A 72,089-nucleotide genomic window follows, 5' to 3' on the forward strand; every position below is an offset into this window, starting at 1 on the left:
TATGAAAACAAATTATGGTCGCCTAGCGACAAGGCTTCTCCTCAGTAGATTTTCAGTGCACATTACACAAGATAACAAATAGTTGGATAGAAAAAGAGAGAAATAATAATTACATGAAATAGAATAAATACATATTCATATTTTATATTAACATATTCAGTCTGGGAACTGCAAGAAACCCCACATTTTTACAGCTTTGTTGAAAACACAATTCACCCATCACTCAATAAAATGTACAGTAATGAAGGTGTATTTGTAAGGGAATGTGTATGTGTGTTGCTTCCTGTCCCTATTTGTTTCTATGGTAATTCATCAGTTCCAGGTGTCTCGTTTTCCCGCTTTTTACCCTGTGTGTATGTATAGCCCTAGTGTTTCCACTGTTCTTTTGTCAGTCGTTTTTAAATGTATAGGTGTTCTGCCTGTCCCTGATGTTTTCTGTTTGCCTGCTTATGTAAACCTTGGATTTTATTAATAAACTTTCACTACACGTGGATCTCTTGCCTTTGTCTGGCTCCAATAATTACAATATATGTGAGGCTAAGAGGGGCTGGCTAAACGTGAATTGGGAACATCAGTGCATCAGTCTCACTTGTTCACTTTTGATCTGATCCTCTTAGCCTCCTGATATTTGGGAGTTCCATACAAAACCAGTCACAAACTTAACCATGAGATGTTTACCCAGAGGGGTGGAATTGGCCCGCTAGAAATAACTAGGTAGCAACCTCCTCTCCACATTTCCCAGAAATGCATGCTTCTATCATACTATAAAAAATGCCAGGACAGTGACCAAAATAATCAGAAAGAGTTAGCTCGGTGGCTCTTGTCGCGTATGCGTTTACGTCACAGGCATATGCCAGTTCAGGAAAATAACAACAAACATGTCGTATTATTTCCATATGTCGGACCTTCAAGTTGCCATAGCAGCAGTCTTTCCAGCAGTTGTACGAAATATTCACAGCTAATATTACTGATCAGAGGAGGCGCATTAATTACCTCCATCAAATTGTTGATGCGCCAATTTGTCGGTTGCAAACAAGACGGATTTGGCTGAGACCTGGGAAAACAAGGAAGAGGGTTATAAACAGGCGGGTGGACTTGGTGGTGTGGTGTGTCAGTGCTTCACATTGCCACCTAGCCACTACATCGAATATCACACATTTTTGGATTTTTGCGTCACCGTATGCACGTAGATTTCCTCCTCAATATGCTTATATAAAGGTGGAATAAAAAGTGATAACGCAACGCCACTTTTGTGTTTTCTTTTCAGATCGTTTCCATGTAAACATAGCCTTAATATGGCCTGAGGAAAAAACTGTTCTTGTGTCTGGTTGTTCTGTTACTCAGTGCTCTGTAGCACCAGCCAGAGGGCAATAGATTAAATCAGAGGTGGGCTTGGTGTGTGTGGTCCAAAGTGATTTTTAGCCCTTTTTTGCACTCTAGAGGGCCTTTTTGCAATGCAATCAATGTGATTGACCCATTTCAGGTCCTAAGAGATGATGGTACCCAGGAACCTGAATGACTCCACTGCTGCAGGGCTTAAGTCTCCTTAAGTCCATGGTCAACTCCACTGTTTTGAATGTGTTAAAGGAACAGTATGTAGGATTGTGGCCAAAACTGGTATTGCAATCACAAAACGTGTGGCTGAAACTGGTGCTGCAATCACACAGCTGGTGGCCAATATACCAAACGACAACATAAACATCAGTTGAGGGCTGCAACTCCACTTTTTAAATGACAATATCCTGGCCGGACTGCTGTTGTCAGTGATATAAGTATTTGAAATGAAAAGGATTTCTTAATGTCTAGTGACATTTCAGGGCCATTTAATGATTAATTGATATAAATTTCTTACATACTGTTCCTTTAAGCTTCAGGTTGTTGTGACTGCACCATACAGCCAACTGTTCAACCTCCAGTCTATAAGGAGACTTGTCACCATCCTGGATGAAGCCGATGATGGTTGTGTCATCTGTGAATTTCAAGAACCTAACAGAGGTTTTTTTTAGTCCAGTCATTTGAATACAGAGAGAAGACCAATGGGGGGAGCACATAACCCTGGGAGGCACCAGTCTTGATAGAAAGGGACCCAGATGTGCATTTTCCTAGTCTCATTAGGAAACAGACTGGGGTTGGCACAGAGAGCTGGGTCAGTTTGGATGAGAGTAGACCAGGCATGATGGTATTGAAAGCTGAATTGAAGTTCACTACAGGATATAATGCAGTATTGTCTTGTAATTGGTGATGTTTCTTAGGCCTGATCAGACTGATGCTGGGTTGTTGGCTGAGAATTGGTTCTGCCGCCTTTCAGAGTTGTTTTTTAGCCACTATGATCTTCTTTGTTAGTCTGTTTCTGTCCTTTTTATATACAATTTTATCCCCACTAATGAAAGCATCCTCTTTGGCATGACAAAGCCATGGTTTATCATGGTTTGCAGTTTATTATTAAATTATACAAATTTCCAAGTAGGAATGCACATATCCTCGCAGAAACTGACGTATGAGGTTACAGTATCTGTGAGCTCATGCAGATTGGTGGCTGTAGCTTCAAAAACAGTGCAGTCGAGGCATGCTTTTAAATTCTGCTCTGTTTTAAACAGTCCTTATCACAGGTTTAGCTGTTTTCAGTTTCTGCCTGTTGGTCGGTAAGATAAACTAGACCAATGGTCACCAAACTTTTTACGCCCAAGATCCCCAACCTCGGCCTTGATGAAAGAAAATACCTACTTATCTAAGGGCTCAAACTGAACCTTCAACTTGAGGCGTTTAATTTAGGCTAAATATAGTTCAATTACATAAAATGCATTGATTCAATTTTCAAACAAAATAGTAGTGTTATTAGTCAGAACGATGCATGATTAAACTGACCCGAGTTCACCTAACCATAATAGACACTGTTCATTTGTGACCAATTCCCCCTAGTGGTAAACCATCAGATTTTCGCAACGTTTCAAAATGGTTATGATGTAATGAAGCCTCGTTTGCTAAAATCACGTGACTTGGCCAATTTGAAACACGCTCCGCACCAACTGATTCGAAACAAAAGCTTCGTAATAGTTTGGAAGCCTCATGAAGCAGCGCTTCAAAAGCGACCAACACTTCTGAACACCTCGCGAAAAACTAACCCATAATGAAAGACTTTCTGCAATTGACCAAAGTTTCGCAGCTCTGCTGAGAGCAGAGCACCCAAAAACACAACAAACTCGCAATGGTTCCCCTCCACGGAAATCTTTAGTAAAAGGCAAAAGATTTATGCGTAGTTGAAGGAAAACTTGAGTTATGCCCAACAAACCTCGACCCAGTATGCTCCCTGTGCCACACCATAATGTTCAAAAAGGGTAATTTCTGGATCAGGATCCACCCAGACGCTTCCACCTGGGAGGAGCACAAAAGGTAGAAATGCCACCCTGCGCAAGATAAAGACACAGGCACAGGCTACTAACATGTCACAAGTGTGATCTTTTGTTGAGAATTTTTGGGGAATGAAACTCTGTGCACATTACACAGAGGATGCACCCGCACAGGTTACCTCCAATCTACATCCTATTAGGTTTTCAAATCTCAAAAAACAAAATAATGAAAGCCACCACAAAAACAACAGAAGAGGAATTTTCTTCCAAGCCAGGGGAATCTTCATTAATTTCCATAGCCTCTAGAAAGAAAGGAAAGATAGGGCCCCAACATAAGAACAAGGTCTAAAACCTCCAGTTTAATACCGGTAGATAATTTTCACCTCAAAAATTCTTATTGGGGTTATGATGGCTGGTGTTAGGGCAGGGTTCTGGTTTAATGTTAATTTATTCCAGGTAAATAGTAAAAAAGCAAGGGGAGGGATTTGGTTAAGGTTCAGAATGGGGTAGGGTTGTCCTTTTAAAGCAGTGGTTCTTAACGTTATTCCTGGAGGCCCACTGCCCTGCACATTTTGTATGTCTCTTTTGTCTGACAGACTCAGTTTAGTTCATGGAGATCTCTTCTAATGAGCTGATGATTTGAATCAGGTGTGTTAATTAAGGGAGACATACAAAATGTGCAGGGCAGTGGGCCTCCAGGAATAATGTTAAGAACCACTGCTTTTAAAGGATCTATCTAGGGGGTTTACTGATTTTGGGGTAAGGGTGGTAGTTGCCTGGGGCAGTAGAAGGGAATGTTTTTAAAAAAGAAGGTAAAGAATCTGTTAAAAATAGAAACAAACACACAAAATAAGCAAAAAACAGGGGAATAAATAGGAAGGCTGTCCTCACAAATGGGGAGTATGTGTGTTATAAGCTGCGGTCTGGATCGACGATTGGGCTTGACGACTCGGGTCGGCATCATAGTGGACAGTATTTCCGCCTGTCATGCGGAAGACCAGGGTTCAATTCCCCGACGGGGAGATCACCTTTTCGTTTGACTTCTAAAAGCCACCTTTACGAATCAAAATTGGCTGAAGAAGTGCGCTGCGTGTCTCTCGTTCTCACGATGGGGTAGAGCAAAAAGCGATGCGTTGGCCGGGAATCGAACCCAGGTCAACTGCTTGGAAGGCAGCTATGCTCACCACTATACCATCAACGCAGGCAAATGGGTGTTGCTCATCAGGACTTGTGAATGTCCTGAACCAACTGTTGTTTCAGAGCTGCACTGAATTGATCATAATTCCCTTCCATGCCTCCTGCTGGTGTCTGTAACTTGATAACCACAGAATCCCAAGAGTTCTCTTTCGAAAGGGAGGTTGGCCGGCGTGATGCGCGGGCGGGCGTGCGTGCGTTTAGTTTTCATTAGTATAGTGGACAGTATCTCCACCTGTCAGGCAGAAGACTGGGGTTCGATTCCCCGACGGGGAGTTTTAATTTGTCTCTGGACTGCCGATTGAAATGCCAGAGCTGAGCACTGCTGTCCCTTTGCCGTTTTTCCCACCTCTTGCCGTCCCTATGTTGGAGTTTCCCGGCTCCTTTGTTTAAAGCCACTGAACACTAGTGATGGGAGAAACCAAGCTTTTCGAAGCTTCGAATCAATTGAACCAATTGCTTCGAAAATTTATTCAGTTTTTCGAAGCGTTCGTAACACCACAATCGCTGGCGACACCTGCTGGTCAATATGTGATGTGATGAGTTTATGATGATGTGTTCTATTATTCAGTGTGATTGGCTTACCTTGACCTTGACAATGTGATTGGCCAAGGAACCTTTTTAAATACACGGAAGTTACATATATGTTTGATATATGTTTTTGATGCCTGAGGAAGATCAAGAGATCGAAACGTTCCAATAAACTCTTTATTTTGCAAGTGTATATGTAACATTTGTCAAACTCTTTATTGCAAAGATACTACAAACTAGTCAGTGTATTCAGTAGTTGCTCAATTAGGTTGCTTGGTATTGTATGTACTAGATACAAAATGTTACAATAATTAAACAATGCCATGGCATAAAGGAAATTTTCTTTTTAATTAAACCAGAAATTAAGTAAAGTATAGATACCCAAGCAGTGTAATTAAGTACAGAACTCAAGTTAGTTTACAGCTCAACGCTTAAAAATTAGTAGTTCTTGAATGGTTTTCATTTGCTTTTCTTCTGAGTCGTTGAGCTCTGTTTACTTACATATGATTCCATGTCAAGCTGTGCACTGTGAGCATGAGTTTGTCTCCGTTGTGCACTCTGACCTAGTCTGCGCTGACGTTGACTTATTTAACTTGAAATTTCCTGTTACCTGTTTCAACAATGCTTGATCGGAACCAGTGTAGTCAGACAGAAGAGATTTTAATTCACTTCGAATGTCACTGTATTTTGGCAGAAAGCCCTGATGGATTGTGCGCAAGAACACATTCTGAATGGTATCCCAGCTAAAAATAAAAAATTCTAAGAACGTTTCCTGAAAGTTCCCAAAAACATTCTGCCAACGTTAAAAGTGTCCAGTTTTTTTAAGTTCTAGGAACGTTTCTGTTGTCTGAACGTTAGAGTAATGTTACATTTTACCATTTTTAAACGTTATGACAATGTCATGTTTTAATGTTCACACAATGTTTAAAACAACATTGTCTATATGCAGTTTAAAGCTAAACTGCTTCAGCACAAATGACAGAGGAGTGGCTAGCATGTTTGGATGAAGGGAAACTAGTAGGAACTGTGTTTTTGGACTTTACAGCAGCTTTTGATGTAATAGATCATAGTCTTCTCATAGCCAAACTCAAAGCATATGGTTTTTCACACTCAGCACTAACCTGGGTGTATAGTTATCTTTCCAATAGGACGCAACAGGTTTATTTTAATGGTAGTCTTTCCAATTGCTTAACAACATCATGCGGCATAGCACAAGGAAGTTGCCTGGGTCCACTTTTATTTTCGATATTGTTGGACTTTAAGGCGTCCATTTGCATGTTCATAATTTAGAGGAAAGGCACAAGATACAAATATCTAAGTTCAAATATTTATTGATCAGATTGAAAAAGTTTAACAGCGCTGGGTCCTCTCAAGTAGCGAACAACCAGCTCAGGAAGTAACATGCTTATTTATAAAATATGTGACGTCGATCTTTCTTCAGAAAATCTCCACCCACAAAGGCCGTTCCCCTCGTCCATCTGACTCCATCACCACACCCAATTTTAGCCTGTAGGCAAAGATGGACACACATAGACAAAGAAAAACAAACTGTTCTCCTCTCATCCCTGGGAGCCCTGCAGTTCCTCTCCAGTACTCCTCCACTTTGAATAGCATGTTATAATGCTTTCTTAAAAACAAATCATTAATAAAACATTCATTTATAAAAAACATAAGCTGTAAGATGAAAGTGATTATTATGTAAAACATATTTCAATATCATGACATCATTTCATTATTTGTAAAATTGGTTATATGAATAAGGCACACATTAACTTCTTTAGATAGATAAACACATATTAAATCTTTTACTGCAATACTACTTCTAAGCAAACACTTTAATCATTATTAAAACCATCTGTTAGGAAAGAACACACACACACACACACACACACACACACACACACACACACACACACACACACACACACACACACACACACATACATACAGGAGATTCTGTTCTTCAAGGTTGAGCTGCCCTGCCCCCATTAAGTTATTCTATATGCAACCTTCATTTCATTGGTTAATACAAATTTATCAAAGACAACATCTTATATTTATTACATCAATTATTCAATGATTAATACTGATTAAGTAAGAAATACATTGCATATTTTATCCTGTGAACATTAAGGCATTAGTTAATGACATAGCCGCCTGTTTGCTTTTCTCCCTCAGGCCTCTCTCTTATCTTGATCTATACCAGGCGTAAATTCCTAAATTCCTCCTTGCAGCACACACACAAAAACTGGTAACTCTCCACTCTCAAACATAAACACCTCATTTCTTCATAATAGCTCAGTGCATATATGAAACACACAATGTTTATAGAATAAAATGATCAATTAAAGAAATATAAAAATGGAACAAAATCAATTTCCACAGTCCTTATTTGGACATCTTTGTAACTTTAACACTTTTAGCAATTAGCAAGATTGATAAAACAACATAAAAATCCCACAATTCCCTCTCTTGACCTCTGAAAGAGGTCACACATTTTCTTCTTCCTCCTCATCCAGGTTCTTTAGGCCTAATAGCGGCATGCTGTATTTGGGTGGATTTTCTTTTTTCTCTATTGCAGACACTATCAGTCTGTTACACAGGGATCTCCATTGTTTATGCCAAATATTATGGTGACTATAATTGCAGTTATAACTCCTACGGCCCACAGAACCTTCCAATTTGCATATAGCTTCATCTCTGTGGAAAAAATACACTTATGCCTATTGGCTAATACTCAAATAACAATCGTAAATTCAAAAAGGAAAAGAAAAATTAAATATGAAATTAATACTGTAGAATTGTATAAGAAACTTTAGAAATTCAAAGATCAAAATTCAAAGGTCAATCTGGTATGTAGTTACCCAGGTTATAATGAATATATGGTAATTGTGATATTCAGGTCTCTAAACACTTCTGTCAGGATTTCCAGCACCTTATGGAAGTCCAATTTATCTAACCCACACCCCAGCCGGGGAGTGCATACACTTGTTATGTTTTCTTTCTCACACCACTCTCTCATACATCTGAGGCTGTAGGTAAAATTCTCATATGTTGGTAAATCAGTACAATTTTGTTTTATTATTAAATGAAAAATCAATCTGCCGTCGTCCTCATGGGTAACTGCACATTCACCTGTGTGTTTGTTCTGTCTTACAACCTTTTATGTACCGTACTTCGCTTTGAATTGTACGGCTATACCTGCTCCGTAGGCACAATCTGTGCTCACACAGTGTGCTAGGGGTTCTGTTACTGGGCTGGAAAAAAAATCACCTTTTTTATGCACAATTTTACAGAGTGTTTGTTGACTTTGTTGTTAGTGTTGTGTGAGTGTTACCACTAATGTGTTACCACTAATGTGTTACCACTTCCTGTTTGTCCTCTCTGTATTCCAGCTGATTCACTTTCACTTTCAACACTTTCCCTCTCTTGGACCTGAGTCCTCAGGTCCACACCTGTGTCTGTTAGAACCCCAATCATCATTTATAACTGCTGGGTTGTTCCCACAATGTCGTTGTGTGGTAGCCTGTCAAGAAAAATGTTCAATCATAGCAGTTAGTTTGTCAGATGAAACGTCATGTGTTAGAGGCAGGATGGGATCCTGTACCACGTCATGCCTTGGACCTGGAAACTGTCGACCTGTAAGCAATTCAAAGGGTGTGAAACCAGAAATCCTGTTAACAGAAGAGCGAATAGACATTAATGCAATTGGTAATGCGTCAAGCCATGTTATTTTTGTCTGTGCACATAGTTTGTCAAGTCAAGTTTTAATGTCAAAGTCAGGTTCAGTATTTCATCTTTGCTCTAACATTGGGGTGATAAGCAGCCCCGAAACTATATGTCAATTCCATTGCGTGTTTGTCAGTATGTCAGATCTAACTTTGTCTTGGGAAACCATGGTTGGGGATATAAGTGGTTTATTAGGCAGTTGACAACAGCCACTTCATTAGGTACCTTCACAGCCTGTAGTATGTGTCAGGCTTTGCTAGCATTTACTATAGGCCGGCCTTTCCTGGTTTCAAACCCACCTATCTGCCATATGGCAGTTCCATATATACTGCACCAATCACATATGCAGATTCACTATAAACAATCACCCTCTCTTCACCAGTGTAGTGCAAGGCTTTGATTACAGCTGTCATTTCAGCTCTCTGTGCTGACCGTTTACCTTTCAATCTACCACTCAGTCGTGTTACAAAATCACCCACAACTTGCTCAACCACAGCAAAGCCTGCCTTGAATTTGTCATCTGCTGCTCTGAAACAACAACCATCTGTAAACATTGTGATTAACGGTGGGGTAGTTGTCAGTGGTACCGCGAACAAACCATCTCTCAATTTATTTGCTTTTTCAGTCAATGGTATAACAATTATAATTAATTACAATAATAATAATTTGTATATCAGTCAATGGTATCCATTCATTTGGCTCACCCTCAGTGATTAGATCTGCCATGTGAACACCTTCATGCACATATATGATGTCTGGGCTGGCAATTTCCTTAAATACAAAGTTTGTTACAATAATCAGTTATTTTTCTATTGTCACAGCTTTTCTTGTTTACCTTTTATAGTGTTCTATGGTGTTCTTTTTTCTTTTTCAATTTATTTCTTTTATCTATTTTAATATCCTTTCTGCCATAGCTGTTCTATGCCATATATATTTACTTTTTAGCTCAGTACCATCAGTGGAATTCTGACTTCCTCTGTAGATACCAAATTCAATTATGCATTTCTTCCTGTCAGATTAATAGGAGTCTGATTTGATTTCAGAACAGGTAGTCACACCTAACAACAAAGTTCTTGATCAGCCTTTAAATTTGTCTAGCTGATTTTCTCATAAAGATTGTCTGTGTCCCTATAGTAACAAGGTCTTTACTAAACATTGAACAGCTGTTTACTCTTTCCCCTTTTTCACTCAAAGGCTCGTATGAAGATGAAAAAGTTCAGTGTCCAGTGAAGTATTGTCCAGTTTCTCTTGCCTCCAAGAACATTATTGTCTTTGTTAGTCTCTTTCTGGATTCCACTCAGTCTTTTTGGTGTTTCATCCTTGTAAATGTCTCTGACCATATGCAGTGCCCCCTTCACTGCTTGAGTTCAAGTATAGTCCCATTCAAATAGAATGTGTTCTCAGTCCAGTTTATGAGTTACTTCTCTCTTTGCAACTCCAACACTTTGATGTCACACACAATTTTTCATTGTCTGTTTCTTGCCAGCTTTGTAGTCACTTTCTTGAATGTCAAAGGATGAGAGCTTTCAGCCTTTCAAGGTTTAACTGAACCCATTGCAAAATATTGCCTTTCAATTTAAAATAAAATTTATCTTGTGACCACCTTCCACCATCAGATGAAGACTCCTCTTCATTTTGTTAAATCTTTTTGTCCTCTATACAAATTATCTGTGTCATTCACCTTTTAACAATTTTCTGTCCTTTTTTAATTGTTCATCTTTATTTCCACATTTAATAACTTGGTCTCTACTCTTTTCTGTAACTTGTTGTTTTTCTTCCAAAGCTTCGCCTCTGTCTTTCTGCTAAATTTTGCTTAATCCCATTTATGGTTTTAACAGACTCAATATATCACAGACACACTACATTTTCACACAAATAAAATCTACATCTACATTTAATTCACCGCTATTGATTTAAAAAACAGGCTGTTGCATTGGGGCTTTGGCTTTCTCATAAGGAGGAGGTGTGTGCAAGGAGGGGTAGATCGATTTCACTGGGGGTGGAACTGGAGGAGGAGCCGTAGGTGTCACACTCGAGTCTGGCTGACTGTTTCCTTGTTTAACTTCCTGTTGCTTTGCAGCTGCACCACTGTCAACTTCCCCTAACTAATGCAACCTCTTTCTGTCTTTTCTTAACATCTTTAGGATCAGTTTGGGCCATCATTAATTGATTATCTTTTGCCATTGCGAATACACCGGTAAACACACATATTCATCACACTCTTTCTGAAATTCAGCCATAATATATATCAACGTTCAATACACGGTACAAATACTATTACAATACAATTTCTCAGACAAAACCACAACAATAACAGTAAGACGTCTATTTTCTTTTCCAGTATTCGTAGGCCTTACACCTCACGGGCTGCTGTACACCCCCTACGGCTACAACCGAGTCGGTATTTTATAACACCTTATGTATTAAAGGAATCCTCAACCTTATATTTAATTCTGTTAACTTACACTGCCATTAACAGTATTTATGGACCTTTCATCCAAGAGCCTCTCACTCCTTACGGCTACAACCGAGCCGGTATTTTATAACGCCTAATGCGTTAAAGGAATCCTCAACCTTATATTTAATTCTGTTAACTTACACCGCCATTAACAGTATTTATGGACCTTTCATCCAAGAGCCTCTCACTCCTTACGGCTACAACCGAGTCGGTATTTTATAACGCCTAATGCGTTAAAGGAATCCTCAACCTTATATTTAACAAAAAAAAATTCAAAAATTTCAAAAAGTTTTTCACTCTGATCAATTCTTATTGTTTAAATAATCAATTTCAGTTCGGAGCTCCTTATCAACACAATTAATTTGATATATCCAAATAGCAGAATTCGATACAACAGGTTTCTGCTTACCTTGTTTATTAGAGCGCTCTTTGTGTTGAAATGGAGCCCTCCCTTACTCTGGTTTCTTCAATGTGAAACCCTCCTTCCTCTCACTCTCTCCTTTCCCTCCACAAAACGTCGGTGGTCACCAATTGTTGGACTTTAAGGCGTCCATTTGCATGTTCATAATTTAGAGGAAAGGCACAAGATACAAATATCTAAGTTCAAATATTTATTGATCAGATTGAAAAAGTTTAACAGCGCTGGGTCCTCTCAAGTAGCGAACAACCAGCTCAGGAAGTAACATGCTTATTTATAAAATATGTGACGTCGATCTTTCTTCAGAAAATCTCCACCCACAAAGGCCGTTCCCCTCGTCCATCTGACTCCATCACCACACCCAATTTTAGCCTGTAGGCAAAGATGGACACACATAGACAAAGAAAAACAAACTGTTCTCCTCTCATCCCTGGGAGCCCTGCAGTTCCTCTCCAGTACTCCTCCACTTTGAATAGCATGTTATAATGCTTTCTTAAAAACAAATCATTAATAAAACATTCATTTATAAAAAACATAAGCTGTAAGATGAAAGTGATTATTATGTAAAACATATTTCAATATCATGACATCATTTCATTATTTGTAAAATTGGTTATATGAATAAGGCACACATTAACTTCTTTAGATAGATAAACACATATTAAATCTTTTACTGCAATACTACTTCTAAGCAAACACTTTAATCATTATTAAAACCATCTGTTAGGAAAGAAAACACACACACACACACACACACACACACACACACACACACACACACACACACACACACACACATACATACATACAGGAGATTCTGTTCTTCAAGGTTGAGCTGCCCTGCCCACATTAAGTTATTCTATATGCAACCTTCATTTCATTGGTTAATACAAATTTATCAAAGACAACATCTTATATTTATTACATCAATTATTCAATGATTAATACTGATTAAGTAAGAAATACATTGCATATTTTATCCTGTGAACATTAAGGCATTAGTAAATGACATAGTCGCCTGTTTGCTTTTCTCCCTCAGGCCTCTCTCTTATCTTGATCTATACCAGGCGTAAATTCCTAAATTCCTCCTTGCAGCACACACACAAAAACTGGTAACTCTCCACTCTCAAACATAAACACCTCATTTCTTCATAATAGCTCAGTGCATATATGAAACACACAATGTTTATAGAATAAAATGATCAATTAAAGAAATATAAAAATGGAACAAAATCAATTTCCACAGTCCTTATTTGGACATCTTTGTAACTTTAACACTTTTAGCAATTAGCAAGATTGATAAAACAACATAAAAATCCCACAATATTTATAAACGATTTTCCGTACGTTTTTAGAAAGGCTAGTGTTGTTATGTATGCTGATGATGCTACTTTGTCCAATGCAGCATCAACATTACCTGAACTTAATGAGAATCTTCAGCATGAGTTAAAAACTACCGAGCCCGTCTCATGACATGGTAAAACTTTTTTTTAAATCGTGGCCACGAATTAGCAATTCGTTCCCTCGTTTAAGCTAAATCGTGCCCACGTTTAAGTGCCCAGAATTTCATTTAAACCATCGGGACATTATTAACACAATGCACATCTATTAAAAGATCAAATTCACTATACACATTCTTAATGACGCATACTAAAATCAGTTTTATAAATTTTTGCCCAGTATTTCAGTAAAATCATCAGAATAGTGACGCTTATCGCAGCTCAATACATTAATACATTGCTATTAAGGATACAATTCATACACCTGGGTCGTGTATAAATCCAGTTTTATTAACTCTTTCCCAGAATAAAAAAAAAAAACATTGGGACATAACGTGAGCTAACGCATTGATACAGTGCTATATAAGGATCAAATTCATACATCTTGGGTCTTAAAGTGTTTTATTAATTCCTAAAAACATCCTGACATTAACATGATGCTTAACGCATAAATACATTGCTATTTAAAGATCAAGTTTACTATATACGGGGCTTCCGGGTTCACGATGTAGTGAGAGGTCGCGTGTGTGTGCGCTCCGTTTTCTTGTTTGCTTACGTGCTTATAATAGTTATCATTTCTTATATTTTGTACGCGATACAGTGCCTTTGGTGTCAAGGGATCAGAATCAATACAGAAATGGGCAAAAATACGAAACCCGGCGGTGTTAAAAACCAAGAAGCCTCAGGTAAAGACGGTGAAGCATCCGACATGGCGGCGGCACCTACGCCTTTAACGGTAGAAGTCCTCGTGTCGGAGCTCGAGAAGTCAAGGCGAAGTTTGACAGACGAATTCACAACTTTGCTAAACTCTTCTTTATCCCCTTTACAATCGTCTCTGGAGAGTATTCACAGCACTTTGACTTCACACGCCACCACTATTTCGGAGATGGAGACTGCTCTCACTGACCACAGTGACAGGATTACGGAGTTGGAGAACGAAGTCACTTCGCTAAAGACCAAATTAACGGCGGCGTCAGACCTAAATGCAACGCTTGGTTCTGCAGTAGACGATTTGGTTTCCCGATCGAAACGACAGAATTTGCGGGTGGTAGGTTTCCCAGAGGGGATCGAGGGCAGAAACACAAGAGACTTCATCACCGACTTTTTCTCTAACACTCTGAAAGATGTCCTATCAGCCCCTCCTGAAATCGATCGTGCCCATAGAAGTTTGGCACCCAAGCCTCGTCATGGCGACAGACCGCGGCCGCTTATAGTCAAGTTCCACAGGTTTTTAGATAAAGACACTGTTCTGCGTTGGGCCAAGGAACACAAAGAGATCTCCTATCAAGGTCATAATATAAAGATCTACGAGGATTTCAGCGCGGGTGTCGCCAAAAAACGCACAGCCTTCAATAGGGTGAAATCAAGTTTGTACAAAAAGGGCATACGCTTCGGTATGATTTATCCAGCCCGTCTGCGTATAACTCATAACGGTGAGCACGTTTTTGACACCCCCGAAGCAGCTGAACGTTACTTTCAGGAACATATTCAAGACAGATAATGTGCAGTTGCGTTGCCCTCTCTCAACAGTCAGTGACAGTGAACTATTTCATATGCTGTCTCACGGTCTCACACCAGTAAGGTGCCACCAGTCAGCATGGTTCATTCTGGTGCGCTGTTCCACATTTACAAGGATTTCTTCAGTTGGACAGTTTTTTTTTTTTTGACATATAAAGAAACAATTGTTTTTATAGTATGTGTTGATAATTGCGGTATTTTGTAAATACTATTATTACGTTTGTCTTGTTATTAGTATAATTCATTCTCGGAGTGGATTTCACTGCATGGTTTTCCGGTTGTACTACGTCTTAGTCCTGCAACTCGTGAAGGCTTCTATGTCGAGTTTAGGATATTTGTTTTTTTGTTGTTCTTTGTGTTCTATTTGTTGTAAAGTTGTTTATACTTATATGGAGGAGAATGTTTATTTAATTGCATTTTTTCCCCTCTGCTTTAGTTTGCAGGGATTTTCTTTTCTCTTTTTTACAGCATGGATAGTTTTAATACAGGGCTAAATAGTGGAGGTTTTTCTGTTAAACTTGTTAGTTGGAATGTTCGAGGCTTAGGAGGACCAATCAAACGTTCTAGAGTGTTTTCTCATCTCAAAAATTTGAATTCGGATATTGTTTTCCTTCAGGAAACACATCTACGTAACATAGACCACATTAGATTACGAAAACCCTGGATAGGCCAGGTGTTCCATTCTAACTTTAACAGCAGATCCAGAGGTACTGCTATTGTTGTGCATAAACGAGTTAATTTTTCTCCCTCTCAGATTATTTCAGATCCTGAGGGACGTTACGTTATAGTTGCTGGCCATCTTTTTCACATTTCAGTTGTATTTGTAAATATTTATGCACCAAACTGGGACAATCCCACATTTTTTACTTCCCTTTTTTCCTCTATTCCGAATTTGAACTCTCATTATCTTATATTGGGAGGGGATTTCAACTTTGTCATAAATCCAAAGTATGATCGGTCCAACCCTAAAACTTTAGAACAAACAGCCATGGCTAAGGCAGTGTCAGCATTTATGGATCAGATTGGTTGTATCGATCCATGGCGCTACTTGAATCCTTCAAAAAAGGAATTCTCTTTTTTTTCTAATGTTCATCAAACCTATTCACGTATTGATTATTTTTTCGTGGATAAAGCTCTTTTGCCATTAGTCTGTACCTCTGAATATTCGGCTATAGTTATTTCTGATCATGCCCCACATTCCCTCAGCTTGAATTTTGCCCATATTAAAGGGAGGGCAAATCAGTGGAGGTTTGATTCAGGATTACTATCAGATGAAAAATTTTGTGAGTATATTAGTAATAATATTGATATATTTATTGAGACTAATAAATCAGATTCGGTTTCTCCCTCCTTACTATGGGAAACATTTAAAGTGGTAATCCGGGGTCATATTATCTCATACTCTGGCTATAGGTACAAGCAAAGAAAACAAAAACTACAAGACTTGGTCAATTCCATTATTGAGATTGACAGGCAGCTTCTTAATAATCCTACCCCTGATCTGCACGCTAAGAAAGTGGAGCTAAAAACAGAATTTGATTTGCTCAGTACCAAAAATGCTGAATATATGTTGCGAAGAACTAAGGCAACTTATTATGAGTATGGAGATAAAGCTGGCCGGCTATTAGCATCTCAGCTTAAGGGACTAGCAGCCTCTCGTTTAATCACTCAAATCTATGATTCCTCTGGTTCTCTAATTAAAAATCCATCTGGCATTAATGATGTTTTTTTCTCTTATTATTCTAACCTATATAAATCAGAATCTCCTGATGATAATTCTGTTATGGATAATTTTTTAGACAGTCTAGATATTCCTCATGTTGATGCAACTATAGTGGAGAATCTGGAGAGGCCTTTAGAGTTAGACGAGATTTTGCAAGGCCTTCAATTAATACAAAGTGGTAAGGCAGCGGGACCAGATGGCTTTCCGAACGATTTTTACAAAAGGTTTGCCAAACAATTGGCACCTTTATTATTAGACATGTATAACGATTCTTTAATCAATGGCTCTCTTCCCTTAACCCTAACTCAGGCTTCAATTTCACTTATACTTAAACGTGATAAGAATCCGGATGAATGTGGCAACTGGAGGCCCATTAGTTTGTTAAATTCAGATGTCAAATTATTAGCTAAAGTGCTGGCCTGCCGCCTGGATCCATGCCTTCCTAAAATAATTTCTGATGATCAAACCGGTTTTATTAGAGGGCGACAATTATCTTCAAATATTCGACGACTTTTAAATATTATTTTTTCCCCTTCTACCTCTGCTTCTAGTGAGATGATTATTTTATTGGACGCTGAAAAGGCTTTTGACCGGATTGAGTGGAAGTATTTGTTTACTATATTAGACAGATTTGGTCTAGGCCCTTATTTTACATCATGGATACGCCTTTTATACACTGCACCTGTTGCCAGTGTGAGAACTAACCTTTTGTGTTCACAATATTTTCCCCTCACAAGAGGTACCCGTCAGGGGTGTCCTCTTTCTCCATTATTGTTTGCCTTAGCTATAGAACCTCTGTCCATAGCTTTGAAAAAGTCCTTACTTTTCTCAGGTATCACTAGGGGAGGGATAGAACACCGTGTCTCACTCTATGCTGATGACCTTTTGCTTTATGTTTCAAATCCTGTCGGCTCGGTCTCTAATTTGCTGCATATTTTTGACACTTTTGGATCCTTTTCTGGATATAAGCTCAATATAAATAAAAGTGAATGTTTCCCAGTAAATAATTTGGCTAAACAAATTCTGTCTGGGATGTTGCCATTTCAGATATCCTCCACAAAGTTTCGTTACTTGGGAGTAATTATTTCACATTCCTTTGATTTATTATATCAGTATAATTTCTCTAAACTGCTCACACAAGTTAAAACAGATCTGCAACGCTGGGATAAACTACCTCTTACTTTATTTGGTAGAATCCAATCAATTAAAATGAATATTTTACCTAGGTTTTTATTTCTTTTTCAGACTCTCCCAGTTTTTTTACCCAAGTCCTTTTTTAAACTTTTGGATGGGATTATTTCTACTTATATATGGCAGGGCAGACCTCCTAGGTTAAAGAAGACATATCTTCAGAGACATAAAAAAGATGGGGGTCTTGGGCTGCCTAATTTTTTGATTTATTATTGGGCAGCAAATATCAATAAAATTCATAGCTGGTATAATTCTCCGCATTTAGATTGGTGTAAGCTAGAAGCACAGTCCTGCCCCTCATCTTCACTTTCTGCCTTGGTATGTGCTCCTCTTTCCAACCGCCCCTCAAAGTTAACTACTAATCCAGTAGTATGTACCTCTCTTAGGATCTGGAGGCAGTTTAGACAACATTTTAAGCTTGCTAATGCCTCTCTTTATGGACCTATCTGCAATAATCATCTATTTGTCCCCTCAACCTTAGATTCTGTATTCGTTTCATGGAAAATTAAAGGCCTCATGTATTTTTCAGACTTATTTATTGATAGAGTTTTCTCTACTTTTTCTAAGCTTGCTGAAAAATTCAGTTTACCACAATCTAATATGTTTCGTTTTTTTCAAGTACGCAGTTTCGTTCAATCTCATTGTCCCTCGTTTCCGGATTTGCCTGAATCTTCTTTACTTGAGAAGTGCTTAGTACAGAACTATAGGTCTGTATCCTCCCTATATCATTTAATTCTTCCCTATGTTTTGCCTTCTTCCTCTCGTTTTAAAAATCAGTGGGAAGAAGAACTCGGCTGTAGTCTAGATTTGGAATGGTGGGAATTAGCTGCTTCTAGAGTGAACTCTTCATCATCCTGTGCCAGATTGAGTCTGATTCAATTTAAAGTTTTTCATAGAATTCATTTTACTAATCTCAAATTAAGTAAATTATTTCCAGATGTAGAGGCTTCTTGCGATAGGTGCTCTATCGCTCCTGCTGACCATACCCATATGTTTTTTTCTTGTTCGAAACTTAAAAAATTTTGGTATTCCTTTTTTGATACTTTTTCTAAAGTTTTGAATATCCCACTTGAACCGTGTCCTCTGATTGCTATTTTCGGTGTTCCATCGGCCCTGAATATAAACACAAAAAAGTATGCCAATGTTCTTGCCTTTGCCTCGCTAATAGCTCGCAGACGAATTTTATTACATTGGAAATCTTCTAAACCTCCTCCCACTTTTTCATGGCTAGAAGATTTGTTATCTTTTCTATACATTGAAAAAATTAAGTTTGCTTTAAGAGGTTCCAATGACAAGTTTTACAAGGATTGGGGTCCTCTACTTGCTTTTGTTAAAAACACATCACTTACTTTTGCTGATCCTTAATATGTTTGTTTAATAATTCCACAGATTCATCGGTTTATTTTTCTATTCAATTTTTTTATTCCTTTTTATGATTATTCTATTCATTTATTTATTTACCTTTTTTTTCAATTGAAATATGTATTTATTCTCCTCCTTCGGGGTGGGTGGGGGGTGGTGACTGAGGGTTGGGATTGTTCATGTTTGTGTCAACCCTTAGTACTTGTTAATGAGGGAAAAACAAAAGGAATTGATATTTGTATTTCATATATATGTATACATGTCTTTTTTTATCTATTCCAATAAAAAAAAAAAAAAAAAAAAAAAAAAAAAAAAAAAAGTTTACTATATACCTTATTAAGGAGTCATACTTCATATACAGTTTTATTAATAAAAAAAAAACTAAACACAACCTTAGGGACATTAACATGACGCTTAATGCATTCTAATGCATTAAATACAGTGCTATTAAAAGATCAAAATCACTATCTACCTTATTAATAAGTTATATACATATACCGTTTTATTTATTCCTGTCCAGAATTAAAAAAACATATTGGAACATTAACGTGACGTAGTAATTAATTAAACTAAATAATTCAGTGGCTTAAAGCAACACTATGTAGTTTCCATGTAAAAATGACTTACAGCTCCCCCATGTGGTTGAAAAGCGCAACAGTGCCTGGTATCAGACACTCTTCTACAGGCAGGGGGAGGGGCGGGGCTGTGTTTCCTACCCTCCACCGCCACTTTCAGCGTGTGCTTGTAGCAGCTAGGAGGCTGCTCGGGTTGCAGCAACAGTACAATTTGTCCAGTTAAAAGTTGTTCTATCACTGAAATAATTTTAGAGACATTCTTTAAAGGTAAAAAAAACTACATAGTGTTGCTTTAAATATCACTAAAATGAATAATTAAAATAACTTAATAAAATCTCTTTGTCACTTGGGTGATTTTTTTTAGTTGGACAAACCAAAATAGATGATTTAATATAAAAAAACAGAAATTTTGTGTAATATGTACAGATATTATTTAGGTGTTTACAAATAATATAATAATAATATAATCAAATAAAATAAGTATTTAACTAACAGGGCCCGGTTCCCCAAAACGTTCTTATCGCTAAGTAGTCCTTAACCTATTCCTTAACCTCTCTCTTAACTCTATGGCACGATTCCCAAAACGTTTGTACGCTTATTATATCTTCTGTAGAGTCACACTTTCGTAAGGTTGGTCTGGACCATTCGTAAGCTCTCTCTTAGCGTTGTTTGAGCGCAAAGCGCTACCGCCGCAGTCTTTAGAAATCAGCGCAGCGCAGTACAAGTCAAACTATGGTATGCTGACAATGATTTTATGTTATGGACATTTTTAAGACTTATAATAAAATATGTTTGCAATGGATACAGGACTATTTATGCAGTTGACTTTATTTGGTATCAGAACTAATGAATCAAAGACGGCGCCGGTGTTTGTTCCTCATTGAAGTCTGTTCCCTCTATGTTTATAGCGTTTTCATCACGTTACATTTATAATTTATTTAGAAAGATTAAAGATTTCAATTGGTTATATTAAAAAGCAATAATATCATGTTTTCTATTATACAATTTATTAAATATTTCATATTTGACAGTTTTATGTCTTTTAACATATGGGGCCCTATCTTGCACCCAGCGCAATTGCCTTTGTCAGTGACGCATGTATCATTCGTATTTTGCGCCGGCGCACAGCGGGGTTTTTCCCTCCACAGATGCACGTCAGCAAACTAGGGAATGAACTTGCGCTCCCTGGGCGGTTCAGCGCAAAAAGGAGGCGTGTTGCGGCGCAAACCATCTCTTATGCTATTTTGCAGTTTCAAAAAACAATTGCGCTACTAACCAAAAAAAACTAGTCTAAAGTCAGTGGCGCGTTGCGCGTGGTTCATTATGTTATTTTAAGGGCGCATGCTTGACCATAATGTATAGCGTGCACAACGCGCATACACTTTGCTTATCTAATCTACACAGATGCAACAGTTATTTTTGCAAATCATAAATTGTTACAATAAAAAATATTAATACACGAGATAAGGGGAATCATAGTGGTGAGCATTGTGGTAATAGTTTTTATTTATTCTCATACAAATAACGATTAAAATATTTTCATAACTTTGTTGTGTGGCTGTATTACGTTTATTTTATGTAAATAATAGTTAAAATGTTTTCATAAGAAACCTTAATGTATATGAACTTGATTTGTAAGAGTACTTTGGGGTTGGACCTTGCTTGCGTTTCTTGGGTCCGATTTCAAAGCCCCCAAACCCTTTCAGCGGTGAGGGTGGACGCAGCGATGTCCTCTGCTGGCGTCAAGTCCTGAGGCAGATCCACCTCCCGTTACACGGCGTGCCCGATTTATGCTGGCAAGCGTGGGATTCCCCCGTACAAGAACGTCGGTCTCCTCGGCTGTGAACCGCTCCTGGCGTGCGCCTGGTAAATCCGTCATAATAATAGCAACCCGCCATGGAACTTGCGCCCTTGCGTTTAAAGGGAATGTTGGCCAGCGTTCTGATTGGTTTATTTGACGTTACGCCCAAACCACACCTATGAATAATGAACCTACTTCAGACCAACCCCTTATTGATTTGCGCCCGGCGCAAGAGTTATTTCTCACGCCGGGAAAATAGCAACAGCGCCCAAGATCCGCCCACAAACTCACTTGCGCGTTGCGCTTCGCACTTGCGTTTCAGATCGTTAAAATAGAGCCCATAGCCTGTCTTTTTCTTTTCTTTTTTCCTCTACTGTTTGTTTTAAAACTGTTAAGTTTCCAAACATAATAAATATATATTATACATATAATATGATTCATACTGTAAAAATAATTGACTTACAATCAAGAACAGTCAAGATACATTACATAAATGCACACATGTACATCTCAGTAGCCATAGAAACTTTCAATGTATATAAAGAATAAACGTGTGATATAAATGCTATAAAAACACTACACTAAAGGGAAACATAGGGGGAACAGACTTCCACACAACACCGGCCGCTTAACTGTTTAGTCCATGCCAATTTTTTTATTCGTCAACCCTTAAACCTTTTGACATTTTGCCTGACGTGGCTAAATAAAACGGAATATGTATATGACTCATTAATAAGTTTTTTAGTGATTTTTATCTTTTAATAGCACTGTATTTAATGTATTAGCATGCATTAAGCTATATTTTTTTTAATTCTGCGCAGGAATTAATAAAACTAGGCTATAGTGTGACTCATTAATAAGGTATAGCGTATATAGTAAACCAGGGTTTCTGCAGGTTTCACCAAGTCTAATTTAAGACTTTTTAAGACCTTTTTAAGACCATAATGAATTAAATTTAAGACCTATATCACGACAATGAAGTCCAATTTTATAGTCCAGTGTGAAAGCATCCATTTGTTTTTTAGAACCTTTTATCTTTATTAACAAAAAACAGTATTTTCTAGGGGTGTGACAAGACACTTGTTCCGCAAGATGAAACGAGACTGGTTCACAGGAATAAGATCAGACAAGATTTTTACACTTTGCTGATATTACAAGTTTTTCACCTAAAAAGTCATACGAAGTTTTAAAGGGGGGGTTTAATGGTATTTCAAGCATTCTGACTTATTAACACAGTTATAGAGTTGTTTCCTCATGCTAAACGTAGGCAAAGTGTCAAAAATGCAGTTGGGCGTGTTACAGAGTATTTCTGTGCCGAATGCACTTCGCCAGGGTTCGTACAAGTTTCGGCTAATTTTTTTCGATTACGGTTCTAACTGACGTTTCAGGGGTTTTCGATACGTATCACTTCTTTATATGGGCTTCCGCCGGAAAACTTCCCCCGGAAAACCCCGCCCAGCCGTCAGTCAGCGGGAGACGCTAGAGCTTACTAACAGCTTATCACGACACTCAGCTTTGTTTAATTTCAAAAGTCAACAATGGCACAACAAGAAGTGTGTTTTTGGATGTAAGGAGAAGACATCCAGCCTTATGGAAACAATGGATATAGTTTATTATCCGGATTAGCAGCGGAGTTTTGCGTGTGTGTTTTATGCGGTGGATTTTCATGACGAGTTACACGTGGTAAGTAAGACTTCTGTCTTATGTTGGAAATAGGCGCGTGCATATTATATAAATGACACGAACATGTAGTGAATCATAAGTTAAAACAGTGTTGTATAGTGTTGCATGACTTGTACTCGCTCCTCCCGTGTTATAACTCCTCCTTCTTCATTTTTTCGTACGTTATCGGAAAGATTCGGTAAAGCTAATCTTTCTTTTATAAATCTGATTAAACTAAAGACTCTTCAGAGATATAAAGGATGTCATACTACTCCATAGGTACTCCAGATTAATATCAGAAATGCAGAAACAGCGTGTGTTACGTGAGCTTTAAGAAATCCCCAATGATAACATTTATGAAGAAAAATAGCATTATAATTAACTAAAATCACATAATTTTTAAATGTTTTAACCAATCTAGGGGTTTCACTAACAATTATTTTGGTAAGGATGATGATCAAGTAATCTGATATTTTTTGGTAATAAAAATAGAGCTAAATGGGCCAAAGCATTTACGATGACAATAGTGATGAGACAATAATAATTGGTTCAAATAATGTATAATGTGCATAAAATAAACACATGGTTTTATATAACAACAATGTTAAAATATTAGGTGTGGTTACCCAGATTAAAACTGGACTAGGTCTTATTTATATTAGGACATTTAAGGAGTTTTTTTTTATATAACTTACAAAATACATTACTGGTGTGCATCTTGAGACAAAACATTGGCAGTGAAATATTTTATGGCAAAAATAGAAATAATTAAATTGATGAGACCAGGACTAAGGGAAAGAGTGTAGTAGATCCACCCTCCGGAGCAGAGGGGGCGCTAATGCACCTATAAGCTAGGTGCCAACCGCCATTAAAAGAAAAAAGAAGACAGGCTTCGTTCGTTTTTGGACTTGGCAGTGGAGCCAAACGTTTATCGGATGTCTGATGGAGCAGAAGCCGTGGTGCTTAAAACTGCTGATGCACATGTTTAGCATGCCGTGGTGCTCTTTAGGGCTACTGCTGCAGGCACAACAGAACGGAGAAATGCCGGATGTTTTTAACAGGTTTCTGCAGCGGCTTTATGTTTCTTACATTGCATGTGTGACACTAAAGCTTTGATGCCCATTGTTCTGAGTTTTACAGCTTTCTTGCAAAATAAACAACGGACCCCGTACGCTAACTTGTCTTTACCACGGAGCAAAATCAGGGTTAAGTAACCAGTTTTCATTAAATGTGCACTTCCCCATAGCTAAAACTCACACTTTTCTCCATTTGCTTATACCCGGTCCACGCACTTTAGCGAATTCCCCGCAAACTTGTGCTTTAGTAGATTCCACCTATTCAGTTTTTCCTGACACATGAGACGAACATGTATAAAACAGTTACAATCTTCTTGGCGGTGTTGGTTGGACAACATTTTAAGACCTTTGATACCCGGATTTAAGACATTTTAATGCTTATTAAGGCCTTATTTTCATACTACGGAATTTAAGACGTTTTAAGACTTTTTAAGGATCCGCGGACACCCTGTAAACTTGATCTTTAAATAGCACTTTATTAATGCGTTAAGCGTCACGTTAATGTCCCGGTTATTAAGTAGCCTACTGGGCACGAATTAATAAAACTGTATGAATTTGATTTACAACAAATATTAAGGATTTTTATTAGAAATAATCTGTTAGTTAAATACTTATTTTATTTTATGTATACACCCAAATAATATTTACACAATAATTTGTCTAACTAAAAAAAATCACCCAAGTGACATAAAGAGATTTTATTAAGTTATTTTATTTTAGTGATATTTAAGCCACTGAATTATTTAGTTTAATTTATTACTGCGTCACGTTAATGTCCCAATATGTTTTTTAATTCTGTGCAGGAATATGTGACTTATTAATAAAGTGATTTTGATCTTAAAAGCACTGTATGTAATGCATTAGCATGCATTAAGCGTCATGTTAATGTCCTAAAGGTTGTGTTAAAGTTTTTTTTATTCTGCACAGGAATTAATAAAACTGTATATGAAGTATGGCTCATTAATAAGGTATATAGATTAATCTTGATCTTTAAATAGCACTGTATTTATGCGTTAAGGGTCATGTTCATTTCCCGATTATTGTTTTTTTATTATTCTGGGCAGGAATGAATAAAACGGTTTAAGACCCAAGATGTATGAATTTGATCCTTATATAGCACTGTATCAATGCGTTAGCTCACGTTATGTCCCAATATATTTTATGAAATTCTGTGAAGGAGTTAATAAACTGTATATATACAGAAGCCATAAGGTGTATGAATTTTATACTTAATACGTGCGCACGATTTAGCTTAAACGAGGGAACGAATTACTAAATCGTGCGCTCGATTTAGCTTAAACGAGGGAACGAATTACTAAAACGTGCGCACGATTTAATAATTCGTGGGAACGAATTGCTAATTCGTGGCCACGATTTAAAAAAAAAGTTTTACCATGTCATCAGAAGGGCTCCGTAAAAAACAGTAATGGACTGGGTGAAAAATAATAGATTGGTATTGAATATTTCCAAAACTAAATGTATGATATTTTGCAATAGATACATGTTACCAAGAATCACCTCACTTAATCTGCATATAGGGAGCAATGTGGTCGAACAGGTTACCAGATTTACACTGCTGGGTGTTAGACTAGATAATTCATTATCTTGGTCAGACCAGATTGACCACATTGTCAGTAAGATGGGCAGGGGCATTGCTATGTTCAGAAAATGCTCTGTATATTGTCCAAATGCTACATTGAAAAACGTTGTCCAAAGTCTTGTTCTGTCTCACTTATATTACTGTCCAGTAGTTTGGAGTAGTGCGGCTCAAAAACATCTTAGAAAACTTCAAATTGCACAGAATAGAGCAGCCAGAGTAGCTCTGCACTGCTCTTTTTGCACTAGCGTGCGTGAGATGCATATTAAATTATCTTGGTTAACTGTAGAGGCAAAAGTTACTCTGATTCTTGATGTTTGTGCAACCCAATTATACAGCAGATATTTTTTGTCCAAAGTTTCTAAAACTCCTTAATGAAAAACTGCTGTGAAAGCACTGGATCTCATTTACATTTTTGACAGAAAATAAACTTTTGATTAGTAAAAGAATTAGGTGATGATCTTTACCATTATGTATTGAGCACCACAGAATTACACTATTAACTTTTAATAACAAATATGGTGCATTAACACAAAGTTAACACAACCAGGAAAAAAATAGCAAGCAAAAGTCAAGTGTCAAGAGTCCAACTAAAACAAACACTAATCACAATAAGGGTGACTTTAAATTAAACAAAACATCAACATCTAAACATAGTGAGTGAATTGAGTTTTCTACAGCAATATATTTACTGAACATTCAGAAATAATGTTTTATAAAATAATAAAATGCAATGTTTCTCTATCATTTACATAACAGTCAAACAAGTCAATATAAAAACAGTTGTTGTTTTAAACATTGTGTGAACATTAAAACATGACATTGTCATAACGTTTAAAAATGGTAAAATGTAACATTACTCTAACGTTCAGACAACAGAAACGTTCCTAGAACTTAAAAAAAACTGGACACTTTTAATGTTGGCAGAATGTTTTTGGGAACATTGGGAACTTTCAGGAAACGTTCTTAGAACTTTTTATTTCTAGCTGGGATGTGGCTTATACTCAATATTGTTGTGACTCTGTTTTGATGCAAAAATTACCTTTTGTTTTAGTCCTATTACCCGAGAAACTGCTGAGGTGTTTCATTCTCACGTTGTCTGGTGCTCATCAACTCTTGGAATAGTTCAATCACAGTTAAATCATCTTTGTTAATGAATATCTCTTTGCATTGTCGCAGCTTTATTATGCGCAAAAAAGCTTGAATGATCTCTCTCTTAGTATAGTTTGTTCTGTAGCCTTCGGTGATCTGCTTACACAAACTATTGTATGCGATGTGTTGTCACCTACCCCCATGTATTTTGAACTCTCTGTGTGGTAAGTATGACAAATCTCTCATGTACAATCTACTATCAGACTGAGGGGATTGTAAGTGCCTTGTATGTGGTGTTTTTAGTGATGGGAAGTCCGACTCTTTTTTGTGAATCAGTTCTTTCGTACAGTTCGTTTCAAAGAACTAGTTCAAAAAACCGATTCACCAGTTCTTTAACGTACTTTACGTAATGACGTCTTTCGCATCTAATTCTATCATTCAGGAGGGTAAAATACATAAAAAAAATAAAAAAAATTCAAACTAAAGCACATTCAAAAACTTTTAACAGAAATCATGATCAAGTTCATAACAACTTATAATATAATCTGCACACACACACCTAACAAATACATCGTCAAAACGGTGTTTAATAAAACTGGCATATTTCGCGTAAGTTTTATGGTAAAATTAAATAAACTTACTTTATGTCTGTCAATCATCTTAGTTCATGTAGGCTATAGTATTAGCACAGCAACGCACTGATGTCCGTACTGTTTGGCTCACGCTAGCTCAGTATCCACAGTTCTTTGATTAGTTCTATGGACGCGTCCGATAGAAACTGTTCTCAAATCAGTGAACTGGTGACTCCATAAATGCAGCAACATGTTCCTGACTCAAGAGTCGCTGTATCGTGCTTTTCAGTAACACATGCGCAGTATTAACGGCTCATTAAGTCGGACGCGTCCGATAGAAACCGCTCTTGATTCAGGTATTCATTTTATAGGTGACTCTGGAATACCAGTATGTTTGTTGCGCATGCTCAGTATCCACAAAATTCACCATGTCTCGGTTTAGTCAGTGATACTGTTGGGGAGAGCTTGTACGAGTTAAAATACGGATTACTCTCTTAATTAGAATCGGAATGACTGTCGAGCACATCTGAAAGTGAGTAACTTGTGGATCATTGCTGTCTCGAGACACATACTTTTTAAACGATTCAGTCCGATGAGGTGTACTGATTCAAGTCGTTCACTGAAAAGAACCAGTTCAAAAGAACGATTCGTTCACGAATCTTAATAATCACAATAATCTGTGATTTTTCTGTTCTGCCAAGTAGCTTTTGATCCTCTAAAAGCTGTGTATCACCATTGTCTTTGTATACACATCAGTCTAATAAAATCACACGTGGCTTGATCATTTACATTATCAAGTACATGCTGCTGAATGATCTCTTCGATACGGTCATTAAAAAACAGTAACTGTAATTAACCTTGATCTTCTAGCTCAGTTAACGTGTTTCTGTGCATGTAGGAAGAGATTATATTAAAGGGGACATATTATGAGATTTTTTTTAAGATGTAAACTAAGTCTTAATCTAGGTCTGAGCAAAAGTGTGCCGTTTTGGGTTTGTCATTTAAAATGCAAATGAGCGGCTGAAGTGCAAACACTGATCACAATGATGGTGGTTTGTTGCAATTGAAACTCAATTGTGATGGCAAGTCCTTCTTTTCTCTCTTTTTCTCTCTGAACTAAATGGCAGTGCTGTGGTTGGATAGTGCAGATAAAGGGGGCGGTATTACCTTATTCTGACATCACAATAGGAGCTAAATTACAATGACCTATTTTTTCACATGCTTGCAGAGAATGGTTTACCAAAACTAAGCTACTGGGTTGATCTTTTTCACATTTTCTAGGTTGATAGAAGCACTGGGGACACAATTATAGCAGTTAAACATGGAAAAAGTCAGATTTTCATAATATGTCCCCTTTAAAACAACCCTCCTCGTCGTCTCCGGAAATTGTGGAAAAGTCCAGACTTCCCGGTAATTAACTCCCAAGATTTTGTAACAACTGCTAAAGTGATAACACAAAGTTGGCCGAGGTGTCTCAATCTCTCCCGCCTCTTAAGTATGCAGATCTACCTTCTTACCTTTCATCTCCACCCTTGCCCATCATTTCAAAATGGGAAGTGTACAGAAAATTATCCTCTCTTAATTTTCACAATTCCCCTGGCACTGACATTATTCCCCCAAGAATATTGAAGTAGTTTGCATGCGAAATCAGCAATCGTATTTGTGACATTATTAACAGCTCCCTTGTAGAAGGTGTCGTTCCCACACAATGGAAAGAGGCCATGTTTTGTACACATACCAAAATCTTCCCCTCCGAATATCGAGGAACTAAGACATCTCATTAACATTTCAACTGTCAAGAATTTGTGAAAAATTATTGAGCAATGGATTGTGAATGATATCACACCAAACCTAGATCCTATGCAGTTTGGTAGTCGACACAACCATTCCACAACACATAATTTGGTTAGCCTGATAAAGCTTGTGATGAACCAGGTTCAGTGTGCACATTAGTTACAACAGATTTTGCCAAAGCTTTTGATGCCATCGACCATACTGTAGCAGTAAAGTGCCTTCTGGATCTTGGAGCGAGACCTAGTCTTATTCCATGGATCAGTAGTTTTATGTCTAATCGTCATCAAAAAGTGCGTTACCATGGATATTTATCCGATTGGGAGTATCCTTCATGTGGAGTTGCCCAAGGAACCGTACTGGGACCCATAATCTTCCTAGCACTGATTAACAATGCTCTTCAAGATCAAATTACCCACTGGAAATATGTGGATGACATGACCATGGCCCAAAGGCGGACAGTTCATCAGCCCTGTTCTCTCCAGCATACATTAAATTAACTTGGCATCTGGGTTAAGGATAATAAAATAAAAAAAATGTAATGTCTTACATGTCTCCCGTATGAAACATTTACCAGCTTGGCCACCACTTTCTATAGATCAGAACATTCAAAAAATCTGTGACTCTGTTAAAGTGCCCGTATTATGAAAAACTCACTTTTTCTGGGTTTTGGGGTGTTCATTTGTGTCTCTGATGCTCCCACACGCATACAAACTTGGAAAAAAATCCATCCATGCTGTTTTGAGTGAGATACAGGTTTCTGAATGTCCTCTGCCTTGAGTCTCAGATTGCGCTAGCTAAAACTCAGCTCCGTTGTGACGTAACAAACCGTTTCGTCACATTCAGTTTGAATTTTCCCGCCCACCACCCCACTCGCAGGTCTCCACCCACCAGGTAGCTAGAGAGCATAGAGCAGTCACTTGAATGAGACCCTCTGTGCTGTTATCATCTCTCACGGAAATAACAGCGCTATTTGGATATTATGGATTATACTCCCACCTACCTTTAAAAACAAAGTTTTAACGCGTAGTTATTGGAACCCGGAGTAATCTTATATACACTGTGTTATGACGCAAACAGTCCTCAGATTGTAGGCGATAAGACCTTCATGCGAAATCTGATGTAAACAACAGACTATGTATCTATATTTCACGGATTATACGCATTTGTGGACAAAAATGGTCATTGGATGTATTTTATTGGACTTTCATGGATCATTCACACATCTGAAACAGACTGGATTCAATTCATCTGAAACGCGTTGTATCATCGCAAAAGGTAAGAAGTCACGTTATATTTTGCATGTTGTCATCTTCTGTCACAAAATACTACATTTATGATGCTAGAGCTAAAAGCTTTTTGCCAAACTAACCGAGACCGTACGCCCCGGCTTTTCTGACGAGGCGAGCCTCTAATAACTTTACGGTCCGCATAGATATATACACGGTCCGGACCTCCCGCTAGCTTCTAGGGAAAACGCGTGTATTGTTCAGACTGCTACATCACAATTTACGCTGGAATCTTTGTGTGTCATGATGAGTTTGACACACCGAGACCGGGCCTTACCGCCCCGGCTTTTCTGACGAGGCTAACCCCCGAGCCTCTTATAACTTTACGGTTTGGACCTCCCGCTAGCTTCTAGCAATTAGCACGCGGTCCACAAGCAGTATACATCCCCCGCCGGGTCTTAATTTCTGTAATTTGTGAAAATAATGCGCTTGAAAATGTTTTATAATGGGAATATGTTAGCATTGTCCAGGGTAAACGAGTTTATTGTTGTGACTGCTAACGTAACATCACAATTTACTCTGGAATCATTGTGTGTCATGAGTTTCTTCTCCTGTAGTGTACTTATTAGTGATACTTTTCTGCATGATTTGTCTGTTGGCAACATAAACCGTTAATAATAATAATATATAAAATAATAACACAGTATGGTCTGTACTGCTCACGATACCACTGAGCATGCGCACGGGCACATGACGTTAGTAGTGGGGCGTGATCAAAGGAGCAGCAGCTCATAAATATGTAAGACTAGCTCAAAACGGCACAATCTGAACTGCCCTGAAACAGAGGCTACTAGAGATGGGTAACAATCTTTTCCTACAAGCTATTTCGAGCAAACAACTTTTGAAACATGCTTTATGGAACTCATACACCTATATAACTTGTGGAAAAGCAGTCATAAGATGGGCACTTTAAGATCTTAGGAGTTACCATTCAGAGTGATTTAAAATGGGACGGACAAGTGGACCACATTTTGTCCTTAGCTATAAGAAAGCTGAAAAAAGAAAGTATGAATCTCAACCATGGTGACAAATAAATTGTAAAAAAGATCATTATTTATCCATGCTGCAGTGCATGCTGGGAGTCCTGAATGAGATTTGTAATTTGTTGATACCCAGCATGCATTGCAGCATAAAGTTTTTCATTTAATTGTCACCATGGTTGAGATTCATACTTTGATTCTTGATGTTTGTGCGTCCCAATTATACAGCGGATATTTTTTGTCCAAAGTTTCTAAAACTCCTTAATGACAAACTGCTGTGAAAGTGCTAGATCTCATATAAATTATTGACAGAAAATAAACTTTTGATTAGTAAATTATTTAGGTCATGATCTTTACCATTATGTACCAACCACAACAGAATTACGCTATTAACTTTACATGTTCATAACAAATGTGGCGTATTAACACAAAGTTAACAAAACCAGGGAAAAAAAACTAGCAAGCAAAAAGTCAAGGGTCAAGAGTCCAACTAAAACAAACACTAATCACAATAATTGTAACTTAAAATGAAACAAAACATCAACATCTAAACCTAATAAGTGAATTGTGTTTTCTACAGCAATATATTTACTGAACATTCAGAAATAATGTTTTATAAAATAATGAAATGCACTATTTCTCTATCATTTACATAACAATCAAACAAGTCAGTATAATAAACATTGTTTTAAACATGTTGTTTTAAACATTGTGTGAACATTAAAACATGACATTGTCATAACGTTTAAAAATGGTAAAATGTTACATTCCTCTAACTTTCAGACAACACAAAAACGTTCTTAGAACGTCAAGAAAACTGGACACTTTTTACATTGGCAGAACGTTTTCGGGAACGTTGGGAACGTTCTTAGAACTTTTTTTCTGTTAGCTGGGTAAGTACTCAAGTTGAAGCTTTAACAAATGCTATTGACTCGTTAAAACAAACCAGACACATTGGCCCTCATTTATCATTCTTGCGTAGAAACGGGCGTATATGTTGGCGTAACATTATGCTTACACTCCTCTCACCGCCTGATTTATGAAGCTGTGCGTACCTCTGAAATTCAGGTGTAAGCAATATCTGCCCTTCATAAATGCGGCGGCGAAAAAAGGTTGTCATTAGAATAACACGCCCATATAAATTCAAGTCTCCACCTCCCCCACGCCCTCATTTTACGACATTGACACATGGAAGACGGCAAAGAAGAGAAACCAGGGAAGTGGAAAGAAACAAAATTGTTTCATTTGGGAGTTTAAAGAGCGGGATTAAAGACGCATTAATAATTGCATGACGTTTTGTAATATTTGTATTATTATTTTTATTATTAATGACGCTTAATTGATATTTAGAAGAATAATTATTATTTATTATTATTATTATTATTATTATTTACTGTTGCCTACATCTAAATTATATGTCTGCTTAATGGTTCGGTTAAGTTTTTTTTAAATAATATTTTTAAATGATGTAGTAACTTTTGTAGTGTTTTTTTCTGTATTTACATACAGTTGTTTGTTAGCTAAGATCCAGTTTGATATGGAGCTCCGTATATAATTCAAATTAACAATTTGTTTCCACGACATCCACGTGTTTTACTAGGCTAATTCATAATTTGAAGTAATAATAATTGTAATAGTAATTACGAAATATTATAATAATTAATTCCAAGGAACAAACTGTTGAATATTGGGAACGAATTTTATATTATGGCCATACTTTAGACTAAATAAGAAAAAGAAATGTTCATAATGTAGCATAAAAGATAATTCGTGGCCATGATTTTGTCCGCATGTCATCATGATCGGATTTATGGCTCCATTCAACACAAGCATTTTACCTTACCTATTCATGTGTAGCTAATTATTTATCATCGAATGGTATGTAACTAGCTTACCTTTTGATGCATTATTACCATGTTTTCGTAGCACATCCTTGTGCTTTCTTGCAAAGTGCCGCTTCAGATTCCAGGATGAATATTTGCTAACTTTTACAGTCTTTCCGCACTTCCTTTCAAAGTTTTCTTCCTGTCTAATCTTAACTTTGATTTTTACTTTACATTTATGTATAAGGCTTGAATTCCATAACTTATTGCTAGACGTTTTTACAGATTCTCGAACTAGCAAATTATCAAAGGGCGTTCTGGGTTCAACGAGCGGTGCTGAGCGAGCGGAATTTTTAGAGAGGCGCTTTGATGGTAATATTACCGCACCGCTCAAGGCTCAAGGCTGTAACAGAATTAAAGGTGATGGAAGAACTTACCAGTCAGTCGAAAGAGGACAGGTAGCAAACAGGCAACACCACAATGAAGCAAGGTCAGCAGATAACAGGGCCCATGATGTCAATGTGAATGGTGCAGTTTTTCCTCACAAATCGAGATAAACAAGTTCAGCACAGAACAAGGTTGCAGCATTAGTTGGAAACAAGTGTTTGTTAAAGTGTTACATAAACGGCAACTCAGTGACTGTTTTACTTGATAAAGGTGCTCAAGTCAGTATTCTTGACCACAGTTGGGAGAAAAACGTACCTACCTCATCAAAGACTTCAACCTCTGAGTGAATTATTAGGAACCAAACCCCTTACTGTACTGGCTGTTAATGGAGAGACTCTACTGTTTGATGGGTTGAAGCCACTGTGAACTTACCTGGAAACAGTGATCCTGATTTGGCAATTGAAGTTTCCTTTTTGGTTGGTAGTATGGTTTGTGATGACCTCTGCTTGGATTTAATGTGATTGAGCAGTTGATTAGGGGACAGACAAGTGGAAAAACAGTTATGTCTACTATCACAACATTACTTAGTGGACCAATGCAAATAGAAGATGATCAAGCGTGTGTAATTGTGAACTTCATACAGACTCAAAAGCCATCTAATGTACCATCGGCACTGTCAGGGTGGGGCTACAGGAAGTTCTGATTCTGTCAGCTCATGTGGCAAATGTTAAATGTAAAGTACCTGTAAATTGTAACTCACCAGATTCACTTCCTCTGTTTGAGTCTAATCAAGAAGACCCTCAGTTTGATCAGCTTGAAGTTGGTGATGGATTGTTGGAAGTTTGTGGGACAACAAGGCCATTCATTCAAGTTCCTGTAGTAAATTACACCAACCATGATATTGTGCTGCCTCGTCGAACAACACTTGGAAGCATACAACCAATGGCAAAAATTGTAGAAACAGACCACACAATTGAACCAGTTGAAATTGAAGTGAATAGTGCCGAGGCCATGGAAGAACTTGACAGAAAGCAGACTGAAGTGTTGCGCTGGAATCCTTAGACATTAGCCATTTGACTGAAGAACCCATAGATTTCTTTTGCATTGCAAAACCTATTTATGACTTATTACAAGGGAAGAAGGGTCCTGCAGAAACAGTCAAAGAAAGAACAAATAAAAGGAAAGGAAAGAATGTTCAGTTTATGCACCTCATAACAGATAATTACCCTTTGACATATATCATGAGTACAGCTAAACTTAATGTCGTGGGCTACAGATGGTTTGGAGAACTCTCGGATTTCAGATTTAATATCAAATACCAACCTGGGAAAGTGAATGCTGATGCTGACATGCTCTCCAGATTTTCACTAAATATCGACCAATACATCACAGAATGTACAGAAGAAGAAGGAAGTAGGTCTGCAGAGCAACAGGATGTAGCTTGGCTTGCTGTTTTCAACATGGCTCAGAAAGACTTACCTGAGTGTAGTATCCAAGAGGTCCTGGAAGAGAAAACACAGGATGAATTCAGAAATGCACAAAGAACTGATCCAAATATTGCAGATATCGTTAAGGAATCTAATGTCATACTTAGTAGTGACATAAGACGAGGAGCCAGAGGAGCTGTCAGGAAACTAACGCCGGTTTCACACCGCATGCGTGAGCAGCGCGTAAGCAGCGCGTGTTTTTTTCGGCGCCCATGTTAACAAGTTAAAGCATGTACACCGCACGCGTGAGCAGCGCGTGCCTGCGTGGCAGGAGCGTTGCTGAAGCAGCAGTGCTGCTATCGTTTCGGCGTCGGCTCTATTTTTGCTGCGCTGCTCACGCTCAATTAAAGTGACAGGGCATTGTTTATAGTTTAAATGGTCGTGGATTGACGCGAAAAAGGGTAATTTTACAATAAAATCACGAATGTGAAGCCAAGTGTGTTTGAAACAGTCATGACTTTGAGCAATTTAAAAGAAAGCAATGAAATATTAACACACTGTTGCCAGAAGACTGCGTTCATTCACTTTCTGCCCAGCAAATGAGTCCTCATCTATCTTAATAATCTTCAGAGAAATAGATTAATTTATAAATTTAAATCTTATGCTTAAACTGTTGAAGGGAAACATGATCGACTGCTATATGCTGTCAATCACTGAGTGAATTCTTTATTTTATCGTAAAAATTCAGAGAAACAGATTTTATAATGTGCCATGGGCTTTTTATGTCTATAGTTGTGTTTTGTGTCTATATCTGTACTTACATGGACCAGAACAGCACGAAAACAATGTGGATTAAACAAATCATTTATATAAATTACACTGACCTTCAAAAAGTGTCTTAAAGAGGTTTTGCTCATAAATGCATGTAAAATAAAGTATTGTGAACTTGAGATTTTTATACTGTTATTTAAACTGCACAGTATGCGCTGCAAACGCAGCCGGTGTGAAAGTACAATGGCCACGCGCAGCAAACGCTCTCCTCACGCGCTGCTCACGCTACGCATACGCGTTGCTCACGCATGCGGTGTGAAACAGGCGTAATACATGAATGGAGGAAACTATACATGGAAGGAGGACTTTTATATCGTAAGACTGAACATAGACAACAGGGACGTGCACAGGAATTTTTAGGGGCAGTTGCTCTGACCTAAATAAAGGGCACCCCCCCCCCCTTTTAACTCACGGCCTATATGAAGGACTGAGAATAACAGGGTTATTAAAATCAGCAAACATGTTTGCCTAATGCCTACCAAAAATTTTTTAGCCTAGGCTGCTTGTCTGCAAGCTATGATAGCTAGCTGCTATCTGTCTGATTATTTAGGCTTAAACATGGCAAACTCAGCCTAGATTCATGAAGATTTTAACAGTGGAAAGAGTAGCCAAAAATTTTACTCAAGTAAAAGTACAAGTACCTGTAACTAAATAAATAATTACTCAAGTAGAAGTAAAAAGTATGCAATGAAAATAATACTCAAGTAGCGAGTTACTAGTTACTCATGAAAAAATAAATCTAGATATACACGCGCAAACACACACACACACACACACACACACACACACACACACACACACACACACACACACACACACACACACAATACAGTGCCCTCCATAAGTATCAGAACTGAAAAGACAAGATTTTTCTGTTTGCTGTGGAGACCAGAAATTGGTAAGATAAATATCAGTATGTCAGAAGTTTAGAATGTCACATTTTATTAACCTTTGTTTATGTTTCAACACATACATGCTTTAACAACAAAGAACAGCAGCATTACACTGCATGAAAAGTGGAATTTTCGTCAGAATGTGGCAATGTAGATTGGCGTGAAACTCCAAGTATACGACTGCGCATGACAATTTGCAGGCAACATCGAAAACTGTCAGAAATGGTCAGAAATTGACTTGGGCCTTGCTTGGAAGTTGTCCCCCCTTCCCCTAATTCTAGGGGAGGCTTTAACATGTAAATGAACATGCTGTGAGCTATACAAATGCACATCAGGGTAGCAGCTGGGGGAGTTTTACTCAGGTGACATTCTGAGAGGTTTTAAACTTTGATTTTAAGAAAATCTCTTGTATCAGTGTAGCCAAATTACAGACTCTTAAATTTTAGCTTGAATTAATTCATTTTTAAAGTATGCTACACTGTTAACCCAAATATTGTTTTAATTATATAAACATCACTTAATATTTTGAGTTTTGGACATGTACATTTAACTTTTAAGCATATAAAATGAATTAAACTAAAACATTCAAGTGAATGAACTTTATCAGTATATGTTGTAAGGAATACCCATTATCCTTTGTCCCTGAATATAATGATTATTTTAGCTTTTTTACAGAATTAAGAACTAATAAGAACTTTAACTACTTATACATTTGTTAAAATGTCATAGAGGTTTATGCTCTTATATTATTCATGTTGTTTAGTTGCAAATGATACATTACCATTTTTGTAACTGAAAGTCACCGTTCAGGTGATCAGTGTTTATTGACACAAACACCACATTGTATTGTATTTTTCTCCACAGTACTGACAATTGTTGTCAAAAACGCAGTTTTGTGTGTGTTTCAGGGGAAAAGAGAATTATAAATATAAAATTTTAAGAATTATAAAAAATATTATAAAAATAGAAATCTTTAAACTAAGTTAACTAAGCAGAGATGTTGGACAGAGTAATTCAAAATTAACTTAAAATTAAGTTTAATGCACTTTCTGAATAATATTGTAATTATTAGAAATTTTAAGTCAAATATACTTGTTTTAGTTCACATTACTTACTTTTTTAGGGCAACCAAGTTTGTTTTAATTTTATTATACGGGCTAGTACAAATTATATTTAAGTTCAATGTTCATAATTTCTCAAAATATCTTTTGTGTTCATCAGAAAAAAGAAATTCATACAGGTTTAGAACAACATGAGGAGGAGTAATGATGACAGAATTTTCAATTTAAAGTGAACTATCCCTTTAAGTAGATTCAATTGGTCCAGGCAAACAGTGTAGATTAATTACTCTGCATGTCATTACCAATAACCACTATTAGGTAAAAAAAGATACACAAAACAATTTATTTCAACAATTTTAATAGTTTTAATCAGGCGCAATTTGTACATTCTATGCAAACAACATCAAACAACATGTCAAAAACAACAAAATGTCTGTCCAGATGGGGATGAAGGAAGGAAACTTGTGCAATTACTTCACAGTTCAAATACTGTGCATAGTGGCATGACTACAGTGACCTTTTCTTTGGTCTTGCTTAAATGCACAGTGGATGTGTGAACCACACATCTCCAGCAATGCGCTCAACAGGCAGAAATGATGCTGGGTATGACAAGTCTGTTCCCTGACGCGCCCAAACTTCTATTGGCTTTCCATAAAAATGTCTGTCCGGATGGGGATGAAGCCAGGAAACTTGTGCAATTACATGTTTGAATGCAGTACCTTTTGAGACAACATTAACAACTACAAACTGCTTTATAATGGCTGGTCGTAGTTCGGCTAGAGGGTCAATGATGGGTTCCTCAAAACTGTTTGTGTTTCCACACCACTTAGCATATACATATGCTGACCTTTCTGCTCTAGATCCATCAATTGAGTAAGTTACATTCAGACATGTTACCCGTTTGCATGTCATGGCAAAACGGTCAACGTCAGTGACACAAGGGTACATCTGGTGATACATTGTCAATATTGCATGTCTGTCAGGCTCATCCAAGATTGTCTGGTGGAATGGAGTCAGAGGCACCACTGTGCAGTTTTCAAAGAGAAGTCTTTCTGCTGACACCAAAACACTGTGTTTCACATAAAGCATATCAGCTGTGTCATTGCATGACAAAGTCCCAACCATTTGTTTTCCTAAAATACTGCCAAATTCAGCCCCATATTCACATGTCCATGGCATACGAAGTTGTTGGCCCTGCAGAAATTGCCTCATAATCTGGACTTCAATTGCACTGTTGTTGTTATTAAACTTTCCCAGTATTTCATTAAAACGCTCGAATGAAAAACACCAAAAAGAATAAACTGGTCCATAATCCAACATGCACTCTTTCAAATGAAGATGTAGATGCATGTTGGGGGTGCAGTGCAATGGGCCAAAGAGTTCGACAAATTTTGAGAGAAATGTCTGCAGGTATCGATCTGCTACTTCCAGTCTATTGATGGATATGACTCTGGAGCAGAGTATGATACAAGCCTGCACAAAGTCAAACCACATGTCATAGTGTCTGTTGTTGATAAGCCCCTTCAGACAAAACAGGGAGTAAATGGTTGTCCAGTTTTTCCACTGATCTGCTGTAAATCCTGTAAAGCCAGATGAAATTCGTAATGGAATTCTTCCAACCTCATAAGGTACTTTGATGCTTTCCACTCTAGCTTGAACTTCATCAAGGCTTTTTGTTGTTAAAATTCCTAATTCTGTCCACAGTCTGAATACATGTCTTGCGGTACCAAGGAGAAGGTTGTGCATTGGATCTATGACGACAAATCTGATAGCATCATAGTAACTCAAGCGGAAAAGTTCTGACCATCTAGCTCCATACTCGCGTTCAATTCTTTTCTGTTCTGCCTTTGTCTTTGCCCGTTTGGATAATCCAGCATAGTATATGTGATCCTTTGACGTGCGTGGCTCCCATGAAAACCTCTCAAATCCTGAGTAGTCCATTTTTTCACCAAATTCCTTCTTGCTAAACGTCTTCAAACACTTGTGACATCCTGCAAATGAAAATGAAATGCAATATGTTATACACACACATATTTATATTTGATTCATATATGATTTATTTATAACATTTACATTTATAGTTATGTATAGTAAAGACTGTTTGAATATTTCAATTACCTCTGTAAGCTCCATGTCCAACAAAGCCTCCACATTTTCGAGTTGCGGGGATATCTGATGAAAGACAAAGCAGAGCTGCTCTGTAAACCTGATGTCCTAAAAAAGAGTTGTCTTCCAGAATCACGCCATGCCAAAGTTCTTGAAGCTCATCAACTAAGGGGTCTAAGAAAGCATTTATATTTAGTGATGGCTCTTTTGGTCCAGGTATTAGTCCAACGAGAATCATATTTTCTTCCTTAAAACGGTCTTCACGAGGTAGATTCAAAATGATCAAGTAGATGGCTCCGACTGAATAAGGTGCATATTTGAAAGGTTGGAACCAGTCCACATTCAGCATCAAGGCCAAATTATTTGGCTCTGTTAAAAAAGGCTCTCCATTCACATACTGGTAATCCTGCCATACTTGTCCATCATACACATCTCCTAACACACCCTTTGGCATTTCCCGCTTTCGCCATTCTTCTAATTTCTCTTCAAATCCAGGTCTTTTAACAAGTCCTCCCAGAGACTGCACAACACTCTTGTAACAGTAAGAACGTATTGGATGGACATACTCTTCACCGCTCGAATATGTAGCCTTTCTTAGCAAGGCAGAGCCACATTTCTTCCTTAATGCAGACCTCTGCTGTGGGTGATTGTAGAATGGGATGTGACCACAAGTCCTGCAAACCTTTGTACCATCCCGTCTGAGCTCATAGGTTTCAGTAAGCATGTACACTGTCATACATTTTGGACAAACCACATACTGTAAGAAGTCGTCACGAAGTATACCAGTCCATTTCCTCAAGGAGCATAAAGTCTTTGGAATGTTGCTTGAAAAGGCAGTGAGGGTATTAGCACAGAGAACATTTCCAATTATCCACATGAAATGTTTGATGCACAGAAGAAGTGATGTGATGGCATTATCAGAAATCTTGAAGGTTGATTGCCATGACAAAAGCATCATGGCAAAAAGTTTCATCAACAAGTGTTCTGGTTTTTCACTTCTGGACTGATCACTTCCATGCTCCTCCCCATCTTGTATGTGAGGATAGGCTTCACTCGGCTCCTCAGCAAGGATTTCCCCCTCTGCATCCACAAAGTCATCCTATGGAAATGTAAAGGACATATTTAAAACACATGCAATGCACAGACTCATCACCACCATTAAACCATTAGATATTGAAAAGCCCATCGTTAATATGGTCATTTGAGATTGAAAAGCCCATCATGAATATGGCCATTACAGATTGAAAAGCCCATCATGAATATGGCCATTACAGATTGGAAAGCCCATCGTTTATATGGTCATTTGAGATTTAAAAAGAACACAATTAATATGGTCATTACTCATCAATATGGCCATTTGAGTATGAAAAGATTTGAAAACTGTAGTTTGAAAAGATCATGTGCATCTCAAACAGCTAGCTTTAGTGCAATGAACCAGTTAAGTACTTTGTGGGAACTTCATCCACTTCAACTTCATCTTAGGAATTTTATATACTTTATAAAGTGTGTTTAATACTTTAGTTGCTTTCATTAGTTAACTAACAGAAATTTGAGAGTGGAGAACAATCATGTGGGTGAAACATGTTAGGTTTTCCCGTTTCAGCTCTGGATTAGCATGTATTGAACTTTATACTAGTATATCCAAATGTAATTTCATGCTTACCACACAACAGGAGATGTCTTCATCATCTTGCATTGACTCTGAATCGCTGGAGTCCAGGAAAAGATGAATGCTTTGATCATCTGCTGTTTCGTCTGAAAAACAACAATAACAAGATATTGTTATGCATTAAAACGCGATATTCCTATTTAATTATAAATTACTATTACAATAACAACAACAGTGAAAATCAACCACATTTAACTAGGGGTCTCCAACCTTTTTGTTAGCAAGGGCTACCACAATGGATTAAACTTGCTGGAAGACTACTTTTTGATATAGTATATTCAAAACTTTTTTGTTTAACTTGTTGATTTTATTTTACTTGTTGATATGTTTTAGTATTGTTTAAAATATTGTAACATACGTAAACCAAGCAAAGCTAATATAAAAAATATGTAATTAAGCTCACCGTTGTCTGAACTGATATTTGCTGGGTGCGTTTCTTCAAATTCTTCAATCAATTCTTTTTCTGGGTCCTCAGAGTGCATTTCACTTCCACCAATCTCTCTAACTCCAGTAAAGTTATCTTCCGGGTCTTTACACATTGACGGTACATCACTCACAGCGGGTTCATGACTGGACAGCAGCTGGCTCAGTACGTTATCTGACGTAGCCCTTTTGGATTTTTTCTCCCAAACTCCATTTTTGAAAAAGCGCTTTCTGTGGTCAAAATACTGTGTGTGACACAGTTCAGTGTTGCAATGTTCACAGAAGCGGCGAGGTCGTTTCTTCAGTCTTGGGACTTCCATCTTTCAACTGACAGCACACTGTGTTGATATCACAACAGAGAGTCAGGCCACCGCGCTTGTTTATATCATATACGCATGCGCGCACGTCTCGCGAGATCTTCCTTATAACAATAAACTCGCATGTGATTGGAGGAGCCAGACGAGATTGTCGCCTTCGTCCAATCACGTGCGAGGTCACGGCCTATGACGAGTCATACAGCGGTACAAGACGAGCATATAACAGACACAGTTTGGTGTTTGTTCTCAAAAAATTTTCTACATTTCCTGTGTTTTTGCTACTTTGCGCTTTCGTGAGATCTACAATGGCAGGACGGCGTCTAGCCTTCAGCTCTCCTTCAACTCCGCTGCATGGACGCGACCAACCCCTTTCATCCAGTCCGCTGACCGATGAGAAGAAACTGCTGAATGCTTTGAGTGGACTGTCTCGTCAGCTTACTCTGCTTACTTCCAATGTGAATGAGCAGTTTGCCAATGTGAATGGGCAGTTTGCCGCAGTAAACTCCAGGTTGCTGACCATTGAGGATAGGTTGGCTGCTTTGGAGTCGAAAAACTGTAACGGTACTGTGGAAGAAAATAACTCCAAGAAGAGAAGACGGGTGCACAATCCCAAGATTGCGGTAAGAATAACTTTATGTATAAGCATATTTTTTAAGTAGCCCAAGCTAAAAGTAATGTAGCAGAACCAGTGTGTGTTTTATAACTTAGAGGTGTTTTTTGTCTTGTAATTTTCAGGAGGCTGTACGGCGTCTTCATAACTCTGAGGCAAACTGCAGGCGCTATGAACCAGAGCAAGGGTAATGTTACGTTATGATTTAAAGAATGTTTTTTTTATTCTTGTATAAGGAAATAGATACGTTGATAGATCTGAGCTTAAACCCGCACATTTTGTTTCCACAGACTAACGTCGCCTCACAACGAAGCCGTGACCTCCTATTTGCTTGGGGCTATTTCAGCAAGTCCCGATTTAACCGCTGAGAGTGACGACATTGTTTGTAAGTATAACTTCTCTGTAAAACTAATGTTTTTCCTCATTTCTTGTTTAATTGTACCGTGACTGTTTTTATTAATACCAGTATTATTTAATTGTTTTCCAGCTGCCTGTAAGACGTATTATGAGTCAGTACGCCGGAGCTTCAGATACAAACAACCTGAACTCGCATCGCGGGCGGAAAATGCGAAAAGTTTAGCTCGGAGTCGATCCAGAAGAAAAAGGGTAAGATTTATTATATTAGATCAGTTTTTTGTCAATGTGAGCATTTTTCAGGTCACTTATTGTCTTTATTGATTGTATTAAAGTTGCTGGAAGCGAGACGAAGTGTGCTGGCTGAGGATGAGATGGAAATTTGGAGGTGCGCCACCATAGATCTCATGTCTGATGAGGAAGACGGCATTGTTGACGGGGTGTCTGGATGGATTGTGCGGCCACCGCCCTCTCGCAGCCTTGAACTCTCCGAGCTCTGTGCAACGCTGCAATCCAGATTAGAGGCGACACCAAAATACAGGGAAACTCACCATATACGCCTGCAAAAGTGACACTTTTCCCCAACGTTTTAGAGTTGTTGTTTTTCTCTGGCAACTCGCCATATGCGCCTGCAAAAGTGACTCTTTTTTTCAACGTTTTTGAGGATTTTTTTTCCAACACTTGATCACTTTAAAAAAGTTTTTTAGGGATCTTTCCCGCATGTCTCGCACTTTTTGACGTGTTTGGAGAACATAAGAGACATTATGCTGCTTTGTACATAGTTGTGTGTTTACAATTAAAGCTCTTTCTTTGACTTAATAGATGTGCGTTTATAATTAAAGCTCTTTCTTTGACTTAATAGATGTGTGTTTATAAATAAAGCTCTTTCTTTGAATAAACAGCTGTGTGTTTATAAATAAACCTCTTTGTTTTCTCTTATATTCCTTGATGGTGTGAATAATGTAGTACATAGCACAATGACATTAATATATAATAAATTATAACATAAATTATATATTTATTATTGTTATTGGGGTTTACATTTATAATGAGCCAGGGTGCCCAATAACCCCCCTCTTTAGAGTAACGGCCCGACTTGAATTTACTCACTCGGTATTGGCTGAAGCCACTACTTTTAAACAAGAAAAATCCCTTGTGATTGGTTTGAAGTGATCTGCCAACCATTCACGGGGGATTTTACTTGTTTAAAAGTTGTGACTTCAGCCAATACTGAGTGATTACATTCAAGTGGGCCGTTACTCTAGTTTCGCTGCTATTCACATGCTAATTAGACCAGAGACGCTCTACCTGGCCGGCAGAGGTTTCGCTGCTATTCATATGCTAATTAGAGGCATCGCACCCGCGCGGGGCTCTCCAACTACGTCATGGTTCGTTTACGACAACTTGTGACACAGACAAACGCGACGCTCGCTGCTGGTAAATTGAGGAAAGCTGCCGAAAATTCGGGAGATTTTCGGGAGCCGACAGGCGCTTACGGGGACGAAAATCCCACTTTTCATGCAGTGTTAAATGCTGACTTATGTGTGTTGTACACAAATGCACATAAGTGAATCAAACTGATCCTACACATTTTATGCTTTTCATGTGTAAACAATCAGGAAACAGCTCAGTGACCATTAAAAAAAATAATGTGACAGATTCTGTACTTTTGTCTCATGTTCATCTTTTAATGTTTAGACATTTCTTGACTCCACAACAAACAGAAGAAAACTTATGAAGGGCACTTCTACAGTATGTGTAGAACTGCAACATACACAAACAGTACAGAAAAAAGAATACAAACACAGAATAGACAAGCATTTCAAATTAACAAATTAACTCTAGTCTCAATGTTGATGTAGCTTATAGCTGAAATATCAGACAAGTAAACTGACAACAGTTTTGCATGTATAAAGTTAGAAATCTCCTAAGATGGTCTGAGGACATTGACAGTTTACACTCACATAAAAATGATTTTAGACAAAACTCATGTTTTCTTACGTTGTCATGTCACATGTGTTTTGTGAGAATCACTTACATCATACAGTACAGTATACAGCGAATCAGACGTCAATCATCGATGGACTTTCTTCAATCTGTGCTACAATGCTTCTGGAGGTTGCACGCGTTTAACTGTGTCTGACGACGAACAGGTCACGTGTATGTAATGGCGGGTACATGTGTGAAGTTTTGCTTTTAGTTAAAAGACTGGTAAATTAATTTCCACGTCACCCAACACTGGTTATATTCTTCGTGTTTCTACATACGAGTTACGAGTAAAACAGCTTCGGACGATTCCGTTTTTGCAGCGATCTGAACAATTCATTCAAACTGATTCGCGAACCAATTTAAAACGTTCGGCCCATTCGCTTTGTAAAGAAACAACTCAAAAGACTCATTTATTTGCAACACTTTGTGAGGAAATCGACTCAAACGAGTCATTAATTCGCGAATGCGCCAGAAACACAAGATAGCAATTTAAAAATAAAATACAAATTTCGTAATTAATTAAAATACAGTAACGAAGGAACGCTGCATAGTGTAAACGAAGTAAAAGTACAATTAATTTTTTCCCACCTCGGAAGGGCAACTTGAGTCGAGAAGGGCATATGGGCAGTTGCCCGGGCAACCTGAGCAACCCCCCTGTGCACGTCCCTGATAGACAACAATTTGTCTTTAAGCATCTACATGATAACATGGGCCTTGCCAGAGAAAGATTCTATTTAATCTCTATTACTTAAGTAAAAGTAAAAAACATTTTTTCTAGATTTTTAATGTACTTAAATATTAAATATAAACCAAAAGCTTAAAATTATTAAATGTAGTGGAGTTAAAATAATAACTAGAAAATGCATTTCGGGACGAACTGCAAAAGTGTGCTTGCTCTGGTGCCGCCGATTTAGTTCTTATGATGTTGTGCATCCTCACATTGGAGACCCAAATTCATGTACAAAGTTTGGTTTCAATACGTGAAAGCGTTCCTGAGATATAAACTACTTCCTGTTTGGCGGCGTAAAATTTTAGGAAAAAAATTGTTCTTTTGATGTTGTGCATCCTCACATTGGAGACCCAAATTCATGTACAAAGTTTGGTTTCAATACGTGAAAGCGTTCCTGAGAAATAAACTACTTCCTGTTTTGGCGGCGTCGACGCACATTTAGTTTGGGCTGTGACGGACAAACGCTTCCGAAAATCAAAAATCCTTCTAGTAACTTTTGTGAGGCTTGGTCCAAGGATCGTGTACGTGGAATTTCGTGAAGTTTGGACAAAATTTGTGACCTGTGAAACTTTTTTAAGGTTTTCTGTTCTATCCAATATGGCGGACGAACGACATGGATCTGCGACTTCATCTTCTCAAGCAACTTACACCGGTACTGCCCGAACATTTTAAACACACACACACACACACACAGAGAAATTTATACAGACTTGTAACAACTGTTTCTCTAAAATTTACGATAAAAAAATATTTCACTCAGTGATTGACAGCATAACTGTTCCCATTCAACAGTTACTAAGCATCAGGGACGTGCACAGGAATTTTAAGGGGCAGTTGCTCTAACCTAAAAAAAAGGGCACCTCCCCCCACAAAAAAATGCTACATCCAGACATGTTCGTTTTTTGTATTTTAAAAGTGCATAACAACATAAGTTACGCGTTACTGGAGAGCAGGGAGACAGTTCTGTCTTTAAACTGTCTCCCTGCTTTTATTACTCAAAACAAAACGACAGAGGTGTAAAGTACTTAAGTAAATCTACTTCGTTACTGTACTTAAGTATTTTTTGGGCTACTTTGTACTTGTACTGAGTATCAAAAATATAGGCAACTTTTACTCTCTACTCAATTACATTTTTGATTGGGTATTTGTACTCTTTACTCCACTACATTTGAAATAACACTTAACATTACTCACTACATTGTTTATTCGTCAAATAAAAACGAGACGAAAGTGTCAGAGGGTGATGATGGATAGAATCTGTGGTCGCGAGGTTACTCGCACACACACAACTGAGGGACTTCATTTGGCTCTGCGCAGAGCAATCGTATGAAATCAAAGTACTGCGAGAGCGAATCAAATGCATATGGAGAAGTCTGGTCTCGCGGTACTTTGATGTCAAACGCTGAATGGCTTGCGTTGAGCCACCGTAGCGGGACATCTGCGTGCTGCGTATGTCATAAACTGTAGAGAAAAGTTCGCTTCTGGTCTGAGAGAAGAGATAAAGAGCAAACATATGGTTGCATATCACATTTGCTTCAGTCAAGGGACCCTTTGTTAAATATGTGATGCTACAATCAAAACAAAAGTGATACGCGATTGCAGGAGGGTCATCCCGCAACTCAAAGGCAAGCACAAATGTTTATATACTCTGATGCTACCTTATCAGCTAACCTGAGCTGGTACATAACTTGATATAACTTACTATATAAGCCAAAATAAACCAGCGAGGTCCTGTACTGATTGCCTGAGTAACTTAAGTACATTATAAGATTGATAATAAGTGTACAATTTCACTGTCCTCACATTTAATCAAGTATGCTGTAATGTATTTACTGTAAAGAGGGATGCATGACGGAAGAAATGTAGTGCACTTGTGAGATAGTGGTGTTACGTACTACATGTGTTTACAATTAATCCTTCAAATGAACAACTTCACGTTTTTAATATGCATTATCAAATTTCTGTTAGTGTCATTTTAGTTTACTGGAATTTTTTAATATTAAAATTATGTCTTTTTTAGGATAGGCCTATATAAGAATATTTGGTTACACTTTACAATAAGGTTCATTAGTTAACAGTAGTTAATGTATTAACCAACTTGAACAAACCATGAGCAATACATTTGTTACATTATTTATTCATCTTTGTTAATGTTAGTTAATAAAAATTTAAGCTTTAATTGTTTGTTCATGTTCGTTCAGAGTATTAACTAATGTTAACAAGATTTTAATAAAGTATTAGTAATTGTTGAAATTAACATGAACAAAGATGAATAAATGCTGTATAAGTGCAGTTAATTATTATTTCATGTTAACTAATGTAGCTAACTAATGTTAACTAATGAACCTTATTGTAAAGTGTTACCATATATTTATATCACAAAGTTAGGCTATATATTTTTTAGCATGGCACATTCAAGTACACAATGACACTAGACAAAAATTAAATGGGTTTAAATTAAATTTAATGTAGATTTCTAGACTAAAATCTCATGACATTTAGTTGAATAAAATTAGACTAAAACTAAATCAATTCAGATGACAAAAATATGACTAAAACTAAATAAAATTTTAGTCAAAAGACTATGACTATGTTTAATCTGTGTTTGTTCTGCCAGGTCAAAATTTTGAGGTGTTTGGTTTCTTTTCTATATTAGGAAATAAAACCTCATGAATAAACTTTCTTAGTTTTCACTGCCCAGACCTACAATGTCTCTTTGTGTTGAGGACTAGTGCATCTTTGAGCCAACATTCAGTACGAGTAAAAATACTTAAGTACTTTTAAATTGGGTTACTTTAATACTTTTACTCAAGTCGTATTTAAATTGGGGACTTGTAACTTGTAGTGGAGTCATTTTTACAGTAAGAAATTTGTACTTTTACTCAAGTATGGCTTTCAGCTACTCTTTACACCTCTGGAAACTTACCAGGACTTGACTTGCTTAGGGACCGTTCGGTATTTATGGAAGGGGCCACCGGAGGAAAATAGGGGAGGGTCATGTCTTTTTTTTCTTTGTTGAGGGGAGGGTCATCCAACTTTTTTTTAGTCTATGGGGAGGGTCACTCAACTTTAAAATTCATGAAAACATCAAAATTTCAAAAAAGTGTTTTATTCAGTGAATATTTTCTATGTAGCTCCACGAAGCTCCCTCAGTCCCCCCCTCCATCGTTAGCAAATGGGAGTGACCCAACACAAATCGCACAATCCCCCAACCCATGATGCGCAACACCTGACCCCACCCCAACAATCACAGGTAGACTAACTGTGAACAATGAGCTAGCTCTTATGAATTAGCGTTATTTCAAAATGGATCACAACCATCTGAGGACGAAAGTACGGACCAGTAGCTGGAAGCACAAAAACTTAAGGGTTTCACTCCAGACGCTGTCGGGTGAGGAAACGTTAAAAAAACTAGATTTTATAGATAAATTTGGTGATCCAAAATTACGGGGAGTTCAGAGAGTGTTGGAGGAGTTGCTGGTGTCAACGTTGCTCAATGATAACAAGCCATGTGGTGTACTGCACATGGATTTTGCCTTCGAACTGTTTGCGTCATTATTCGATAGACAAACAGTCGAAAAAGAATGGTTCCGGGACTGCATACTGAATCCCGAATATGGAATACCTGTTTTAATATATAATCGAACGGGCAAGCAGTGGATTATATTGAACGACGGGTCGGCGTCAATGGAAAACATTTTCATGGAACTTGTCAAAGACGAGGAAGAAAAACATGACCAAGACAACGAGGACGTCAATACTGAAACGGTACGTAACATACAGTTTGGTTTTGAGCTAACTATGCATGTGTTTTATTGAGGTTTCTGGTAACGTTAACGTTGCGACTAAATCACAGTATCACAGAAGAGTAGCTGCTAGGCCTATTCCACACAGCCTAACATCGTACAAAAACATTTTAAGAGGCAGAACTGCGGCTGATTCAGTGTTTTCGGAGAGAGAGAGAGAGAGAGAGAGAGAGACACAGAGAAACAGAGAGAGAGAGAGAGAGAGAGAGAGACAGAGAAACAGAGAGAGAGAGAGACAGAGAAACAGAGAGAGAGAGAGAGAGACAGAGAAACAGAGAGAAAGAGAGAGAGAGAGAGAGAGAGAGAGAGAGAAACAGAGAGAGAGAGAGAGAGAGACAGAGAAACAGAGAGAGAGACAGACAGACAGACAGAGAAATATATATCTCTATATATATCTCTATATATATATCTCTCTATATATATCTCTATATATATATCTCTATATATATATCTCTATATATATATCTCTATATATATATCTCTATATATATCTCTATAATATATATATATATGACATATAGAGAGATGAGATATAGAGAGATATAAAGTGAGAGACACCAATATCCAGAAACCTATATATGGATGACGTACTGTATACAGCCTCAGTTTTCATATATGATGTGATCAGTGGGGTGAAGAATCAGTCATTTCTTTGAACAAATCCTTAAATGTATCCATGTATATAAAACTGTTGTCAGATCACATTATTTTCATTTTAAGATGATTAAAAAGTGTGTGTTGTGTCCGAGAGATACTTGTGTGTATTTTATTTCACATCCAAACTGACATGTTCCTACAATATTAACATAAAACAGATACAGTTCGTTTTCCCTCCTTTCATGCCCTGTCTGTGTTGACACATCTGCACAGTTTTTCCTCTGCATTTAGTATAAAAGCAGCTCAGCAAATACAAAATAAAACACTTTTTCTATGCATAACCACATCATGAAATTGTTTCTAGAAATTCAAAACGTGATAGAAATGAGTGACACTGTGTGCTATTAAATCAGTGTACCGGTTTGACATCTGTAAAGACAGCCTATTACAACGTGTTACACTGCATACAATACCCAAAATTGACATTATTTTTTTCCACTAGATACACCGGCTTATTGAATCAATGACCAATGAATATGATCGATGGGTTGCCACTGCTCTGTTAGTCTGTGCTGGAAAAATGCATGGTATGACTACCATGAGAGCGAGACAACTCTTGCAAGATCTCGAGGAACGACTGGACAAGTGGGAGGCCAGCAAATCAGCTGCAGAGGTCTTTGTCTCCCAGAGGCTTGATCACCGCATAGAGAACCTGGAGGCCAGGGTTAAAGCTTTGACGGAGCAGATACAAGTAGCTTCCATAAGATGGACTCCAGAAAGGGTTGGTGATCTAGAGAATGAGAGGAGCATTCTGCAGGAGTCATTAGAGAATGTGAAAAAACTGAAAGTGAGTAGCCTACTACTTCAGAAACATTTAAAGTGGAATAATCAGCACCATTTCATAATGATGCCTGTTGAGTGTAATGTGTTGCTGTTCACTACAGCTTAAAGTTGATGCTATTTAATACCTGTTGTGGTATTAAGCATTTGTACTATTTTTCCATTACAGGCAGCTGAGACACCGTACACCAGACAGTGTTTGAAACAAGCTGTGAAAAGGAAGGCAGACCAGATTGCGGAAGATGAACGCATTAAGAAGAGGGCACGAGGCGCGGGTCACAAAACCATGATGGATGAGGAGGATGAGAAGTGGTTGGCTAAGTGTATAGGTAAGTAAATTTAAATGCATATTTGTTTTCTTTAATAAATGTAAACCCTTAACATTATACTGTTTTTATAGTGAACTATGGCTATTGAAAGCTAGTAATGGAACACTTGGCAACCAGGATTTTTGTATTCTCTGCTATTTTCAGAGGACAAAACTACAGTTCATGGTCGTCGGCATGAAAGCGTACTCTACACCCATCATAGAGTGAAGTCCCGAGATCTGCTGAAACTGGCAAACTACAGAAGGCTGAGACTAGGTCTGCCGTTGATTCGTGCTGTGTCCACAGTGAATAGCAGAGCAAGAGCAAGACGTCTGAAATCCCTTCAGAGCAGGAGACATGTAGGTCTCAATATACATTTCTAGGGCTTTATTATGTGCTCATTTGACTGTTTCCAGCAAGTCAGTGTGTATAGGTGACTGACTGTATGTGTGTTTATGTGGGTTAGCACATGTGATGTTTGAGTACTGAAAACTTAAATTGATTTAAATTGGTGTATGTCAGTATTTTTCTTTAAACTATGTAATGGTTAATTCTTTACAGATAAATATGATAGTATATTTTTGTTTTAATGTTTTCTTCAGAAGGGTTTAGGACTCTGGTGCTCAAAGAAACCTCCAAAAACAGAGGAAAGAGATAACGAATGCACGCACCATCAGAGGAAACACGTTTCTCTTGCCAAAGAGCATCTGTTTGGAGTGGAGGCTGGAGAAAGGAGAAAGTTTGCTGTGGCCATCAGCATGGATGACAAGGCTTACCTTCGGCCTGGAACCTCAGGTTTGTTGCCATGTTGAAACGATATTATTAATGTGCACCATTGTAAATGGGTTGGTGAATCACACAACTATTTATATTTTCAGAGGGATTTCATGGGTCAAGAAGACAATCGGTTCTCCAACCCACAGATGATCAGGCTGCAAAAAGGCTACCAGTTCATGATTTCCCAGAGCCTTCCATGTACATCACACCCTCTGCTTTCCGTCTGCTCAAGAAAGAACCTTCTCAATTTGAAGCCACTACCTTGGTATCTTCAGATGATTCCAGTATGGCAGTAGTCCACCCAAAGGCCTACATCGGGACTCATGGGACAACTTGGGCCTCCAATTATATGCGTCTCAGGAGGGAGTTCCCGGATGATTTTGAGGTTCCTGGTACAGCGGTCCTTAAGGATGTGAGAAAGCTCTTCTGTCGGACCAGAGATGCCACAAAATACTTCCTTGACACCGCAATGGAAGCTGATGTAAAGTGTGTTACAGAGGGACCAGACTGCCCTTTCCGCTCATACACTAACCTGCAATTGAAGTCATTCAAACAGCAACTGGAACAAGGCACACAGGACTGGTTTCAAGTCAAAGACTCTCTGTCTGCTGCTTACGTAGCATTAGGGAGTGAGGTCATTAGTCAGGTATCTGGTGTTGTGACTGCAGTTGAGAATGCTGTAGCGACACTGGCTTCCAGTTCAAAAAAGAATGTGTGGGACTGCTACAAGCCATTAATTAAGGCCTGTCAAGATTTGCTGAAACATCTGGATATCACCCCAATGCCCATGGTTTGTCCACAGATCATTGAGCTGACAGATGCTGGACCTGGAGTTGGTGTTTCAAATTTTGAGGTATGTTTTTTTTTTTAAGTCAACAGACTACAGAAATATTTATTTCATGTTTTCTCTGTCTGAAAATGTGCTCAGTACAAATATTGACAGTTTGAAAGTCTTTCAGGTACGTTTCAGAGCAGCAGAAAAAATCCGGATTCATTGAACGGACCTATTGTGTCGAATTCACAGCGCTCGGGGGGATTCTGGGCAAAATGAAGCTGAAAGGCTGAATGCTTGCCTGGGTAAATGTGCAATAGTCATATCCTACAAAACTCATTTCATCCTGATGGACCTTTCAAGAAACAGAAACTTGTTGTCTTTACTCAGCCAGCCCTTCACAAATTTCCTTTACAAACAGTTCATGCTCCCTGAGACCAAGGGGAAATTCATTGTTTGTGGATGAAAAGAGGCGTAGTGGGCAGAGAAGGGTAGAGGGAATAAAAGTACATTTGTGAGTGAACATTGGCTAATTATCTTTTAATTGTTCATTTCAGGTGAAGCGATATGTGATGGAGGTACAATCCAGTGGCAGATCTTTTCTGAGACCCATGGCTTAACAGAAACTGAGATATCCACAATGACCAGATTAGTCCTTGAGGATCATGCACAGAAGATGATGGAAAACAATGCTTGGGCTGTGGCAGAAGAAGTCAGACTCAGAATTGACCAGTCACCTGCCCCAGCAGGATTTACCAGAGCGTTAACTGTGGAAAAAACAGGTATGGGGTTCATTAATTCCAATTTCTGCAATTTCTTCCAAAAGGAAAATAAACATTTGAGGTATACTGCGCTTCAACCTTGATTCACAGATGAGTTTGGTGCTCACTATTGAGCAATAAAGTAATAATAGCTCAAACAGTAGAGCATTGGTGTTTGTAACGCCAAGGTCATGGGTTCAATTCCCAGGGAAAGGAAGAACGATAAGAACGTAAAAAAGTGTACATTGAAATGCAGTGTAAGTCGCTTTGGATAAAAGCATCTGCCAAATGCGTAAATGTAAATCCTGTGCTTTTCAGCTCACTGACTTCCAAAGTAAAAGTCTGGGGCACTCTGCAACAATCTGCTATTCATTCATGCCCCAGATGTATTGACTGTGAGAAGTAAATGACCAATATGTGTGTACATCTTTTTCAGAACTACAGTTCTTCTACAACCGTGAGTTTCTACAGCGGTACATGACAAGTGGCAAGACCCAGAGATCATCTGTTCCAGGCCATAATTACTTTCAGAAGATAGAAAGCTTCATTGACAGACATTTTGAGATTGGTGAACTGTACATGGAGTTCCTCAAGGGAAGTTGCAAAGGTGAGTTTACTGCATTTCATATGGCTGAATGTTGCCATTCCATTGTTAAGGGACCAGAAGTGGCAGTTTATTTACTGCCAAATGCATATCTAACATTGCAACTAGAAACCAACTAGAAAAGGCATATTTTGGAACGTCTATATTGTCATAATGAAAATAGATTGTTAAATCTGACCCACGTCTATGTGCTGCAGCATCTTCCAATCCCTGTCTCTTGTTTGCTATCACTTTCTCTCGCACTATTTACAATCTTGGAGGAAAAATCTATTTGTTTTTAACTCTTTCCCCGCCAGCATTTTTTAAAGTTGCCAGCCAGCGCCAGCATATTTCATGATTTTCACAAAAGTTTAATACCTTCCAGAAAATGTTCTTCTTTAAATATATAAACATACAATATATCCAATTAAAGAACAGACCCTCTGCTTTCAAACAAAAACGTTTCATCCTACCTTGCTTAGTTCTTTTGTAATCTCCTCTCAAATATGGGTAGGTTTCTTCAAAAACACCAAATTTTGAGCAAAAAGCTGAGATAATTCCATTTTTATGAAGGACTTTTGATAGAGAACCAATTCAGAGTGATCTTTAAAACATACACTGAGCTCTTTCTCTCACGTGAGGCGTTACTGCCGGGTTGTAGAAGTTGCGGAAGATTGCCTGGTGGATAATAGCGGTATTGCGGAAATGCTCGTCAATTAAGAGAAAACGCTTCCCTGCCAATGACGAGATGACAAAGATTTATTTTACATCTTAAAAAGGTCTTGTGGAATGTCCCCTTTAAGTCAGATGGAAAACACACAGTAGGACATGAGTTTTGTAAAGAGAATGTTATACTGACATTTGCTTTTCCCCAATCCTCAGGGTCAGGGTCTCTCTGTGACTTCTGCTCTTCAAATCCCCTCTCTGGACCACCAATTACAAGGATCCCTAAACCTTATCCAGACCACCAACAACTGCCAGCTCTAAAGTACTGCCCTTACAACAGAACCCCAGTTGATGGTCGACTGCCAGATGACTTTCAACCGCGTGCTCAACTCAAGAAAGCTGTTTTACACAGGGATGTCCAGCTAGACAATCCAATTTCCATCTCAGAATTTGCCCAGAAGTATGTGGTCGATGAGCGTTGTGTACGTGAATATGTGCAGCACATAAAACGTATGGACTTGATGAAAGCCAAGCGATCTGCTGAAATAGATGACAGAAAAGTGCAGTCAAATGCTAAAAAATATGATGACTATGACTGGAAGGAACTATACAGGCAGGGTCAGTTATCCAAACTGCGTGTTTCAGACTTGGACAAGTATTTGTCCAAACATGGTTTGCAGCAGACTTGCAGGAAGAGCATCAAGCTAGAGATGGTGGGAGTAGTGATGAGCGAGTCACCCGAAACTCGGATCATTTAACCCGATCCCTAAAATGACTCGAGAACCATGAGTCCTTAGTGACCATTAACCCGAGTCAGTTGAGTCCTCTCAGATTTTGCATTAAAAATGAGAAATTGTATCAAACACAAAGCTCTTCAAATGTTTACAACAGAATTACAACAAATAACTCTACATAAGCTGCCATAGGTTCTATAACTTGCAACAACGAGTTAATTTACATCACCAAATGTCGACTGTGGGTACCGAGTGAACCAAAAGCTGCTATTCCGGATCATTATTTCTTGCAGCTCCGAGTCCGAGTACAAAGGGATGCGTGCGCGCGACAATGAGTTGGTCGGCGGCTCGGGGATTCACACAGAGAGTGACTCAACTCATGGAGCTTGAATCCTGGGCTAGGAGAAACAAGCCTTGCTCGTGTTGTTAACCCACTGACTCATGTAGGCTAATCTGTTGAAATATTTGACTGGCACAATGTTTTGGGTAGAAGCTGCAAATGTTTAACATTTTTAAATACGAGGACTGCTGCAGCAGTGCTGCTGGAAAGATCCGCCACCGACGGACGTACACGGCTCCTCTTGTTGACTGAGTCACTCAGAGTGACGTGAGTGGTTCACTCACAGGACCCGTGCAGGAGCGGGCGAGCGGCTCTGTCTGGGACTCACTCACAAGATTAACCGAAGCCTATCGTGGATCTTTTAAGTCAATCTGAAACAGGGCACGTTCCTCTCACGTCCAAGTCAACCAAGCCTGACATCTTCTAAATGTGGTGTTGATATATTTGTCGTTATGAAATGAAACTAAACACACCAAACTTTTACAATTATGTTATTGATAATGTTACCACGGGCATGCATGTTTTTTACGAGTTCCTCAGGTCACATAAGCCCTTTTTTGTGAGCAGAGGAGTCATAAACTCGTAGCTGCACGCGTGATCCGAGTTGCTTGGTTGGCATTAGTATGACTTAGCGATTGGAATTGGGAGATTTTGACCAAGTGACTCAAGTGACTCGAGTGACTCGCACAACCCGGATCATATTAGTGAGTGACTCAGAATAACCCGAATCCTTAAAAAGATCCGGGTTGACCATCACTAGGTGGGAGCTCACATTGGCAAAACTGTGTGTTCAAGTGTGCTTTGTGATCTTGCAGCTCTTCCAACCGATGACCCGGCCTCAGACACTGAGTCAGAGTTAGACTTATCTAGTGACGAGAGTGAAGATGATGTAGTTTTAGAGGTTGGTGACAGTGATGCTGCTGATGTTGACCGTGATGTTGGAGAAAATGAGCCAAATGTATCAAGATTTGGTAGACTGCGGCAGAAAGTAGTGAACAAAGATTATATCTTCTTCTAAGGTTTTTTTTGAGACTTCTTATAACGCCCTCAATTTAAAAAAAATGATGTTATATTTAGGGTGCTCTAAGCGATCTTGCACATTTTTTAGGCCAAAACATTTTTTTCCACATACCGGAAACATCTCCTCACTATCACAAAACATAACAGACTGTTCCAGCCAATAACTGACAAGAATGATGTGGGGTGGGGTTTGGAGAGTTATTGTGCGGATGAGAAGGGGGAGGGTCTAGCTAGCTAACAAGAGGTTACGCCAACCAAGATAGCATGGAGCACCTTTGAAGAATTGTGCACTAATGTTGTATTGTACGTACCTGCTGTGTTTGTCAACACATTTGTCTTTTTGTCTCTCTTTCTACAGATTTTTCCCAGACATGCATAACCTCTTAATAAAACTATATGTTTTACTGCACTGCTGTTTCCCAACAGTTATTTGAGCTGTATGAGATATTTAACACTTGCTGAGTATTAATGTTTGTAGGCTATTTTTGCTTCATTTTTACAAGACTGTGTAAACCAGAACATGTGTCCCCATCTGCACTGTCCCTATACATTCACAAACTAAAACATATTTGTACAGTAGATAAAAGCCTGCTAGGTTCTGGCAGAATATGTGTAAGCTTATGGAGGAGCAATGGTACTCTTTGTTATTTTTTTGAAGCCTTTGTGAAGCCAGGCTTTCCATCTCTGATTACCAGATGTATAGACATAAGGAGCGGACCATATTTATGGCATACAAAGAAATTCTCATGCTGTCACAAGTCTCACAACAGAAAGTGATGAGGGCTCTTACACAACTAAAGGATAAAGCATACAGATGCATGACATCTGGATTTAATTAACCATTTGTGCAAAAAGGTGACCGGTGAACAAAAGAACACTTTGTCTGTTAGACCATCTTCATTTTAAATATCACAAAAAGATACATTTAATAACAATGAACATTGCTTTGGGTTCTTCTGGTTACCCTCTCATTTTGTCAACTCTAAATATAAAGTGCAGCACTGTAAACAGTGTATCATTCAAATGAACAAGAAAACAACTGCTGAAACATGACAACTTGAATTCAGAGTGCTTTGATTAACTGTTCTACTTCCTCTGCAAAGCAACCTACTGAAAGTAGGTGGGATAATTCTACAGTGCTCTCTGCATTCTCAAATACCTCTCTGTCCAGTTCTGCCATACCAAGCTGTGGCAAGCCTGTAGCAGAGGGAGCATACATGTTCCGGTGAGTCTGGCCCCCAAGGCTGCGGAAAAGAGCTGCAGCCCTTTCAAAGAAGGGGCAGTCTTCAGACTCGCACTCTCCTATACATGTTGCATGGTAACTGAGATGTGCCACCTGGTAGCCTTGTCTACCTGTCTTGCTGAGGTTGGCCAGGATCATGTCATGAGCTTCTGTAGTGATGTTCAACCTTTTCAGCAGACTGTAGAGGAGAGTGCCTTGCTGGTGGTTCAGCGCAGCCACAGCGCCTACGTTCACCTGCTGAACACCAGGGTCAGACGCTTCCGGAAAAATGGCCTTGATCAATATCTTTTCCTGTTTCTCCCTCCGCAGAGCCTTCTTCCTCTCTGCCTTCTTCTTGGCTTGCTTTTTCATTCTTTTCTCTCGAGATGGATCCCTGTCATCAGAGCTGAAGAAGGTCTTGAGTCTCTGCAGTGCAGCCTCCAACCTTGACCGGTCAGTTTCGGCACAGGAAATCAGGCTCGTCATTCTGGCCTTGGCTTGGATATTGTATGCATGCTTGCTTTCTTGCCCTGCTTTTAGTCTTATCCCATCCTGTCTGAATAGTGAATTGTCATGAACCTGAATATGCTGTCTGTCATCTTTTATTTCTGATATAATTCTGTCTATTTTGCCTAAATTATTGTCACAGGTGACCAAGTCATGCCTAGACTTAATCTTGAAGTCAGTTTTAAGGAAGCGGCCCCCAGCAGCAGGATTAATTCCTCTGATGAACGAGAGTCTGCTCTCATGTTTATCTAGTTTTTCTACTATTTCAAAAGCTCGATTGCGTTCAATGATGAAATCCTTTTTGAAAACCTTGTCATCAGGAACAGGATATGAAGCTTCGTAAAAGGCTGGCAGGATCTCGTTGTTAAAACAGGTCTTTGCTGCCTTGGGGTGGGGAAGCCATCCCAAAGATAGCTTCCTCTTTTCAGAAAGCTGTGAAAAGAATTGACAAAATTATTTAAATTATCTAAAAACTCTTTTTTATTGCCTTTTTGGGTAACAGCAATACAGCATTTCTTGTTATATTCTACATTCTATATAATCCCAATGTTTGCAGGAAACAGGAAACCAAATGAGGGATTTTTGAAATTGTTACATTGTCACAATGAAAAAGTATTCATGTCCATATTCAACAGGACGCTCAGTCATCGTAAAACTAGTCCAGTTGCCATATAGCAACAGAGCATAGGCCGCATAGCTTTTTTGAAAATGAACATTCCATGTGGGCACTTTACATGCACTACTGTAGAGTTTTAAAAATCAATATTCTATGAACAGAACTTTTTATGGACATAGCACTGGTGCTACAGAGGATGAAAGTTTAGTGGCACAGGCCAAACATTTGTAGCACAGGGCTATATGGCAAAAATATCACATCGCAATAGTTTTCAGGAAAATCCCAATTCATGATTTTATAAGATTCTTTTTCAAGTGACTGAGCAAGGCAGCCAAAATAATTTTCCTATTTTAAAAAACAAAATGTATTGGTTACAAAATATATAATACATTTATGGCAGACATTGTGAAGATAAAAAATCTCTGTCATTATATTTTATCTTTGTATTAAAAATAGGAACAAGATACACAACATAATATACAAATAAAAACTTTTTTTATCTTTTTTGTTTTTTTCAGCTACAGGAGATGTATTTAACAGTAGCATTCATGAAAGAAATATATGAACAATATAAATAATGCGCTATATACACATCACTGTATAAATTACAGAACCAATAGCTTTATTTGAGAATGCAACAAACGGTGCCACCTTTCATCACTACTGTATCAGTATCATCACTGACATGAAGCTGGAATGTACAATGTAGCTGCTAGCTCAAATATTTTAAAGCTTTAAACCAACAGCAGAAACACTAGGACCACAAATCATGTCAAATGTAGAAAATTAATACCTGGTCGAATTTCTGGCAACTTTCAAATTTCTGACCCAACTCGGTGTCTGGGACTTGAAGGTGGTGTACTGGTGTGCATCCACAGTAGCTGCATGCATTTCCCTGTGCTGGCAGGTCATAATCCTCGCATTCTTCACACTTGAGGCACCTACCCCTCTGCACACCACGTTTATCCTTCATTTCTTTTAAAATAGTAAAATAAAGGCCTCGCGCTGTGGGTTTCGAGTGGTGAGACTACGCGCGACCCGGTTGAGTTGTGAGAATTAAAAAATGGGTAGAGTGATTAATTTTTTTTTATAGTATTGATAATATTATTAAACACTGAATAGAATTACACTGAAAAATCTTTTAAATACATGCAAAATAAATACTCCATATGTCACATGACCCACGTACACCATGCTGCATACTCCGATACAGTAGGTGGCGGTATGCGCCATAAAACGAAAAAGACGAAGAAGAAGAAGACCCACGTACAACGCATCTACACGTAAAAAGTTTGAGAAGCAGCAAATAGCGAATGTACGTAGCCAAGTCTTCAGATATCTTTTCGGTCCCGGTGATTTGAAATTGTTGCGCAAACGACAACATTTTCAAGACATTTGAGAAGGAAGGAGTGGATCCAAGCTCGCACATTTACGCTCGTCTGAGAAACAGAGTTTTGGATAATGTTCAGCTTCGGCACTCGGCAGCTTTTAAAGGTAATAGCTGCTATTAAGTTACCTATAATGCTAAAATATACAATGACTGTGGAAGCCTATTGACGAGTCTAGCAACCAACTGTGTTGAATATGTTATACCCACTGTGCTTTGTTGAATGGTCTCAATGTTGTTATATTTCATGTGAACATAACGACAACGTTAGATGAGTAGTAACTGCAGGAAGTTTGGCTTTATATTGTGTTTCCGCAACAATGCTAGTGAGTAAATCTACTGAAATGGCCACCATATGAGTGTGATGTGTAAACGTATATGCAGAGGTTTGTCGTTTGTCATAGTTGTAAAAACAATGGCTTCTGAACATCTTTGCCAAGCGCGAAGCAGTACAGGGCGGGGGGGGGGGGGGGTCATGCATTTTTTCACAGTCATTTTGGAGGGTCACAGAAAAATTTATAGCAGGCGAAGGGAGGGTCATGTCTTTTTTGTCAACAGATCTCAAAACTCCTCCGGCGGCCCCTCAAATAAATAACGAACAGTCCCTTAGGGTGAACATTTATATTGCTATATATGTCAGAGGTCGCACACCTCTGGAGCAACTAGGGGTTAAGTGCCTTGCTCAGGGACACACAGGTGTGTCACAGTGGATTCGAACCCGGGTCTCTCACAATAAAAGGCAAAGTCTAATCCACTGCGCCATCACCATTTAACATTAGAGCTGAGTTTTGAAACAAAACGCTTCAGCCAGTAGTGGGGAGTAGCAGTTGCAAGTTACCATGGTGATGTGGTGTTTACTTCAGATACTACTGAGCTACCCAGAGGAAAGCCACTAAATCTGCTTCTCCTTGTTTTGTTTTTCCTGATAACTCAGGTATGTGATGTTACTGTACAAAGTGAACTCTGGTTAATAGTCATGTATAACAACCACATGCAAGTACATATATTTATAGTGTATAAATTTAAGTAACTTGATTTCTTAGAGTTAGTTTACAGTGATGGTGAGTCTGTGTTATAAGTTTGTCCACCAGTTGGAATGTAAATAAATAAAGTGTTTTAGAATATTAAAAACAAATACAGAAATTCTGGGTTTATGTGTATATATGTATATATTTTAGAGACTTTCTATTAATCAGCATACAGTAATCGTTTATGTGATGTGAATTGCAGTTTGAATAATACTAAAATAACAGCTGTATACAGTAGATACAAAGTATCATTTTGACTGGTTACACTGAGCCAGTAATTAAACAGATTTATTCTAATTGATTTAAGTATTTTTAATGTGTACTTTGCAACATTCTAACATAAAATGGTTATGATGGGGTGTATTAAAGAAGAAACATACAGGGGAGTATATAACTGTATGTTAGGTGATAAATGTTATTTTAGGTTAACGTGATTGAAGGAAGATATTAAAAGAGTATTTATTGTATGCTGTTAAGTAACAGATATTTGTTAATAAAGATACTACTGAGCTACGCAGAGGAAAGCCACTAAATCTGCTTCTCCGTTTTGTTTTTTCCTGTTAACTCAGGGCATCTCAACATTTTAAATGTAGTTATCTGTTTGCAAGTCCCACGTGACCAGGGACCCGTAACAGCCTCCATAGCACCTGTCACCAAATGTTGATTGTTTGTTCGAGTGAGGGGAGGGGGTGTGGCTTAGCCATAGGTGAATTGACAGTTTTTTTAGAATACTTGCCAAGACTGTTGTATTTTGAGATAATTTTGTGTGTATGTGTCCTGTCAAGCGCAGAGAGATGCTGTGTTGGCGTGCTTTTTGAAATGCGCCTTTCCGTGTGGAGTGTGTATCCATTGTTCGTCTGCGATTAAATTGTTTAAAATGGTTTGAATGTTAACATTTGCAAGGTTTAGAAACACATACAAATGACAAATGTTATATATATTGTTTTATTTCGAAATGATGCATATTATTAAAGAGAGTATTATCATTTATGCACGATTTCTTTTTGTTTTATATAAAAAAATTGTCTTCTGACTGGGTGGGCCAGCCGTCAATCTTAGTGGGCAAGTGCCACCCTTATCTAGCCTCGCCACTGGCTTAACATCTCTTCTCGAAAAACTGACCTTGATATGCTCTCTCTCTCTCTTAAGATGCACTCGTGGCAATCCTGGAATAGGACATCTTGCTCTCAGAGCAGAATTTTTTAAAAACATATTTTACTGGCAACATTGTGGTAATAAATTAAATAAGTCATATCAGTAAAAATTTGTAACTATATATTCTTAAACGAAAACCATATAGGCCTTGCTATACTGTTGACAAATTAAGTACTGTAGGCTATTTTTTACCAAACTACTTTAAACATCCATGCAAGAAAAAAAATACAGTTGACTTACGACTGTTTCAGTACCAAACAGCTCATCAGATGTGTCTGTACAGGTGGTCAGTTAGAATGAGTAAAGTGCAAATATGCTGTTCCCTTTCAGTCGGTCACTACGACGTCACGTCGTGACCGACGAATTGGGAACCGCTTCGCGGGTGACCTATCTGCTTCGAGAAACCTTTAAAACGCCAATGAACTTGGCATGCAGATAATTGCATCTGCCGGCGCCGCCCCGCCGCACAGGTATTTAATGAGCGGCAGGTGCAGTTATCAAATCAGCTTTTTAGCTTCGAAAGCTGGCAGACTGACTGCTGACGAGCAGCTACTCTCTGCTCTTTGGAGAACTCTGCGTGTTCGATTTGGTTGGGCAAAGGCATTTCAGCGGAGGCTCGCGGGTGTTCCACCTCTCTTTTACATTTTTTTGACTTTTTTCTCACTCTTAGTTAAGTGTGTGCGTAGCCGTTCCCCTGTGTGCTTCATCAACATCAGCACATTAAAAGAGTGTTTCCTCTAAAAGAGTATTGCGGTGTTCTACGTCTTTTTAAAGACAGCATTTCACTTGCACTGAGGCGGGAGCGTCTTTTTAAAGATGTCTTTCCGTCCGTGTTTCTGGATGCGGCAAATGTATGGGTCCCCGGGTGGCCACGATCGTCCTCTCTCGTGGGCAAGAGTGCATGCTGAGGCTGCGTTCGTGGAGGGTTCATACTCCTAAGAGAGCGTGAACCTCTTGGATGGCGGAGACGGGTTTCTTACCTCCAGGAACGTCACCTCCTTTTTTCTGTTGCGGAGCCCCGTTAAAGGTGCGGTGGCAAAACTCCAGAAATCTTATCTCCATATAAACGGTGCTGAATCGGTTAGCTGGTTCATCCAGTGACTCTCAGCACCCCCATCCACAGAAAGGTGCCGTAAGAGACGGGTGGCGCGTGTTCTACGTGCTCTCGTCCTCTTTCAGTCCTCACGAGGATTCTATGTCTGTCTCAGCATCGGAGAGGGGGTCGTCTATTCGGTAGCCGACTCGGACCCACTCCCACCTTCGGGTTGGGTAGGGGCTCCCGTGCTCGACCCCGAGTGGCGGCCATGTACGCTCGGGAGCGCGGAGACGGTCTGTGTGGAGCGGAGAGCTCCTCCCGCACCGTCCCACCTAGATGATTGGCACTTCAGGACTGCAAGAACAGCCCCAACCTTCTGTGCCTTTCTTCCCGGGGTGCATGTTGGTTGACACGGTCGTGGAAAACTCGTTTTCCTCCCGGAACCGACCGTTCAGCCATCACCTCTCATCTCTCCTGACGGCGGGGCCGCTAAGGGTTATGCTGCTTCAAGAGACCAGCCTCCCTCCCCTCACAGACCCACGGGCTTGTGAGAGGCGGCCTCTGCCGTGCGCGCCATGGCGTGATGCAGGTCCGCCAGGCTAAGGCACTGAAGGATCTGCACAGGCGAGGTCACGGTCCGGCAACTAAAGAATCCTGTGTGGCTCTGACCTGGTGCTACGAGCGACTGGGTTCACCCCACAGGCCGCCGGACGTGCTATGCCCACCCCCCGGTGGTCCAGGAACGCCATCTCTGGTTGTGTCTTGCGGGCATTAAGTAGGTCGTTAATAATCGCCCTAATGTTCCTTTTTAGACCAGCCATTTCGGCGACGCGGCTAAGAGTGTCCAACAATGATCGGCCGCTTTAGAGCAGACTGAGGCATCATGCCACATCGGAGCCTAGCTGCCCCCTCCGTTACGTCTGTATATTGGTCTGCTTTTCGCCGAGGGTGTCCTGCTACGGCTTTTTCGTTCCTTCATCCTGGCAGCTCTGAGGAACCTGACGTAAGCTGTTCACCCGCCCACTCAGCCCGCTACAGAGGTGGAAAATGAAACTTAGCGGCTCTGAGTCGGGCGACCTGAAGATGGAGAGGATCGCTCTTCAGGAGATGGTGAAAACATCACTCTCCCCCCCACCCCGGAGGAGGGCCGGGTGGGGAATCCTTGGTTTTGTTTTGTGTTCCACCGACTTTAATCGGCACCCACTTACCTCAAAGAGCAAATTCCTCTTCTTTCTCCAGGTCCCCGGAGGCATATAGGAGTTTCGGACGGGCTCAAAACCCTACGTTCTCCTCTTCCTCATTCGCCAGCGGATGTATCGAGCGGGACATCTACAAGGGAGCCCCCTTTGCTCAGCATCCATCAGCGGTTTCGGGTGAGTGTTTCATTACACACAACATCTCACAATGCGGCCAAAGAGCACGCGTCGTTGAGTTCCCCGTCTCCGCTCGCCACGGGTACACATCGTGCTGTTAATTTCCTCTCGGTCGGTATCTGGGGGCCTGGGAAGAGCTTCCCAGCCCGTCGCGTTGGCTTTTACCCACGATCCGTCTCGGTTATACATTCAATTTGCCCGGCTACCACCCAAATATTCAGGCTTCATCACGGTGAAGGCTGCCGATGCGCACGTACTGCATGCGGAAGATTGCTGTCCTATTGGTGAAGGACGCGATCGAGCCGGTCCCTCCAGCCGAGATAAAGTCGGGGCTTTACAGCCCTTACTTCATTGTACCCAAGAAGAGTGGCGGGTTGCGTCCGATCCTAGATCTGCGTACTGAATCGTGAATTCACAGAATTCACATTCACAGAATGCTGTTCAAAATGTTTACGCAGAGGAGCATATTTTAATGCAGGGGTCGGCAACAGGCGGCCCGCGGGCCAAAAGTGGCCCGCCAGTAATATTTTCTGGCCCGTCGGATTAATTTGAAATCCTTTTTTTTTTTTTATCACACTTTTTTATTTTAAAATAACAGTTTACAAAAATGGCCCCGTGTATCATTCCTTCATTCGTTTTTTCAAATCAAAACCAAAAAAAAGAAAGAAAGAAAAACGACTTGTTTTTCTATTATTTATTTCCTGAACTAAAATCAAACGACTCGTTTTCTGAATGTGCGCTCAGATCAAAAATAACAAAAATGAATGAAAACGGGTTCGGACGAATTTGAATTGAACACCTAAGCAGACATATACCAATTAAATAAATTTAAACAGATCAGGTACTAACAGATTACATTTTAATAAGGGTTTTAATAAGGGTTTGAATAGAAACCTTTCCGGTAAGTCTCATTCGCTTACAGTCCGACTTTTGAACTTTGTTCATTATTATTTATTCGCGTATAACACACTGACAAATAATATGTATTACCTGATAAAAAAATATTTGCGTCGTGGACAAGTTGCCACCGGCTCGCAAGAATGTCCTGAAAAAAATGCGTATAATAGCTAGTTTAATCTTAACCGGCCGCTCTTTCTCGTTCTCTTTCTCTACCAGCGCATCCGCGATCATAACTGTCATTAGATTTTGAAAATACTTCTAAAACACAATCAATCAAATAATTGCAGAGGTTTGACTTCATGAATCATTTGCAAATTTACCTCGTAAATCATGTCAATGCGTCACGCGTGAAGACGTTTAACTCCGTGACATTGCAAATTACTGAAAAGTAATTGCAGGCATTTAGAAACCACTACACAAAATATGATAAAATAAACTCTTTTACTGCAGTAATATTTTAACTATTACACTTTTAACGTAGATTTTAAAGGAATCTACTGTTCTGTTCTGTTACTTGAACTTGGGGCTCGAGCCCGACCTTAGGTTCGACAGCAAGTCAAGTTCGTTTACCGTTAATTATTAAGACTAAATGGGCAGGTAAATTCGTTAAAAAATGAAAGTAATCCGCCAAAATATGGTTTTACATGTCTATTAAAATAAAGCCATTATTAATTTTCCTAACGCATAGTTCTTTGATCTTTACCTCCTTTTAAAAAAAAATTTGGCAAAGGAGGATTTTCAGCAATTTGTTTGAACAGCAACTCTGCAACCAATGGTTTCGGTTTGAGTGAGAGGCTTTGTCCTATTTAATTTATTATTTATATTTCATTATTTTTTCTGTGACATTTTTTCTCTGCTAACAATACAATGTTAAAATAATATTTATATTGGCACGAACACAATTTTTGTATAACATTTATAATTGTTATAGAGACATTGAATTTGAGATTCTGGGAACGAGATCTAACGTTAAGTTTTGCGGACCCGTCAGGTCGGGAAATAAAGCGGGTGAACACAGAGTGTATTTTAAGCGGTTTACTGAATAGAACCTTGTCGGAGCTGGACAAAAAGCGGAGACCTCCTTAAACCTTAGGTGTGTATGTGTGTGTCCCGGATAAATATTAATAAAAAAAGGACTAGGCTACAGTTCAAAAGTCGGACTGTAAGAGTCTTTCATGAGAGCATAAATGCCTGTAATGTTACCACTAATAGTACTTGATCTGTTTAAAATGATTTCATTTATATATTATGCATATAAAGGTGTTAAATAAAAAAATTGTCTAATCCAGTAATTAATTTTTTATCTGAGCACACAATCAGAAAACCCGTGGTGGTTAATTTTTTCATTTTTGTTTTTAATTTAAAAAACGATTGAACGAATGATACACAGACCCATAACCATGTTTTTAGCCATTTTTAATGCCGTCTTTCGTATTTTTAATAGGAAATAAAGACAATGTTTCTTGACAAAAGATCAGATAGCCTATACTAGGCTAATTCAAAATAAGACGTAAGTGTGCCAACAGCAGTTGGCCCGCCATCTACTGGCTAAAAAAAAATTTGGCCCGCGGCCAAAGTTACTTGCCGACCCCTGTTTTAATGCATCCGCCCATACGATTGGTTTGCAGCCTTCAACCTGAAGGACGCGTACTTTCATGTCTCCATACTTCCCCGACACAGGCCGTTTCTCCACTTTGTGTTCGAGGGGTGGGCATATCAGTACAAAGTCTCACCGTTCGGGCTTTCTCTCTCTCTCCCTGTGTCTTCACGAAAGTTGCGGAGGGCGCACTGCAGCCCCTGAGAGAGAGAGCGGTGTTTGCGTTTTGGCGTATTGGCTCATAATAGCTCAGTTTCGTCAGATGCTGTGCACACACATAGATTGTGTACTTAAACACCTCGCTCGTCTTGGTCTTCATGTCAACTGGGGAAAGAGTAAACTTTGCCCCGTGCAGAGGATCTCTTTTCTCGGAATGAAACGGGATTTGGTCGATTTAACAACACATCTCATAGAAGCGCGTGTTCAGTCAATTCTGACTTGCCTATACATTTAAAGGCAGGGTTATGGTTCCACTGAAATAATTTAAAAAACTTCTGGGGCATATGGCAGTAGCTGCGGCTGTGACACCGCTCGGGCTGCTCCATATGAGACTGCTTCAGTGTTGGCTTTATGACCGAGTCCCGAGGAGAGCGTGGCTCACCGGCTTTCACAGTATTATAATTACATCGAGATGCCGTCACACTTTCACCCTGTGGTCAGACCCAGCGTTTCTCAGGGTGTGGATGCCACTGAGATAGGTCTCCAGGCATGCTTTTGTTGGCAAAAATGTCTCTACAATGGGGTGGGGAGCTACGTACGGCGGGCTCGTCACTTCGGGGGTCTGGTCGACATTCCAGCGACATTGGCATAAATTGCCTCGAGCTGTGCACTGTATATCTTGCGCTCGTCCGTTTCATCAACGTGATTCGATGCTTAAGATGTATTAGTGCGCACTGACAAAAGTGCGCACTGCGGCTGTAGCGTATATCTATCGCCAAGGCGGTCTGCGCTCTCGTCACCTGTCGCATCTCGCCCGTCTCTCCTCTTCTGGAGTCAGAAGTATCTGAGGTCTCTTCGTGCCATTCACATATCGGGGTCACTGAACACAGCGGCAGACGCGCTCTCATGAGCAGCGCGCCCCGGCGAGTGGCGGCTCCACCCCCGGTCGGTTCAGCTGATTTGGAAATGTTTCGGCAGAGCAGTTAGATCTGTTTGCTTCTTCAGAGACAACCCATTGTCGCCTGTTTTATTCATTATCCGAGGGAACACTCGGCGTGAATGCACTGGCACACAGCTGGCCGCGGGGTTTCCCCCCAGTAAGCTTTATTGCGCAGACACTGTGCAAGTCAGGGAGGACGAGGAGCGCATTCTATTAGTTACGCCGTACCGGACAACTAGGAATTGGTTTTACAGAGTTCACTCTCCTCGCGACAGTCCCTCCCTGGCTGATTCCCTGGCACATTATGGCACCCTCTGTGGAACCTCCATGTGTGGTCTCTGGACGGGGCGCGGAGGTTTTAGGTGATTTACCCTTGGTATCTAACACCATCACTATAGCGCGAGCGCCGTCTACGAGGCAGGGGTATACGCTGAAATGGAACCTGTTTGTTATATGGTGTACTTCTCAACGAGAGGACCCCCGGGAATGCTTGATCAGTATTGTGCTTTCATATCTCCAGCACCGCTTGGAGAAGAGGCAACAATTCGTGCCTTCAGTTCGGGCCAGCTGAATCCAGCGTTACACTGAGACCCCGGCCGGGCTACGTGCCTAAAGTTCCCACCACTCCCTTCAGAGATCAGGTGGCGAGCTTACAAGCGCTGCCTTCGGAGGAGGCAGACCCAGCCATGGCTTTGTTATGTCCTGTGCGTGCATTACGTGTGTATGTGGATCGCACTCAAAGCTTTAGGACCTCAGAACAGCTCTTTGTCTGTTACGGTGGTCAGCAGAAAGGGAAAGCTGTCACTAAACAGAGGATGTCTCATTGGATTGTAGACACAAAAGCCCTTTTGGTTTGAGAGCCCATTCAACCAGAAGCGTGGCTTCATCTTGGGCTTTGGCTCGTGGTTCCTCGCTTTCAGATATTTGTAGAGCTGCTGGCTGGGCGACACCTAATACGTTCACTAGATTCTACAGTATTCGTGTTGAGCCGGTATTCTCTCGAGCTCTCTCGTCAGATCAGTGAGAACATCGAGGAACGGCTCCTGTGTCGGCTTGGAGCCTTTCTTTTTGGTTCTGCGCAAAAACCGCACCATTAAGGAAGGCCATCAAGGCAAAAACGTTACAAAAAATGTTTTTTGTCTTCTCCACCGCTTGGTGGCCGATGTTGCGGAGCATCGGCTGCCAGCCTCTCACTAGATGTATCCTTGACTATCTGGGTGAGGCTAGCGCCCACATTGCGCTCCCTAGTGGTTTCTGTGTGAGTATTTCCGTGGAAAGTTTCTGATTTACCATGTTTCCCTTAGCAGAGTTCGTTCCGCGCCTCTCTAGTGTTGCTAAGAGAGTGTATTTTTTTTATAGAGCTCGTGTCTTTTTATCCATCACCTTAGTGGTAACCCCTAGAGGGTTTTCTTTCTACAGCGATCTTAGTCCCGCCTGACTAAGTTCGCTTCCCAGTTCGCCTAGTCACTATCGTGGGTTAAGGAACAAGTAGTGACCGGCCTCTGCTTCAACCCCATTTCCGTTCCCTTAAAGAGGAGAGTCGGAGGGTTTACGCAGGCACTGGAAGGGTCAGCTTCAGTGGCGCTTTGGTAGGGATTCCCAATTCGTTGGTCACGACGTGACGTCGTAGTGACCGACTGAAAGGGAACGTCTCGGTTACATATGTAACCCTCGTTTCCTGAAGGAATGGAACGGAGACGTCACGTCCCGTCGCCACAGTTTGCTGTTCCACTGCTGACATCGGCCGGACCCTTTCCTTCTGTCCAGCTTTCTCAGCAAAAAATAGCTGATTTGATAACTGCACCAGCCGCTCATTAAATACCTGTGCGGCAGGGCGGCGCCGGCAGATGTAATTATCTGCATGCCAAGTTCATTGGCGTTTTAAAGGTTTCTCGAAGCAGATAGGTCACCCGTGAAGCGGTTCCCAATTCGTCGGTCACGACGTGACGTCTCCGTTCCCTTCCTTCAGGGAACGAGGGTTACATATGTAACCGAGACGTTCTGTCAAAGTATGTCGGGAGTGGGCTATTACCAGAAATCCAACCGCTATATCGTATTATTCATTAAACTCAATTGTTTAATTTCAAAGGAAATAGAATATGAAAATTGCATATACTGCAGTATTTTTTTGGGGGGGGGGGTTGACGAGGGTACACACCCACTTTTTTTGGCTTCTGACGCCCATGGACTAAAGAAATGCAAATCCAATCATATTAGCGATGTGCGTTACGGAGGTGGGACTCATTGCAGAGAATGAGAGCTGTTAACCGTTTATGTACCACATAGAGTGTTGTTTTTACAGAATGGGATCGTAATCTCATTTAAATGATTCCTAAATAAAGTAATGTTAAAGGAATAGTCCATTTTCTTAACAGAAAAATCCAGATAATTTACTCACCACCATGTCATCCAAAATGTTGATGTCTTTCTTTGTTCAGTCGAGAAGAAATTATGTTTTTTTAGGAAAACATTGCAGGATTTTTCTCATTTTAATGGACTTTTAGCCCAACATTTAATACTTAAAGGGATACTTCACCGATTTAGCATTCAGCTTTGTATCTGTAGAAACCCGGCAGTATTACTGAATGACCATGTTTCCCTCCCTCATTTCCCCCTGAGAGGAGAGATATCTGCATTTTGGTTCTGCAAAAAAGTCCTCTGATGATGTAATATGACGATTTTTGCATCATCGGAGGACTTTTTTGCAGAACCAAAATGCAGATATCTCTTCTCTCAGGGGGAAATGATGGAGGGAAACATGGTCATTCAGTAATACTGCCGGGTTTCTACAGATACAAAGCTGAATGCTAAATCGGTGAAGTATCCCTTTAACTCAACACTTAACAGTTTTTTTCAACGGAGTTTCAAAGGACTATAAACGATCCCAAACGAGGCATTCAAGATGGCGCCGGTGTGTGTGGCAGGCCGTCTGTTGTCTCT

The 72,089-nt window shown here is 39.2% G+C and overlaps 4 protein-coding genes and 1 non-coding gene across 5 annotated transcripts; 3 read left to right on the forward strand and 2 right to left on the reverse strand.

The window, feature by feature from the left end:
- Positions 1 to 3,161: 3,161 nt before the first annotated feature.
- Positions 3,162 to 3,277, reverse strand: LOC135728435 (U5 spliceosomal RNA). The gene has a single exon (XR_012334930.1). It is a non-coding gene; the product is annotated as a U5 spliceosomal RNA (small nuclear RNA).
- A 31,451-nt stretch (positions 3,278 to 34,728) lies between these two features.
- LOC141279940 (uncharacterized) lies at positions 34,729 to 40,190 on the reverse strand. Its single transcript, XM_073811504.1, has 4 exons — positions 39,946 to 40,190; positions 38,547 to 39,818; positions 35,095 to 35,117; positions 34,729 to 34,761 (listed from the first exon to the last, which is right to left on the reverse strand). The coding sequence occupies exons 1-4, from the start codon at positions 40,169 to 40,171 to the stop codon at positions 34,729 to 34,731; spliced, it is 1,554 nt and encodes a 517-aa protein (XP_073667605.1). The 5' UTR covers positions 40,172 to 40,190.
- A 1,933-nt stretch (positions 40,191 to 42,123) lies between these two features.
- On the forward strand, positions 42,124 to 44,213 carry LOC135748495 (uncharacterized protein C14orf93-like). The gene is made up of 5 exons (XM_073811495.1): positions 42,124 to 42,962; positions 43,078 to 43,139; positions 43,243 to 43,337; positions 43,440 to 43,558; positions 43,642 to 44,213. The coding sequence occupies exons 1-5, from the start codon at positions 42,648 to 42,650 to the stop codon at positions 43,876 to 43,878; spliced, it is 828 nt and encodes a 275-aa protein (XP_073667596.1). The 5' UTR covers positions 42,124 to 42,647; the 3' UTR covers positions 43,879 to 44,213.
- A 4,758-nt stretch (positions 44,214 to 48,971) lies between these two features.
- Positions 48,972 to 53,351, forward strand: LOC141279941 (uncharacterized). The gene is made up of 7 exons (XM_073811505.1): positions 48,972 to 49,793; positions 50,931 to 51,275; positions 51,438 to 51,597; positions 51,742 to 51,935; positions 52,179 to 52,371; positions 52,455 to 53,206; positions 53,313 to 53,351. The coding sequence occupies exons 1-7, from the start codon at positions 49,332 to 49,334 to the stop codon at positions 53,349 to 53,351; spliced, it is 2,145 nt and encodes a 714-aa protein (XP_073667606.1). The 5' UTR covers positions 48,972 to 49,331.
- Positions 53,352 to 53,387: 36 nt separating this feature from the next.
- Positions 53,388 to 57,227, forward strand: LOC141279942 (uncharacterized). The gene is made up of 5 exons (XM_073811506.1): positions 53,388 to 53,430; positions 53,683 to 53,907; positions 54,323 to 54,493; positions 55,352 to 55,864; positions 57,025 to 57,227. The coding sequence occupies exons 2-5, from the start codon at positions 53,766 to 53,768 to the stop codon at positions 57,225 to 57,227; spliced, it is 1,029 nt and encodes a 342-aa protein (XP_073667607.1). The 5' UTR covers positions 53,388 to 53,430; positions 53,683 to 53,765.
- Positions 57,228 to 72,089: the final 14,862 nt, after the last annotated feature.

Source organism: Paramisgurnus dabryanus, chromosome 13, assembly GCF_030506205.2.
Source record: "Paramisgurnus dabryanus chromosome 13, PD_genome_1.1, whole genome shotgun sequence".
NCBI classification, from domain to species: domain Eukaryota; kingdom Metazoa; phylum Chordata; class Actinopteri; order Cypriniformes; family Cobitidae; genus Paramisgurnus; species Paramisgurnus dabryanus.

Excerpts from the sequence above, each read along its gene's own strand:
- LOC141279940 (XM_073811504.1), bottom strand. The coding sequence starts at position 40,171 with ATGATTCTCGTTGGACTAATACCTGGACCAAAAGAGCCATCACTAAAT. Across the intron at positions 39,819-39,945 it reads TGGACATGGAGCTTACAGAG|GATGTCACAAGTGTTTGAAG; the intron begins GTAATTGAAATA and ends TTTCATTTGCAG. Across the intron at positions 34,762-35,094 it reads CTCTTGGATACTACACTCAG|GACCCTTCTTCCCTTGTAAT; the intron begins GTAAGTCTTTCT and ends CTGTTTCTGCAG.
- LOC135748495 (XM_073811495.1), top strand. The coding sequence starts at position 42,648 with ATGGCAGGACGGCGTCTAGCCTTCAGCTCTCCTTCAACTCCGCTGCAT. Across the intron at positions 43,140-43,242 it reads CGCTATGAACCAGAGCAAGG|ACTAACGTCGCCTCACAACG; the intron begins GTAATGTTACGT and ends TTGTTTCCACAG. Across the intron at positions 43,559-43,641 it reads GTCGATCCAGAAGAAAAAGG|TTGCTGGAAGCGAGACGAAG; the intron begins GTAAGATTTATT and ends ATTGTATTAAAG.
- LOC141279941 (XM_073811505.1), top strand. The coding sequence starts at position 49,332 with ATGGATCACAACCATCTGAGGACGAAAGTACGGACCAGTAGCTGGAAG. Across the intron at positions 51,276-51,437 it reads AGAATGTGAAAAAACTGAAA|GCAGCTGAGACACCGTACAC; the intron begins GTGAGTAGCCTA and ends TTTCCATTACAG. Across the intron at positions 51,598-51,741 it reads GTGGTTGGCTAAGTGTATAG|AGGACAAAACTACAGTTCAT; the intron begins GTAAGTAAATTT and ends TGCTATTTTCAG.
- LOC141279942 (XM_073811506.1), top strand. The coding sequence starts at position 53,766 with ATGACCAGATTAGTCCTTGAGGATCATGCACAGAAGATGATGGAAAAC. Across the intron at positions 53,908-54,322 it reads GTTAACTGTGGAAAAAACAG|AACTACAGTTCTTCTACAAC; the intron begins GTATGGGGTTCA and ends CATCTTTTTCAG. Across the intron at positions 55,865-57,024 it reads GATGGTGGGAGTAGTGATGA|CTCTTCCAACCGATGACCCG; the intron begins GCGAGTCACCCG and ends GTGATCTTGCAG.